We start from the raw sequence: 72,089 nt of genomic DNA, 5'->3' as shown, positions 1-72,089 counted from the left end.
TGGTTTTGACACAGGATCACAAAACATCTCCACACAGCTCTCCTCCTCAACAATTTTGTGAAATCACTTATTTGAAGTGATAGATGCTATAAGCACTTTTTTTTAATGCTCCCAAAAATGGGGCTTACTCTTTTTGGTCAACCACGTCATGAGCTTTAACAGTATCGCATTGAATTCCTTGCTCAGTTGTCATCAGAGGAGTTCGATCAGTCATAACTGCAGCCTCTATTACCCACATGTTTAAACAGGCTAATAATTCTGTCAGTTTACTACTAAGATCCGCAATTTTCTTAATGCAATACTGCTCGTTCTAGATTAACCCATTCTACTAGGTCATGAATATCTTTCCAGGCCTTCAATTCAGGCACATCTTGCTGAATGGACATGAATTCGTCCTTGGTCACCATGATTTTTTTCTTTTTTACTTTTCTTTTCTGTTCCTTTTTTTTTTATGTCTTTATGAAAATTGAGTTGGATCAAATAGCATTAAAGCTGGGTCAGTGCAGCTTTGGGTGCATCCATGCAGGTTGAGTAAGGCTAGTCAACAATTTGGGATTTGATGTAGGTGGATTGGATTATAATGAAAGCTGGTTGGGCTTATGTGGTTACATGCTTGGCTTTGTTGTTCTTGCAATAAGTGAATAGGGTTTAAAGAAGAGAAGATAAAATATGGGGCCATAGCAAACACAGATGGAAGATGGCACAGGCACTAATCTGCAATGGAGATGCACAGCAGGCAGCTTGCAGTGCTACATCTATTGCTGGTGAATCTTCGAAGATACTGTTACTCTAGTCGTGGCCCATGATTGAAGGGAAAGGAGATTCTAGCAGGATGATTTGGGATTCAGGATGTAAGATCTGCCGGTTGGACTTCTCAATTGAGGACAAAGACAGTGGTGACGCAGTAGTAGCAGTTTTTAATTTTATTTTTTATGCTGTACCGTCTCTGCTCAGTTTTGGCAGTGGCCAATAGTGACAATGATTTTTTTCTTTTAAAAAACTGCTTCTTGGCTTCTTTTGTCATTGCCTGCTATACTGCAAATCAAATGGGTTCCTTGTATGTGCTAGGTTCTTTGGTGATTAGTCGTTTAGCATAATTGCTTGAGGAAGAGGAATCAGGGTTTGGATGTGTTAATTGCTTAAGCTTGGGAGTCATCTAGGGTTTTGGAAGACATTGATTTATGAATTATGGATGGGAAGGGTATCATGTTGCGTATGCTGGGACAGTGACCATATGAGAAGATATGCATCAATGGTTGAGAATGATGGTAGCCGGGCTGGGATGCAGGAAAGTAGAGGGTGGCTGGTGACTTTGAATAGTGGCTGTGGTGAAGCTGTGATGGGGGATTGGGATAAGGCCCTAACACCAAATTGATGCAGGATTGGCACAAGAAAAGGATGCAGGAAATTAAAAGAGAAGAATTGGAATTGAAAGAGTTAAAAATGAAGACAGGACTCAATTAGGGCTGAATGCTCAATATTCCAATCTGCCTTTCATTGTTACACATAAGACTTTATACAAGCTTTCCCTAATACTAAATAAGAAAAAATAGTTTGGAATAATTAGAGATCCTAAATATGGAAACACAATATAAGAAATAATAGCAAATTCCTAATAAATGAAACATAATTGAGAATACCTAAATGCTGAAAATTACATAATTAAATCCTGTTATCCTAAATTATGCCTATAAATATGGTAAACGCAAAGATCTCCAAATGCCTTAATCTTGCTCATACATGAGTTATTGACTTTCCCATCACTACGGAATGGGATGCCATAGACATCACAATCCTGGGGATGTTGAAAGATGTCATGAAGGTGTGAATGAAACAGCCTCTTAATCCATTGAATAAATTATGGCTAGAACAATTAAATTTTCTGTGTATGTGTTCAAATTTCTTCTTCTATCAAAAAGTTTAGCAAATGTGGTTTGCTTATTTAACCTGGCAACCTGGAAGTTGAACCATAGTTACCTGTCAGTTGTGCTACGGGTATGGAGAAAGCATACCCACTTAGCTTGGTGTGTGGTGTGTTGGGGTAAGGCCTTTTAAGGCTTAGTTTATTTGTTATTTCAGATTGTGAAAGTGGCATGGGGAGAGATTGCATTAAATAAGTATAATCAAATTTCTTTCTTTATATTCTTTAATTTGTAATTCTTTCATTTATAACTATTGTGCGATTCACTTTTCTTTGGGCCTGTTTGGCTAAGGTTTCAAATACAATTTTCTGCATCCGAAAACAAAAGGACACAAAGAATATGCAAAGTTAGTGTTTGTTTTAGTGTTTTCTAGGAACCGTTTTTGGAAAAAATAAGCAAAAAACACCCATGAAAATACAAGTTTTAGGAAACAAATTTAAGGGTCTGTTTGGTATCATTTTGTTTTCTGTTTTTTTGTTCTTGTTTTAGTACAGTGGAAAAATAGATTATGAAAGCACGTTTTTTACGTTGCCAATTTTCTGTTTCTATTGTCAGTTTTCAATTGTTTTCAGTTTTCTGAATTAAACTAATCATTTTATACATAATTTTTTAATTAAAACTAAAACTAAATGACTATATGATTTTTAAATATAATTAAAAAAATATATCCATAAATTTCCCAAAAAAAAAAACATTTTAAACTAATAAGAGACATTTAAAAAATATTTTTACTATTTTTTTAGTTGCATGTACAATAAGATTACTCTTATAAAGTGAATTTTGCAATATAAAAAAATTAATTAAAGTAATTATTATAGTTTAGAGCAAAAGATACTGACCACCCCCGAGTTTTCAAAAATTCCAAGGACGTCCCTTAAGGTTTCAAGAATTCCAAGGACCTTTCTTGAGGTTTGCTAAAAATACACAAGTATTAAATTTTTGAAATTATTGTATCAAGGACAAAAATAAGCATTTGTTCGATCAAGTTTTTAATTTATTTCATTTTTTACAAATATTAACCAAATAAGTTGCCGGTTCTCAACTTTTAGTTTTTTACGTTTTTAGTTTTCATTTTCATAATCTTTTGCAATGAGACTAAGCAGTCCCTAAGGTGTTCCCTGTGTTTTCAGACACATTTTTCCGATTACAATGAAAAAAGCACTAGTTCTGGGATATAACCCATGTTTTAATAATAGTAATTACAATAATAATAATACTATTAATTATTATTTGTATTATTTTTTTAACAAATTGTCACTTGTATCAACTTTAACCAAGTGTAGTTTCTCTGTTTTCGTTTCCAGAACAATTTTGAAAACTGTTAATCAAACATTTTTTGAGAATAAAAGTACACAATACAACAATTCCTTGTGTTCATTTTCAAAAATAACAATACAAAACTCATTTTTTAATCCTTAAGCAAACAGGCCCTTAGCATCTTATATTATTTCTCCCATTGCTACATTTTTTGATGAATACATTCAAGAGGTTGGACTACTTTTGGCAATTCAGGTTGCACACAACTGTGTTTTGAGATGCAAAAAATGCCAATAATAGGAAGCATGACCCTAGGTAGAAGTTCCAAGGTGCGCATAGTGATTCAGAACTATGGGTTAAACCTAGTGATCCAGAGACTTTCTGCACATGGGAAGTTGGTGCCAAGCCCATTTTATATCTATAGTGAAATTTTTCATATTGGTTGAGGTTGACCAATATACACTTTTAACTTTGACCCTGCTTTTAAATCCCGCTTGAATCTGCATTGTCTTCTTGTAATTTTTAATTAATTAGTGTAGAATGGCTTGAAAGTTTAAACTACTGACCTGGCCACCAGGACTTTGAGTAAATCTTCACATTGATGAATTTGGTTATTTTCAAAACCGAATTTACTTAGCTTTATCCTAAGTTCTATATCTTTTATGTTTGTTTTTAAAGCCACCGATGTGGTTGATTTTTTACATTCACCACAGCCAATAAACAGACTGCTGCAATTATTAATGGTAAGTCAATTGCTGAGGAAATTAGGTCAGGAATCGCTAGTGAAGTATGCAGGATGAAAGAGTCCATTGGAAAAGTTCCTGGCTTAGCTGTAATTTTGGTGGGTCAAAGAAGAGACTCTGAAACTTATGTCCGCAACAAAGTAATAGCATGTGAAGAAGTTGGAATTAAGTCTCTGATGACCAAACTACCTGACAACTGTACAGAAGATGAAGTTCTAAATGCTGTTTCGAGTTTAAATGATAATCCATCTGTTCATGGCATTCTTGTGCAGCTTCCTTTACCACAAGTAATTCCTGAAACTGTGCTATATGTTTTTGAAATTTTACTGTTTCTGATGTGAATTAAAGAATATGAATATCTTGAACCCAGGGAAATTACAGTGGAAGGATTATTGAGTCCAAGTATCTTGATTTCTGTGATCTGTAGATACAGACCTAAAGTTGAACACCCTAAAGTTTGTCTTTTTAAATACTTCGGCCGCCTAATTGTGTGAAATTATTTCACAAACCAGCCCATAACAAATTTGAATCTTGTGGGCAGCTAGCATTAGAGACATCAAATGGTTGTAAGTTGTAATTCAAATGGTCTCCTATGCCTTATGGAAATGTGATAAATGGCATGGTGATTCAGTCTTCCTGGACTGGCTAAAATTTTCTAGTAAATGAATAGTCATATAAATAGGACTTGCACGTTTTAACTGTCTCAAGAAAAATAAAGGAATGAAGAAAGGACATGTGGGATGGCTTGATGAATTAATTCTTTTAGGGAAGAAGTATTGTGGTGGGTTGTGATCTCTTTTGTTTCCTTCTATTGTTGTGGGTTAGTTGTGGTTTTATCACTGGATAATCTTGAAATTTGTTGTTACCTGGACGGCATAAAATTTTTGCTACAGCATTTGGATGAAGGAAAGATTTTGAGTGTGCTGAGCCTAGAAAAAGATGTGGATGGCTTCCATCCACTCAATATGGGGAATCTGGCTAGGATGGGGAGGGAGCCATTATTCACCCCCTGCACTCCAAAGGGTTGCATTGAATTACTACTTAGGTCAGGAGTCAAAATCATGGGGAAGAAAGCTGTAGTGATTGGAAGAAGCAACATTGCTGGATTGCCAGCATCCTTGCTATTGCAGGTAACTGTGTGTTATCAGTACTCTCTTTTACCAATTGCTTGGTTTTATAGATTTAAATGGGAACAATTTTGCTCAAACCATTGGGCAGAGGCACCATGCAACGGTCAGTGTTGTGCACGCACTTACTGAGAACCCAGAACAGATCACCCGTGAAGCTGACATCGTGGTCACAGCTGTGGGAGTGCCCAATCTAGTCCGAGGCAATTGGCTGAAGCCTGGTTCAGTTGTTATTGATGTGGGGACGTCTCCTGTTGAGGTATGGCAGTTTTTCTTTTCTTTTGGGTATTTTTGAGGTCTTCCAACTGTCCCTAATAGATTAGCATCTGCTCAGAGGGAAATTTTCAAGACAAGCACCATGCCACAGCAAATTTGCTGATAATATCCATTAAACTCGAGTGATAGTCAAGGAATATATGTATAGAAAATGCTCTAGCACCACAGTATAATAGCTGGGCTTGTAGTCCTGGATGCCTACTTTTAGACCTTTTTCTTTTTCTAGTGCATTGAGTAGGTTGATTGTTATATATGCTCGTGTCCTTGGATGTAAAATTGAAATGAGCTTTGTCGATGATGCAGGATCCTAGGTCTGAGCACGGATACCGCCTGATGGGAGACGTTTGCTTTGAAGAGGCAGTGAGGGTGGTGTCAGCCATTACTCCTGTGCCTGGAGGTGTTGGACCCATGACAATTGCAATGCTCCTCTCCAACACCCTGGACTCTGCAAAGTGGGCTTACCGTTTTACCTGATCTCCCTCTGTACAGTATGTGGCTTCAATCACACGTTCTTGCCCCTTCCACTGATGAAATTTTTTACTCTCTTAATTTAAAAATTGTCCATTTCTGTGGCAGTCATATGGTGTACATTTAACTTTCAATGTGACGATGCAACCTTTGAATGACAACACTGGGGCATATGCAACAAAAATGAAGGCTCCTTTTGGCTTCGACAATATGATTTCTAAGCACCAAAGCATGAAGACGCAAGATCAAATGCCAATTTACTACAGAGGAATGCTCGTGAACAAAAAGTATCTGCCAGTTTTTGGATTCAGAGACTTAGATTTGAAGTTTGGATTTTAAAATTTCTAGGGGAAATCCATTAACTTTCTTCACTTTTTAAAATACGATAGTTTTTTAAAGTTATCAAAATATCCTTGAGATTTGATTTTAATGACAAAATGAGCTTTCTATTAATTGATCATCAGTCAAATTGATTGGTGAAAGATATAAATTTTATCTTTAATAAAATGATAATTTTACTCTTTTACTCAATTTTGACAAGATAAAGTTAAGAAAGGACATTAATTTAAAAATTAAGTTGGAAAAATTAGTTAGTTAATTATAATATGTTTTGAAAATTAAACTTATAAGTGAATTAAATACCTAATGACTAAGTTGGATTAATAATTTAGTTGATATAAGAATCACAACATAATTAAATTATTATTTAAAAAGTTAAAAAAAAAACATAAATAAATAAATAAATAATACTAATAATTTAGGAAATACTTAAATAATTATATTGTTGTGAAATATTTGCTATATATATATATTTATGAAAATTAAATGACTAAATATATTTTTGACAAATAAGATATAGTTTAAAAAATCGGCTTGGATGGAACGGTTGGTCGAATTGTGGCTTGCTTTTTGAGCCTAATTGAATATTATATTTTATAACACAAAGGCTAATAAAATTATAATAATTTAGTGAATTGTCTTGAGCAATAGTCAACCAATTAATATAAATTTGAATTTTTTTATTTATTTAACATTCATATTTTACATACAAAAGAACTATCATCCAATTTTATAATTTTAATTTGTAAAGAATGAGTTTTATATTTTAGTTTATCTCTTTTTAACACTGTGCTTGATAAGTTACTCCAATTCAAAAATATTTATGATGTGTTTCGTCATTAATTTTAATGCAAATTACATCTAACAAACATTTTGTAGCATTATAATTACTAGGAATTTTCTATGATTTATTAGTAGTTTTATTTTTATATATATTTTATTTTATTTTTTGTTATACAGTTGTCAATTAGTTGATCAAAAGTGATTGCATAATATAGATCAATTAATTTAACAATCAATTAATTCTTTGATTCACTTACTTTTCAAGATATTATGACCAATTTTCAATTTAATTTATTGAATTATATTGTTTTTAAATATCATTTTATTATGTGATACACCAAAAATTGATAGGAATGCTCATAGGGTTAGAGAGTTATAAGACCAACATTTGATGTCTCACGTAACCGCCCTTAAGTTACCTATAACCCCTTAAGCATAATGACACACTCATTAATAACCGGATCAATGAAGGGTCAACCTCTACCGCTATAAAAAGGGGCTTTGAGAATAAGTAAGACATCTCACTAATATTCACTCTTTCTACTATTGCAACCTAGAGCCTCTCAGAGTTCCTAACTTAGGCATCGAAGTGATCACCTAGGGTATACTTTGGGTCTTCCAAGTCATTCTTATTTGTTTCTTTTCAAGTGGTCGTGATCAATGATCGATTCGTGAAGGTCGTTCGATTTTCAGGAAACAACAATTGCTGCCATCTATGAGAATTCTTTTGAGAGGTTTTTCCGATCCTTGATCATGACTACGTCACACAATTTGAAGTCAAAATCAAAAATAGGTGACTAATCACCCCCAATCCATACATTCTGCACAAGGTGATAATTCCAGCATGACGAGATGTGAATTCCTTGCATTTTAGAAAAGGATGGAAGACATGTTCCCTATAATCCTGCAGCAAAAAAGAGATCATAAGGAACCTGTTTCTCATCCTAACAGAGTAGAACCCTAGTAAAATGGGAAAGTTATAGTTCCACTAGGAGTCAATGATATGGCTTTTGATCTAGCAAAGAAGTTGGAGGATGTGAATAGCGTGGACATTTATGAACAACGATCACACGAATTAGAAGAAAAATTCAAAAAAAAATGATTAGTTGAAAAAAAATGATAAAAGAAGCTCGCAGTAGCCCTTCCACCGGGTAGTCCTCAGTCAAATTCTCATATCCACTTTTCACTAAAGAGGTAATAAATGTTTCCCTACCTAACAAGTTTAAAATGCCAAATATAGAAGGGTACAATGACTTGTCTAATCCTATTGATCACTTGGACACCTTTAGAGTGCTAATGCAATTGTAAGGCGCACCAGATGCAATCATGTGCCGAGCATTTGCAGTCTCTCTAAAAGGGAATGTTGATTTAGGTGTAATCCCAAGGGGGGGGAGTGAATTGGGTATTTTAAAAATTCTTTGACCTTATTTACCACTTACTCCCTATTTGTATATTTAACAAATCAATGGTAGGGATTTATGACTTAATTAAAGTTATTTTATCAATGAGTTCCGTTTACCCAATTAATTGTGTGTAAAGTAATTCAACATTCACATGCAATGCAATTAATATAATGTAGTGCGGAAAATAAAGAGTTAAGGGAAGAGAGAATGCAACCACGATCTTACGAGGTTCAGCCAACCCAACCTACGTCCTCGCCTTGAGCAACCCATTCAAGGATTTCACTAAAATCCCTACTCCTTAAATTGAGACGAAACTTCCGTTACAATCCGCTGCTTACAAGAGGTACAACTCCCTCCTAATCCGCTGCTTACAAGAGGTACAACTTCCTCCTCACACCCGCTGCTTACAAGGGGTACAACTCTCTCCTCAAACCTCGATTCACACACCGAACCGTGGATATAATAGAATCTGAAAAACAACACTCAAAAATGCTTCTAACAAAAACTTGTGAGTACAAATCAAATTGCTAATACATTAACAGATGATATAACTTGAAGCTCAGAATGTATGAAAATGATACAATCGTTTTATGTATGATATGCTTCAACACACAAAACCTTTTTTATCAAAAACTCCTAAGTAAAGAAATATTTAAAATTCTTTGGAGTGTATTAGGGTTCTAGTTCACTTTGTAAAGATGCACAAATATATCTAATGTGAACTTGTTAAAAGCTTTATCTTGAATGTTTTATCAATTTATATCAAAAAACTTTCTGTGAAATATTTAATCACAATCCGATCTTTGTAATATGCAAATATATACGATATGTAATTCAAAGATTAAAATATTGAGTATAAGGTTTTTCAAACAAAATATCCCTCAATAAAATAAATATTTATGAATACCAAGGATATATATTCAAGTGTTTTAATATATCTAAAATATGAATCTTTTAACTTAATACACACTTGAATCAAACCATTCAATCAATAACAAAACCTTAATCAAGTAGTTAGATTATCCAAATAATCTATGTGAAAATCTACTCACTTTCAATCACCCGGCTTATTTCAACAATAGATTTGGAATGAGAAGTTCTTTGAAAAATAGATATACTTTTGAATAAAACACTATTCAATCAATAGCTAAAAAGTTTCTCAAGTAATGATCTTGTCAAAAAAATATTTATATGTATATGTACTTTCAAAATCAATTTCGCTAATGACATTCAATAACAAGTAATGAGATGCGAAATTCTTGAAAATAATAACTTGAATAATCAAACCTCAACACTAGAATGAAAAACAAGATGAGTAAACGAGTTCCCTTCAAGATTCTGAGTTGATTTGCCCAAGCTTGATGAGTAGAAGTTGAAGTGTAGGCAATCGTATAGTAATAAGAGCAAGTTTCTTAATATTCTTTCAATAAGATGTGTTCTTCTCTTCTTGTGTGTCTTAGCTATGTTCTAGGATTTAGATATTTAGTATTTATAGTGTCTTACCCTTAGGATTGATCTCAATCGTTGGATCAAAGAAAAAGCTCGCGAGTTCTACTAATAAAAATCTGATTTTTAAACTTTCCTGCGACTTCAGGGTACCAAAGTTGAAGTCCAGGCTCCTAAAGTGACTTCAGGCGACTGAAGTTCCAGTTCAGGCAACTAAAGTACCTCGGCCAGATTCTGTTTTTCCCATTAATTTTTCAGGCTACCGAAAAAATTCTTTAGGCAACTGAAGTTGAGTTTAGGCTACCGAAGTGCCCTTTTTCTCAATTTTTCTTCTCTAATTTAAAATTTTGCTTTGCTCTCTTTCTTGGGTTTTTTATAAAACAAATTTTTCATGATTTTAAAAGTATTTCTAAGTCCATGAAAGTCCCCTAATGATATACATGAAATGCATGAATCCTAAAGTCATTCTAAGTTATGTTGAGCCTCAAATTAAATCATATAAAAATGTAAGTACATGAGTTCTAAATACCCATTCCCAAGATGTTCTTGAACTTTACCGCTTGCATCTTGATTCTTATACTCTTTTATTTTCATGGAGCTTGCCAAAATGTGTCAGATTTACTTTATGGCTTCCATGACTCGTTATCTTTCCGTGCATGCTTAATATAGGTCCTGTTCACAAACTCAATGCATAGATCAAATACCAAGTGATTTGTCATTATCAAAATAGGATTGGACTCATAGAGTCAACAGAGAATGTCAAGGTCAAACCTAGAAGCCTGGTTCCATTGAATCTTTTTCTGAAATGGAGTAGCAGTTCGCTAGACACTTCATCAGCAATAGGAAGATAGAAAAAACTTCAGCTCATCAGATGAGCCTTGTTCAAAGAGAAAGGGAAATGTTAAAAAAATTCATGCATCGTTTCGTCAACGCAACCTTGAAGATTTGAATCTTAGATCACGGAGTGACAGTAGCAGCCCTAACAATGGCTCTCTAGCCAGGGGATTTCTTAATTCACTAGGAAAGAAGCCCCTAGTCAATATGGGAGAGTTGATGGCACGTGTGCAGAAATACATCAACCTAGAAAAGGTGATGAACACAAGAAGGAGCTGAACCGACTTGAAAAGGAAGGGCTTAATTGATGAGCATAGTTCATGAGGCCTGAAGAATCGGTCCAACTGATAAACATAACTTATGAGGCCCGAAGAACTGGACCAACTAATGAGCACAGCTCATGAGGCCCGAAGAACTAGCCCAACTGATGAGCATAACTCATGAGACCCGAAAATCAACCCAAATTGATGAGCACAACTCATTAGGCAACAAAGGAGTGAGCACAACTCACCCATAATGGTCCATCTGATGAGCACAACTCACACCCAAAATGGCCCATCTAATGAGCACAGCTCATGAGACACAAAGGAGTTGACATGACTCACCCATAATGGTCCATATGATGAGCACATCTCATATGGCCCTCAAAACTTGCCCACTTGATGAGCATGGCTTATAAGGCATAGAAGAGTGAGCACGGATCACCCGTAATGGCACATTTGATGAATACAACTTCATGAGGCCTCGAAGACCTGCCCACTTGATGAACATAGCTCATAGGGCACAAAGGAGTGAGCACAGCTCACCTGTAATGCCCTATCTAATGAGCGCCGCTTGAATAAGACTAGACTGGTCATAAAACGCTTTTAAGAGCATACTTTCCGGCTTGGATTGAGTCGGGTAATGTAGAAGTCGACTTGAAGTGAGCCCGAAAGTAAGCGCATTGACTCGGATCAAGTTAGTTGAGCTAAATCACTCGAGGTCCGATTCAAATTATAACTCTCAAATAAAAGAAATTTATTTCAAATATTCGAGAGTGTTGGTGGGGCAACTAACACACCCAAAATTGATAGTTCTCATAGGGTTGGATAGTTATAAAGCCAACATTTGATGTCTCACGTAACCGCCCTTAAGTTACCTATAACCCCCCTAAGCTTAATGGTACAATTACAAGAGAGCTACTATTGATTTCTTGCATAACCTCCCTTAAGTTACCTATAACCTTCCTAAGCTTTAATGGTACGATTACAAGATAGCTACTATTGATGTCTGCCATAACCTCCCTTAAGTTACCAATAACCCCCTAAGCATAATGGCACACTCATTAATAACTGGATCAATGAAGGGTCAACCTTCGCCGCTATAAAAAGGGACTTGGGGAGGAGATAAGACATCTAACTCATACTCACTCTTTCTACTGTTGTAACCTAGAGTCTCCCACAATTCCTAACTTAGGCATCAGAGTGATCCCCCAAGGTATAACCCTAGGGTCCTTCAAGCCTTTCTTATATGTTTCTTTTCCAGTGGTCGTGATCAAGGAACGATTCGTGAAGGTCGTTTGATTTTGAGTCAACAACATTATGAATAAATTATTTTTATTTTTACATATACTTAACGGTTGACTAATGGTCAACTAATGAAAATTCATCTTGCAAATAAAACAAAATTTTAGGGTTTTCTTTTATAGTTTTTAAAAGCATAAGGGACAGAATCTCATTTTCAGAAAAGTCAGGAATGTTGTTGGATTTTACCTAATTTTCAATTCTAAATTCTGAATTTCATAAAACCTATGTGAAAATATTCATTTGAAATGCGCACCAAATATGACCAGTAATTTGAAAATCCTTTTCTGCTCTCTGCTTAGGTGTAAGAAATTATTGAAAAGGAAAAATGGGGCCAAAATTGAATTATATTCCCTTTTTATTTCATTTTTCAGACACAATGTTCATTTTTAGCTTGTGTGAAAAAAATAATTTAGTTTTGATTGGGTTTTAGACGAAAACCAAACTTTCCCCCAAAAAAGAAAATCCAATATATAATTTTCTTATAAAAAGTTCATTTATTTTGATTAAATTTATTCCAACTTATACTTCCTAATTTATTTATTCAGTTTTAGGGAGAAAAGAAGATTAAAAAAATAGTGATGACAAGTTAGAATATGTCAATTTAAATAAAATTCAGTATCAATTTCATTATTATTTTTTAAACTTACATAAATTGAAACCCTTATTGTCTTGGCATCTTGGGTTCAGGGTCCTTCTAGTGAACTGCTGTAAGCCTGTAACTGCCCATCCCTGGCTTGAATTTCTAGTTCAAATTATTGTCATTGTGTTTAGATGCCCAAAAAAAAAAAAAGCCTCCGAATTTCAATCTGCATTGATGGTGAATGTCAACTTAATCTTTCCCTGCAATTATTTATACATATATACAAATCTAAATCTGAATTTCGTAAAGCACCCAATCACAAGGTTAGGCTTCAAAAAATCAAACCAATACAATTCATAGGTTAACCTTCTCTAATCTGTTTTCACTTCAACGTAGGGGTGTTCATTGGTTGGGTTTGGTGAATAGACTTATAATTTCAACTGATCAGATCTAATTGGCTTGGTAAAAATTCAATTCTGAATCAAATCATTGCGAATGCAATTGATTCGATTCGAGTCAACTTGAATATCTAGCAAAAAGATAATAACCTCCACGGAGGTTTTAAAATTTTCAAATACCTTCCTTGAGATTTCAAGAATTTCAGGAACCTGATGTAGTAACCCAATCAATAAATAAATAAAAATAAAAATAAAAAATAAAATAAATAAATAACGAGATATTTTGGAGGAGATATTTTGAGATATTTATATATAAATATCTTGAAGGAAATATTTACTTTGATTCCTTAAAGGCTAAGTTAGGTTTTTCTTTATAAACCCTCTCTCTCTCTCTCTCTCTCTCTCTCTCTCTCTCTCTCTCTCTCTCTCTCTCTCTCTCTCTCTCTCTCTCGGATTTCCGGGCCGTGTGTTTCTGGAATCGACAATCCAACGTCGCTACGTGGATTAAGGAAGGAATCTCTACAGGTTTTACGAATTAGAATTTCATTTCGGAGATTTCTGAGTTTTTCTCGAAAATTGAGGTAAGGGTCCGTTTTTGCTTTTGGTCCGGTAGGTCTGTAGTATACGAGATTATACTGAAGTGTTGTTCTTCGAGTATTAAGTTTCGGGGTTTTCGTGCTGTTGTTTTGAACTGTTTAGGTTTGGGGTTCGAAAAACTAGGGCTTGAGTTTCTGGTTGTTTCGGACTTCGATTCACACGCAAGTAAGGGGGTTGTGTTAATTCAGTGATTTATACAATATGAATCGATTGAAATGTTGAAATAACTTTTAGATATCGAATTACGACGGTTTTAGGGTTTCCAGGCTTCGGTTTGGTAAACCGGCTTTATTTTCAAAACCAACCGATCAAATTCAAATGTTATATTTTTAGAATATTGTATTTGTCATTCTGGACCTTTTCACCTGTTGGAAATGTTGTTTTTGTTGTTTAAAATCCGTACTGTGATTGTTTATATTTACTTTCGGGTTGTTTTTGAATGTGGAAAACTATGTGAAAGGTATTGATGTTGTGAAATACTGGAACTGTTGTGAAAATGCAGGAAGTTTATTTGATGGCTACGGGCCGGATTTCACGTAAAGATGTGTTTTATGAAATGTTTTCAAAAGAGTATTTAAATTACTTAAATTGCACGATATGTTTTAGGAACCCTGGGGACTGATAGTGTAGGAATGGATTTGTTTCTAGTGAGGGCACCATACTTTTGATCTATATGAACCCAAACTGTATTGAGACAGTAAGGGCGGTCAACCCCGATTATGAGGATTTATATATGGTATAGAGTTTGAGGTCGTGTCCTATCCTGCATATCTGTACATTTATGTAATTGTTGTTATATAGTATGGGGCTATTCATATAATGAATATGGGTTACGTATTTTACCACGGAAACGATGATTATATACATTTATGTTTTTGTTAAACACTTAAAGCATGCTGGTCACACACTGTTATTAGCTTAATCATCCCTTACTAAGAGGTGTCTCACCCTATCATACAAACTGTCTTTTCAGGTCCTTATCGAGGTTGAGATTAGCAAGGACTGGGGCAGGGTAGCGATCTGTTTTTGAGTGAGCGTCTCCACGAGCTCGATTTTGTAGGTTATGTTATAGGCTTTTAGAACTTATAAAATGTTGTAAGACTCGAGGATGCGTCGAGTATCATACAGTATTGTATATGGATGTTGGAATAGTTGTATGTATCTATCAGGTAGTTAGAACTATGGTAATAGTTTGATGGATGTTTATGTTTTCCGCTGCGTATATATCTGTTGAGAAATATATCAGGTACACAGACGTCACTACAGTAACACCTGGGCCGTAAGTTGGGACCGAGGCGTTACAGGTGGTATCAGGCCCTAGGTTTGCTAGGTTTTATAGACTTTGATGGTCAGTGAGTAAATTACCAGAGTATTGGCTATAATGAGATAGAGTTAGAGAGTTAGTCGGGTTTTAGTCTGGAGGCTCGGAGGCGAGATTTCCTTTGACGATCTTCTGTGCTTTTCTAAGAATGACGATATCTGGAAAACCATGGTAAATCCATCGATGGTTTTGTTTCTAGGTTGAGAGACTTGACTCGGATGTCGAGATGAGAGGTTAGACAGTCTAGTGTGTATGGGTTGTCGGTGTCTCGAATACATGTTTAATCTTTTTATTCCATATTTGCATTTATTATGTTAAATGTGGAATGATTAAGTTGGCTTTTACCTATGTACAGGATGGAACCCAGAGGGAAGGGGATTATGGCAGGAGGCAATAATCACCTGGATGCCTCTAGTGAGGATGAGACTGAGGCTCGTGTGTTCCTATGCGATATAGCGAGGCAGGCCAGGAAGGAATCCAAGAGGGGTTCCAGGGAGCAAGAATTTCTATTTGTTGGGTCGTGTGTGCGTTCTACACCACGGATCCTCTCGGCGATGCAGGCGAGACAGCTGCTTCTAGAGGGTTGTCAAGGATACTTGGCGAGTGTGAAAGAGTCACCTAAGGAGGGATTGAAGTTGGAGGATATCCCAGTGATAAAGGAGTTCTCCGATGTCTTTCCTGAAGACTTGCCAAGATTGCCTCCAGACAGGGAAGTGCAGTTTGTATTGAGTTAGCACCGAGGACGGCACCAATCTCCAAGGCGCCTTACAAGATGGCTCCAGCTGAGTTGAAAGAGGTAAAGGAGCAGTTGCAAGAACTTTTGGACAAGGGGTTCATCAGGTTGAGCGTGTCACCCTGGGGTGCGCCCGTGTTGTTTGTGAAAAAGAAGGACGGGTCGATGAGGATGTGCATCGATTATCAAGAGATCAATAAGGTGACAGTGAAGAACAGATATCTGTTGCCTCGGATTGACGACTTGTTTGACCAGTTGCAGGGCACTCAGGTCTTTTCGAATATCGATCTGTAGTCCGGGTATCACTGGCTGAAGGTGAAGCAGAGGATGTATTGAAGACTGCTTTCCGAACCCAGTATGGCAATTACGAGTTTTTGGTTATGCCGATTGGTTTGACGAATGCACCTGCAGCATTCATGGACTTGATAAACAGGGTGTTCCACGAGTGCATGGATAAATTCGTGGTGCTGTTCATCGACGACATCTTGGTGTATTCGAAGAGTCCAACAAAGCATGATGCTTATCTTAGAGTAGTCATTCAGGAACTTAGAGAGAAGGAACTATTCGCTAAATTCAAGAAATGCGAATTCTAGCTTGAGCAGGTTGCATTTCTAGGGCACGTGGTGTCCAAGGAGGGGATTTCAGTTGACCTAGGTAAAGTTGAGGAGGTAGTTGACTGGGTGAGACCAAGGAATGCGCAAGAGGTTTGTAGTTTCTTGGGTCTGGCTGAGTATTATCGTTGGTTCGTCGAGGGCTTTTCTAAGCTGTCGGGCCCTTTGACGCAGCTTACTAGGAAAGGTAGCAGGTTTGCGTGGACTAGAGACTGCGAGCAGAGTTCCAAGAGTTGAAGAGGCGCTTGGCCACGGCTCCAATGTTGACTATTCTATCAGGAGATGGTGGCTTCGTGATCTACAGTGACGCATCCTTGAAGGGACTAGGTTGTGTTTTGATGCAACAGGGTAAAGTGGTTGCCTACGCTTCTCGTCAGCTCAAGGAGTACGAGAAGAATTACCCTACGCATGATTTGGAGTTGGCAGCAGTTGTGTTTGCTCTAAAGATCTAGTAGCACTATCTGTATAGTGAGAAATGCGAGATTTTTACTGATCATAAGAGTCTTAAATACTTCCTCACCCAAAAGGAGTTGAATATGAGGTAGCGCAAGTGGCTCGAATTGATCAAAGACTACGACTGTACCATTAGCTATCACCCTAGAAAAACTAATGTGGTAGCTGATGCGCTGAGTCGAAAGTCAGTGGAGGCGTCGGTTTCAACAGTTATGGGGTAACATCAGATCAGGATGGATCTAGAGAGATTGAGGGTAGAGCTAGTGGATGAGGATCCCTAGGCCCTCATTGCTGAGTTGGTGGCTCAGCCGACCTTACGAGAATGAATCAAAGTTGCTCAGTTGAACGACGTGGAGTTTGTAAAGATTGTGGAGAAACTACAGAGTGAACCACATTCAGACTTTACTGTCTCTACGGATGGAGTTCTCAGATTCCACACCAAACTGTGTGTACCAGAAGACACAAAGATAAAGAGGATGATTCTGAAGGAGGCTCATCGTTCTCTCTATATTGTTCATCTAGGAAGCACGAAAATGTATGGAGATCTGCGAGAATCGTTCTGGTGGAGTAATATGAAGAGGGAAGTGGCCGAGTTTGTTGGGCAATGTCGGACATGTCAGCAGGTGAAGGCTGAGCATCAAAGACCAGCAGGACCACTACAGCCGTTTGACATTCCCAAGTGGAAGTGGGAACACATCTCGATAGATTTTATTACGAGGTTAACTTCAGCGGTGCACGAACAAAATGCTATTTGGGTGGTGGTGGATCGGCTAACTAAGACGACACACTTCATTCCAATCAGAGTCAGCTATTCTATGAATATGCTAGTAGAGTTGTACATACAGGAGGTAGTACGACTCCATGGCGTCCCGGTGTCTATCGTTTCAAATCGAGACCCACATTTCACATCTCGGTTCTAGAAGGGGTTACAGGATGCCTTGGGGTCACAGCTCACGTTCAGCACGACATTTCACCCGCAGAAGGATGGACAGTTAGAAAGGACGATTCAGATTTTGGAGGATATGCTGCGAGCATGCGTGTTGGATTTCGGTAACAGTTGGATTCGGTATCTACTGCTCATAGAATTTGCTTATAACAACAGCTACTAGGCTAGTATTGAGATGGCACCATATGAGGCCTTGTATGGTCGTCAGTGCCGATCTCCATTGTACTAGGGTGAGGTAGGTAAGCAGCAGATTTTGGGACCGGTGTTGGTTCAGCAGAGCTCTGCGAAGGTCAAGCGTATCAGAGAAAGGATTAGATCAGCTGAGAGTCAGTAGAAGAGTTATGCCGATACTCGCCGACAGGAACTAAAATTTGATATCAGAGATATGGTATTTTTTAGGGTTGCTCCTATGAAAGGAGTGACGAGGTTCGGGAGGAATGGCAAGTTGAGTCCTGGGTACACTGGGCCGTTCGAGATCTTAGAGAGGATAGGTCCATTTTCTTATCGGGTAGCCATACCCCCGACCTTATCTAGGGTGCATGATGTGTTTCACGTGTCGGTGCTGAGGAAGTACGTGCCAGATCCATTGCACGTGATCAGTTATGAGTCCTTAGAGATCAGTGAAGCACTAGCTTATGGTGAGGTACTAGTTCAGATTTTGGATCAGAAGGTACGGAGGCTGCGTACCAAGGAGATACCATTGGTAAAGGTGCTATGGCGTAACCACGTGGTTGAGGAGACTTCTTGGGAATTAGAGGCCGGGATACGTCAGAAGTATCCTCAACTATTTAGAGATGTTCAAAGTTAGACAAGTAATGTAGATATGTAAGTGTATTCCTTTTTGCTTATGGTAAGGGTATGTGGATTGTCTCTGGGAGAGTTTGTATATGTAATGTGAGCTTCCAAGACTATTGTATGTAACCACGATATTCCTCCGCTATAAATGAGAGTAGGTAATAAATTTAAGACGAGGCTGTTATGTGGTTGGCTGTCAGCTCTTCCTAGAGACAGAGCAGTTAGAGTTCAGACGATGTGATAGGAATAGTTAGCAAATTTGGAGGACGAAAGTTTATAAAAAGGAGAGATTGTAGTAACCCGATCAAATAAATAAATAATAAATAAATAAATAAAGAGATATTTTGGAGGAGATATTTTAGAAAAGATGTTTTGAGATATTTATACATAAATATCTTGGAGGAGATATTTATTTTGATTACTTAAATGCTAAGTTAGGTTTTTCTTAATAATCTCTCTCTCTCTCTCTCTCTCTCTCTCTCTCTCTCTCTCTCTCTCTCTCTCTCTCTCTCTAAGATTTTCAGGTCGTGTGTTGCCAAAATCGACGATCCGACGTCGCTACGTGGGTCAGGAAGGAATCTCTACAGGTTCTACGGATCAGAATTTCATTTTGGAGATTTTCGAGTTTTTCTAGAAAATCGAGGTAAGGGTCAATTTTTGCTTTTGGTCTAGTAGATCTGTAGTATATGAAATTATACTTAAGTGTTGTTCTTCGAGTATTAGGTTTCAGGGTTTTCGTGTTATTGTTTTAAGCCGTTTAGGTTCGGAATTCGGAAAGTTAGGGCTTGAGTTCCGAGTCGTTTCAGACTCCGATTCACACGCAAGTAAAGGGGTTATGTTAAAACAGTGATTTATACAATATGAATTGATTGAATTTTGAAATAACTTTTAAATATCGAATTACGACGGTTTTAGGGTTTCCAAGCCTTGATTTGGTAAACCAGCTTTATTTTCAAAACCAACCGGTCAAATTCAAATGTTATATTTTTAGAATATTATACTTGTCACTATGGACCTTTTCACCGATTGGAAATGCAATTTTTGTTATTTTAAACCCAACTATGATATTAATTGTTTATATTTACTTTCGGGTTGTTTTCGAATGTGGAAAACTGTGTGGTAGGTATTGATGTCGTGAAATACTGGAATTGTTGTGAAAATGCAAAAAATTTATTTGACGGCTACGGGCTGGATTTCACGTAATGATGTGTTTTGTGAAATGATTTCAAAAGAGTGTTTAAATTGCTTAAATTGCACGATATGCTTTAAGAATCCTGGAGACTGATAGTGTAGGCATGGATCCATTGCCAATGAGGGTACCATACTTTTGATCTATACTAACCCAAGCAGTATTGAGACAGTAGGGGCGGTCTTAGTGTGAGTTTGCCTCTTGATCGTGTACCCAAACTGTATTGAGACAGTAGGGGTGGTTGTGGGGATTCATACATGATATAGAGTTTGAGGGCGTGTCATATCCTATATATCTGTACATTTATGTAATCATTGTTATATACTATGAGACTGTTCATATGATGAAAATGGGCTGCGTATTTTATAATTACGAAAAAGATGATTATATATGTCTATGTTTTTGTTAAACACTAAGCATGTTTACCACACACTATTATTAGCTTAATCGTCCCTTACTAAAAGGTGTCTCACCTTATCATACAAACTATCTTTTTAGGTCCTTATTGAGGTTGAGATTAGCAAGGACTAAGGCAGGGTAGTGATCTATTTTTGAGTGTCTCCACGAGCTCGATTTTGTAGGTTATGTTATAGGTTTACAGAACTTGTAAAATGTTGTAAGTCTCGAGAATGCGTAGAGTATCATACAATATTGTATATGAATGTAATAATTGTATGTATCCATTAGGCAGTTAAAACTCTAGTGGATGTTTATGTTTTCCGCTGCGTATATATATGTTGAGAAGTATATCAGGTACACAGACGTCACTACAGTAACACCTGGGCCGTAAGTTGAGACCGGGGCATATCATTGTGATAATCTTACTTATGGGTAGGTTCAATTTGAGTTTATCTAGTTAGGCGTGTTGTTGAACAACCCTACTTCAGTGTTCAATTTTGCCCAAAACCAAAAAGTACCAAACCGATTACAACTATCACCCTGTTAAAGAAGCATGATAGTAACAAATTCTACGATTCAAATGCATACCATAACAAAAACAACTTGTTTTCTTTGGTCTTCTATAAAAAAATAACAATAACCATAAGATCCAGTGTACAGTGAACTCATTGGCAGCAATGTGAAACGTGATTAGTTCCACCATGACTATACTAATCTCCAAATACATGGCTAGAAATCATATTAAGATGATGATAATTATTGGCTGATGTTTTGGAGTACTTCAAAATCTCCCGAACCTCAGCCCCCAAGATGGGGAAAAGAGATTATCATAGGCACATAATAACAGGTGCACTTTGCTTGGAAATTCTTTGTAACCTTTGGTTGCAATGATCAAACTAAAATTCATTCTACAAAGCTCCAATTAATATACAAATTTGAGTACAAGTTTAAATATTCTACATCCATAAGTCGTGGCACATCAGAATAAAGGAAATCCAATTGAAATAATCAACTGCAGGGGACAAGATAAAGATTATGAACAAATAAAAAAAGTACAGATGGATATGACAGAAATTAGGAGGAAGCACGAACTGGGGCTAAACTGCAACAGCCATATTCTGGACAGGTTCCTCTCATCCTTCTGCTTCGGATGCAGACTGCACTGGTCCTACTACTGGAGGAATACAGTCCACCTTGTACCGCAGCACCTAGTCCACAAAAAATAAATAAACAAAACTAGCAATATAAACGAAGCTCGGGAAATAATAATATTAATCACCCAGTTACAATTGTAGAAGGGGAGGTTAGGTGCAACGGTAAGGTTGTCACCGTGTGACCTGGAGGTCACAGGTTCAAGGCATGGAAACAGCCTCTTGCAAAAATGCAAGGTAAGGCTGCATACTATAGGCATATTGTGGTCCGCCCCTTCCCCGGACCCCGCATACAAGGGAGCTTTGTGCACCAAGCTGCCTTTATTTTTTTTTTTAAGGCAGTTACAATTATGCTTTGTTGTTGACAGATGATTGATTGCTAGTGTCTTAAAATGACCCAAAAAGAAAAGAGCCAGATGAATACCTACTCTCAAATAAATTCAAAGACCAGATTGTCAATTCCTAGGCAACTAACAAGCTACAAACCTATCTATTGAAAAGAGTTTCTTTCCCTTGCTTTCCCTCGCTTCCCTCGTCTTTATGGCATCATTGTTCTTCATAATGCTCCTGTTTTTTTCCTTTTTTGTGGACTGGTGACAAATATGGCCAGATATATCTTTGTTTTTTTTTTTTAAGAGTTACCTCCTACTTAAGGCATTACTTTAGCCTAAAATCAATGATCTCATTCAGATGTACTTAACGGTGATCCTTCCTCCTGTTCATCACAGCAGCCAACTATATCCAGCCATATTTGTCACCAGTCTCAAATGAATAGCAGGTGTATGACATAATGTGTTTATGTTTATGTTCAATATGCAACATATTAAAGCCCTAATGGGTTATCATCATTTTCAAGTTCATTAGTTGATAAGGTAAATTTTATTTTGTACCATTTATATGATAATATTGGTGCCTTTGGCAGAATTCTCAAACAATGAACTGCTGGAAAGGAAATGTCCTCAGTGGAAACCAATGGGGTCCTGCCCGAAACCTAAATTTCAGATAAATTTTGTTCAGGTTTATATCCAACTTGGTGACTGCTTTGCCGTCAGAACTGGAGTTCAGCCTACTCTCCAGGGTTCATGAATAGTATTCCATATCACTAATTTTACTAGGGTTTCAGTATCCAACACTAACCCAATCCATCTGTCAAACTTTACCAAGAGACATCCAAGTATGCCTTCATTTCCTATCAATTCTCATACTAATTAGTTCACAGGTTTTGGGAAAACTATCAATATTAGTGGACCACTAAATCAGAAATACAAGTCCTTGAACTTCGAAATTGGAGATTGTATAACATCCACAACATGAGCATCAGGCACATTATACATTCTAGAACTCCTTAATAAAAGATAATCCAAGTACCTACAGTTTCCTATCAAAAGAAACACTGAAAATCAGGATCATCAAATCAATAATATTTTTTTCCATGCTAACATGCTTCTAGATTTCTAATAGTGCACTAGTCTCACATTAGATGGTCGACTCATAAAATCGAGTAATTTTAGTAGCCACAATGACAAAACAGGGCCTATCTCATGATAAGTCAGGACGACAAAACAGTATTTCTAGCATCCTGCCCCTTTTTTATTAATAGATCATGCATGTTCTGCTATAATGCCTTGGCTCTTGTATCCTAGGCTTGCATTTCACATGAAAAAACCTCCTTTTTTTTTTCTTTCCTAACATAGTGCCTCATCCAATCATAGAGATCAACAGCAAAAACTCTCACTCATCCACCAGTGGCCAGCCTATCAAATCAAAATCTGTGCACCATATTTATTGTTTTTGTTACTACTAGTACTATAGTCATTGTTGTCAACATTATTATTAAGGGAGACAATTGAAGCTTTTAAAAACTAACAAATGCCTTCAAATGCATCTGCCTACCTTTTTGAAAAATGTTGAATACGAATTGTCCCAAATAAGTTTGTAGTTCCCAGCCATGCATGTGCAAAAGTTACCCTGCAAGGAAATTCATTAAAAAAAATTAAGATCATTATTCCAAGAGAGATGGTAAAACAATCATCAACAACAAAAGCATCAACTCACTTGGTTAGATTCGTGACGTCGGTAAGGTAGGATCAGCTGTGGAATTACAACCCATGCCCCGTGAGGAACAGTAAAAGTAAAAAATAAAAAGGAAAAAAAAAATTTTTTTTGGGGGGGTGAGGGGGGTGGGGTGGAAGCAAACAATCAAAAAAATTCAGAGATATAGCTGGAATGTAAGTGTAAAAGGACTGCAACATAAGAGCATTACCTCAAAAACATTAAAAATAAAATCGTGATGCAACTTACTGTTTTTTCACCTGAAGGATTTGCATGCTCCACGCTAAATCCAATATCCTGTTTAGCAACAATGTATTAATTCAGAGATAAAAGAAGATGATCTCTTTGTTTTGCCCTTTTATTAGAAAATAATTTATTAAATACTCATAATATGAACCAAAGAACTAAAAATATGTTCCCATTTGATATTCAGGTGCGTCCCACATTAATAGTTTGTAACGAAATGTGACAAAAGCAGAGGCATCCGACTGACAAAATCCAAGGAAAAGAAGGCACAAGAGTTTTCTTTTTTATTAAAAAAAAAAAAGACACCAAAGGCAAAAAGGAAGTGTTGAATAATTGGGTAAAATGGTAGAGCTAACCTCAATTATAGGTCTCTCCCTCTATTTACTATATATGTCAAGTACAATATCAATGACCATAATACCCTTACTAACTCACACTTACTAACATAACTCTAACACATAATAATATTGCTAAATGACTAAATAACCATTAACACTCTCCCTCAAGCTGGAGTATATATATCATATGCTCCTAGCTTATTACAAATGAATTTCACACAAGCACCTCCTAAGGCTAGTGAACAAATCAGCAAGCTTAACTTAGACTTCACATGAGCGGTTGTAATGAGCTTCTATACAGATTTCTCCCAAATAAAATGGCAATCAACTTCAATATGCTTTGTCCATTCATAGAAGACTAGGCTAGAGGCAATATGAATAGCAACTTGATTATCACACATCAACTCCATAGGCTGAGAATGTGGAAATCCTAGTTCTTTCAACATTTTGTTCAACCAAATAAGTTCACAAGTAATGTGTGTCATAGCCCTATACTCTGACTCAAAACTTGACCTTGACCTAGCCACCACAATTTGTTTCTTACTTTTCCAAGACACCAAATTACCACCAACAAAGATATAGTAACTGGTTTTGGGTCTTCGGTTGTAGGGTGACCCAGCCCAATCTGCATCTACATAATCCTCGAATGTGACCCCCATCCTAATAAAAGAGACCAACCACAATTTGTTTCTTACTTTTCCAAGACACCAAATTACCACCAACAAAGATATAGTATCTGGTTGTGGGTATTCAGTCGGAGGGGTGACCCAGCCCAATCTGCATCTACATAATCCCCGAATGTGACCCCCATCCTGATATTAGAGACCTCTCCCTAGTGCACCTTTAAGATATCTCAAAATGCAAATTATTGCATCTCAGTGACCTGCTCTCAAGGAATCGAGAAACTAACTCACAACACTTGTTGTGAAGGATATATCTAGTCAACTGACAGTCAGATAATTCAACTTTTCAACAATTCTCAAGGCACAGTCTTGGGTTAGGCAACAAATCACCCATATCTAACACTAACTTACTATTGGGATCCATGGTTGTATCAACATGTTTGGATCCCAATAGTCCCATCTCATCTAAAAGATCAAGAACATACTTCCTCTATGACAAAACAATTCCCATACGAGATCTCAATACTTCTATGCCCAAGAAATACTTCAATGGTCCCAAGTCCTTGGTCTGAAACTTACTCTGTAGGAAAACCTTTAGGTCCTGGATGCCTCCATCATCACCAATGCCCACAATGTCATCCACATACACAATAAGAAAAATCCTTCCAGATGGAGTATGATGATAAACTATATAGTGATCTATTGCACACCATTGGAGGCTAGACTCAAGTACTACAACACTAAACCGGCCAAACCATGGTCTAGGAGATTGTTTTAATCCATATAATGATTTCTTAAGCCGAGACATTGAGTCTGACTCTCCCTGAGCAACAAACCCAGGTGGTTGCTCCATATATACCTCCTCATGAAGATCACCATGTAGGACAACATTCTTCACTTCTAACTGATTTAGAGGCAAATAACAAGTAGTGGCTAAAGATATGAACAAACATATTGAGGCAAGTTTAGCGACCGGAGAGAATGTGTTTGAACCAAACTATGCACCTAAGCAAGGTCATAAATTTTGATTTTGACTCAAATTTCGAAACTCCAAAAGTACGGAAATTTTGACGAAAATTTCGATTTCAATGTCAATTTCAATTTCAATTTGAAAAAATAATTGAAATCAGTAATAAAGCATGGAATTCTTTGCAAAACTTTAGAAATGGTTCAAAGACATAATAATGTAAGTTTTAGGACTATTATATTACAAGTTGAATACATCTACGTTGTGTATAAGGTGGAAAGGTTGTAATACTGTATGTATATCAAAAGTATTTATAAGATAATGTGCCCTCAACATATTTAGTTAATACAACTGAAATTCCTAAATCATTTAAATATTATTTATAATACAAATAACGATAATATAGACATGAATGTTTAAATAAAATGTTGTTATAAGTTTATCTTTTCATATAATTCCAAAAGCACTTGTAATAATCTTTTGATTCGAAAAAAATAAATAAAATAAATTAAGACGAATTTCACTTCACTCCTAAATCTCTCATATGAATTTCGAGGAAATTTGATTGCATAGTTAATATTTCGATAAGTTTCGCTAAAACTTCTAGATTTCAATAAATTTCAGATGATTCGTTGAGATTTCGATATGGAAATTATGCAAGATGGAAATCGATTGCCATTTTGATTTCGAGGATGACAAAAACCAAAAATTTCGACAATTTCGTGGAAATTTAAGACCATGCACCCGAGTATATCCCTTAGCAACAAGGCGGGCCTTCAAATGATCTACAAAACCACTAGGATTAACTTTCACATTTTAAACCCAATGACAAACAACCACAAACTTATCAGGAAGAAGAGATACCAAATCCCAAGTATCATTATCATGTAGCACACACATCTCTTCAACCATTGTAGCCCTCCACCCAAAATGGGATAGGGCTTTAGAAATAGATTTTGGAAGAGCAATAGAAAACAAAGTACTAACGAAATAGTAATATGAGGGTGACAAGAAATCATAACAAACAAAATGAAAGATAAGATGCTGGGTACAAATGAATCTACCTTTCCAACCAACTCATGGGAAATAAGATCATCTAACGAGGGAACTAGAGGCGCCATAGTAGAAGCTAGAGAAGGCTCTCCTCCCTTGAGTCGCCATGCATATACATCTAAATCGGGATGATCCAAGCGACAAGTAGGACTCAAATTGGATGAAGATGTAGGAGCATTGGGCACATATAATAGGTTGAGATCTAGAGACAAGGCATAGGAAGGGACTCATCAAGGTCATAAGAACTCAAGGAATCAAAGTAGTACAGTGTAAATTCAAAAAAGCGACATCAGCAAAGGCAAAGAATCAATGTAGAGTAGGACTATAACATCGACATCCCTTTTAAGTATAGGAATAGCCCAGAAAAATCCATTTGATAGCACAAGGATCCAACTTATCTGTTCCTGGAGTTAACTGATGGACAAAGGACACACAACCGAATATACAAGGAGGAAGGGAGACCAAAGGAGCCTTACGAAAGATAACTAAAATGGGGTTTTAACACCAAGGATAGAAGATGACATTTTATTGATGAGGGAGCAAGCTATGAGCAAAACATCACTCAAAGAAAAACTTTGGGAACATTTATTTGATATAATAGCAAACGAGTGACTTCAAGAATATTCTATTTTTCCACCCTGCAGCCGGTTTTGTTGTGGAGGGTGAGCACAAGAGAACTGATGGACCATACCAAAATTAGTCATATAGGTAGTGAATTGGATACTGAAATACTCCTTAACATTGCCATTACGAAGTATCCTAACTGGCATATCAAATTGAGTCTTTATTTGAGAACAAAAGGCACAAAAGATATTAAAAAACTCAAAATGATCTTTCATTAAATTTAACCAAGTCATCTTAGAGTAGTTATCAACAAATGTTGACCTTATGGGTCATACCCTGTTTTGATTATGACAAATACTCCGGTATTTAATGTCTATCAAGTGTGTATGCAGGTTCATGTTAGCTTTGATCATTTGATGGCACGTGAAAACTTGAAAACTGAAGACCCAGAAGATTTATTTTATATTGTAATTCATGATATATTTTGGGTCTGTAATAATTTCATTTTTTAGGGTCTGTAATAGTAACTAGAGATATGGTCTGTAATAATCTCTGCATGTCATGCATGTAGGATTTGTAAGCTCAAAATGACCGTAGAATGACCATAGGGATTCAATGACCTTAGGGCACGGTCGACTGACGCCAGATGGAATATCTCAAAACGACCTCAGTAAGACCATAGTATGACTTTAGGTCCCAACATTCACACATATCATATAATATATAGGAGTGTTAAATCTGTGCTAAAATTGAACATTATTAAGTAAATTGAGAGAGCTCGGGTGACCGAACCCTTGGAATTCAAAACTCCTCGGGCGTCCGAACTGTTGAAAAGTCAACAATTGATTTGGGCTCTCGAGCGACCGAACCGCACAAGTACTGTCCACGGGCGTCCGAACCCTTTGAAAGGGACATTCCACCAACTCAGGCGACCAAACTATTTAGTTCAAATTGAGCCCCGGGCGACCGAACACACGAGTTCGGGCGACCGAACCTATGACCGAGCACCCAAAGTTACGAACAAATGCTACTGACTTTGATTCGGGCCACCGAACTTCAACACGGGCAACCGAACTTATTTTAAAACCTTTTATTCCTGTGTCTATTCAGGCAACCGAACCACGGTTCAGCTACCTGAACCTCGGCAGGTTAAAAATTATTTAACTACGGTAAAATTGAGTTAATTTGAGTTAAATGTGCTTAAGCATTTTTGAACTTTTCTAATAATACCCAATAGGTCCCAAACAGTTATATTTTTTACCTTGTCTATAAATATGGGTTCATTAGTGAGAATTAGTGTGAGATTAGCCAAATTTTGAAGTGGATGATCCTCATCAGTACTAATTTTGAAATGTCAAAAGTTCACAAATTAAAGGACATTTCCCTTCATCTTAATAGACTTCCTATCACCATATATTCTTTTCTAGATGCGTGATTAAATTTAATATTGAAGATTATTCCCTTTCAACCTAAGATTCTTGAAATGTTGACGCCATAGACAAACTATAAGTAGGAACATACAAATGTTCAAGTGAAGGGAGACTTCGCCTTTGATTGTTTGGACAAGAAGCTCCTCAAGGCACTTTGAAAATGCTCATCTCATGTGAGAGCCCTTGATTTTTCAACTAGGGTAGACTAAGACGGCCTTAAATTCTATCATAAGAAATTGAACAACAAAAATAACTTTGAGAAAGCATACTACATCTTATTGAGAAGGGCATAAATACCCTTTGCCCTCAAAAGATATGGCATGTTGCTAAATGGAAAAAATATGTTTACAGCATTGCCGGTCTATAACTCTTCACCTTGCTTGGTGTACCTCAAGATGCACTGCACCAAAAGCACCAAGTGCACCAGACTCGTACCATCAAATTTTGGGACCAACATCCAATGGCATGTATGAGCCAAATCTTTTTCCGGTAATGACCACCAGTAATCAGGAAATAATAGGAAAAATTAAGATATTAGCTAGGAAACTTAATATTTACAACCAATAAAGAAGTGTTTCAATAGGAAATATTTGTAAATTTTTAAATAGCCCATGACACTTTAGAAAAAGATATATAAATCAATAAACGCCTCAATAAAGGTTTCAAAAAAATACCATGTTCATTTTGCCTTGTGTCACGGAGAAATCCCAAGCAATATATGAGTTTATTGATTCCACCGTTAATAAAACCTAAGAAATCATAATTTAAAGATATCAGAAATCAGAAAATCAACAATCATCATCCATATCTAGAACTTTAAAATAAATAGAAGGAAACAAAACTGCAAGCCAATCATTTACTCAAACAGGGATTATGAGTATTGTTTAAATTTCCCAAAAGTTCCTGTCGAACCATCCAAAGCGTATTTTTGTTTTCATACTGACTGAAACATATCTAGAGAAAGAGGATAAAGCTTAACTTTTCCATCAAATAGTTCAGTTGAAACAAGTTTTTTAACCCAAAAAATAAATAAATAAAAAACTACAAACAAAATTAATGGACTTAGTTTATGTTAAAATAATGTTATTTCAACAATAACATAAGTTAAACTAACATCATCCAAGATATTTTTGCAACCTAAATATTGCACATTTTTCACATGCTTTTTTTTTTTTTTAAAAGTTATGTCACTATCACTCTCAATATTTCTTTTAGATAAGACAAAGAAACAAAAGAGAAAATGGACTCTTTCTTTACGAAGAGAGAGAAGGGAAAAAAAAATGTGAAAATGGCCCTTCAATCTCTTCGCACATTATTCAAAGAGATGTCCCCAAGAACACCTTCAGCTAAAGCAAAAGGGGCAAGGAAAACAATCCTATAAATATTAGATGCACTGGCATGAAATAATGATTAAAAACCCTCATTAATTTCCTTCCACGTCACCCAAAGAATAGAAACCAAGCACATTGCAAAAATATCTTCCCCTGCATATCCTTACCACAACCTGAAAACTCGTCATAATAAATCCCCAAAAGCAGCTAGACAAACCGAAATCTCACCCAAAAATGGGAAACAAATCTATTCCAAATACGCCTTGCTATCTAACAAGATTGCGAGCCTTCGCCCAGTAAGAAATGTGTTAAATATAAACTTGAAAGGCACAAATTCAGGTCAGGGAAACAGCTTCTCCGAATTTGGAGGTAAGGTTGCATAGATCAGGCCCTCTCCAGGCCCTAGGCCTCAATACAGCTTGGGAGCCTTGTGCACTAGGCGTGTGTTAAATATAAACTTGAAAGGCACAAATTCAGGTCAGGGAAACAGCTTCTCCGAATTTGGAGGTAAGGTTGCATAGATCAGGCCCTCCCCAGGCCCTAGTCCTCAATACAGCTTGGGAGCCTTGTGCACTAGGTATTGCATTTTTGCCTATATCTAACAGTTGAAGAAGATGGATGTCCATTCATGACAGGGCAAAATATGGATCACAAATACATCTGGGCCAAGTGCCTTGCGAGGCCCCTTCCCTTCAACAAGTTACTATTATTAATTTAGTTAAGAACCACAAAAAATGCATAACATTAGAAGGAAATTTTACCTATAAAACACCTTTGTCCAAAGGATAAAATAAAAACATTTAAAAAAAAAAAAAAAAATCGACAGATGAAATAAAAGCTTTACAAGAAAAGCCCCACAAACTATACCCAGCCCAAATTCTAATATCACATGAAGAGGAAAAGATTCAAGAACTACTAAACGAATAAGTTCCCTTGTTTCAGTCTCACTAAGCTTCTTAATAAAATGGAAATACCATGAGATATAACCTCCATTCATAGGAAAATGAAGAAATTAATAGTCTAAAGACAAGAAATTTTTAAAAGCCAAGAGAAAGATGTAGAAAGAAAAGCCCCACCTTAATGTGTTCACTGAAAAAGATTTTTTTTGGATAAATAAGAAAAAGGTATATTATAATTTATAGGGCTGTGAGGGGGAGTCACTCAAGTACAGGAAGTATCCACAGAAGAAAAGAACAGAAGCAGGACTGTTGCTGAATACAGATGAAACTGTTAGACAAGAAAAACAGAGCAGAAAGCCACTTCCCTCCAAGGTTTTCCAGAGAACTTTCCACTCCTTCAGAGGCTCTCCCTCTAGATTTATGAACCTAAACCTTTCCAAAACAATTGAGAATTGTATACTAAAACATGGACACAATTTGAATTTGTAATGTTATGATTATCTTAGCAAGGTTTACTTGAATGAATTTAAGTTTGTATGCTTAGAATGATCATCAAGTAAGTCCACAAATCATACTTTTAACTTTTTTCAAATTTTATTTGTAATTTTTCCCAATTTTTTCCTTTTTCCTTTTGAACATGCAAGTTATTTTGCTTATATACTTTTAGATATAAAATATATGTATATATTTATAAACAGCTTAGACCTTAACACCTAACGCTGATGCCTTGCCTCATTACGGTTAACATGCCTCACATTATGCCTTCACCTCTTAGAAATATTGGCTTAAACTAAAACCACCAGCACCTTAGCCATTTATAGGACATCAACAGATTATTTACATTTTCGCCTTGTTCCTTAAAGAACATCACCTATTAGCTGTAGACGCCTCTTTTCATCCGGTTATCTAAGGTTAGGATCCTTACCCAAGTAGCAGCCCAAGAAAGGGCTACCAAGTGGTATCTTAGTTTTCCAAAAGCTCTCCACGAAAAGTTGGTAACCCTACTCATGGTCTTAAATTTCCACAAAATTGTCGAAATTTCCAATTTCCGTCACCCTCGAAATCGAAATGGCAGTTGATTTTTGTCTTGCATAATTTCTGTCAAAATCTCAACGAATCATCCGAAATTTATCGTAATCTCGAAATTTTAGCGAAACTTGTCGAAATTTTAACTATACAATGAAATTTCATCGGAATTCAAATGAGAGATTTAGGAGTGAAGTGAAATTTCTCTTTTGATTTATTTTATTTATTCTATCAAAACAAAAGATTATTACAAGTGCTTTTGAAATTATTTGAAAAAATAAACTTACAGTAACATTTTATTTAATCATTCATGTCTAAATTATCATTATTTGTATAATAAATAATATTTAAATGATTTATGAATTTCATTTGTATTAGCTGAATATGTTTAATGTACATTATCTTACAAATATGTTTGATACACATACTATTTTACAACTTTTCCACCTCATACAAAACATAGATGTATTTAATTTGTAATATATTAGTCCTAAAACTTATATTATTATGTTTGTTAACCATTTCTAAAGTTTCACAAAGAATTTCATGCTTCACTACTAATTTCCGTCATTTTTTCAAATTGAAATTGATATCAAAATCGAAATTTTTGTCGAAATTTCCGTACTTTTGGAGTTACAAAATTTGAATCGAAATTGAAATGTAAGATCTTGACCCTACTCCCCTTCTTCTATCCAAGAATGGTAGCTTCCACCATGAAGAGTCCATTCTTGAAGTAAAACTGAATTATTCATCCTCTCCTGTCCCTTTCACTCTGCCCCATAAAAAGCATTCCACATATTTAAACATGACCTTACCAAGTCCCTCTCCTACATGAAACAACAGCCAACAGATGCATTCTTGTTTCATTCAATCCTAAAAACTCTTTGTGATTACCTTTTTAGAGGAGTTGGTCATGTCAAACATAATGCCAAAAAACATAAGCAGACCATCTACGATTTCAAAAGAAATGCCAGCAAAAAAGTTCTCCCGCATTTGATAATATGCTTCCAACATCTCACCCCACGAGGGTCCTTCTCCCTACTGCCACTCATCAATTCTCACCAGCAAAAAAGTTCTCCCTACTGCCAGCAAATAACCATTCTCACCAGCTGATCCTAGTGACCTCCAATGCCATTTTTAAGGACAGCCTTGATCATCAATTATATATGTAATACTCCCAGCCCACCCTTTCAATAAGGAAAGGAAACAACAGTCCACCTAACCAAATGGTACTTGAAATTCTCCTCCACACTGACCCACAGGGCTCCTCTGAAATCTAGCAAACCTTCCAGCCGCATAATTAGGCATAGGAAAGATCAAAGTGAAGTATATTGGTAAGTTACTTTTAATAAGTCTGCCTTTTGGAAGCAAATGACCTTTCCATCGATCGAATATGTTACTAGGAAAATTCTCTATTACAGAATCCCAAATTCTTCTATCCTTGAATCTGATTCCAAGCGGCGGGTCAAAATTATTCAATGAAAGTATCTAACCAATACTATAATATCAACCAAAAACTAATCATTTTGGAGATGAGAATAGTAATTTGAAACACCTACTAATAAGAACCTAACAGAAGATCCATCCAGATCTACTGGATATACTTCCCAATCAACTGTTATTGGTGCTTATAGCCTCGTATATGGATCTGGTTCACAATTTCAATATGGAAGGTACGCTACTGGTAGCGCCCCTGCCTGTGCTTCAGGTGGATCAACTTTATTTGCCACCTTATCTGGTGGTTATCCAGAGTGAACACTGTAACTTAGTAATCTATATCCCTTTTTTTAATCCTTAAAACTTCTTCCTCTGCCACTAATGCAGGTGGATCTGCAAGATCAATGGCCAGCTACTGGTTTTGTATGTTAAGCAAAGCTGCTGCTGGATCAACGCTAAGGGATGCTGGCACTACTGGCCATAGGAATTTTTTTATGTATAGCAAAAGAAATTTCACTAAAAGGGAATGAATTTACTAGCGAAAATAAGACATCTCCCAAAAAAATCTGGTTCAAACCAGGAAAAAACTAAAACAATAAAAATCAAGCCAACCAGTTCCTCGAATCCCTATTTAAATCATGAAAAACTAGCATCCCTAAAAACTCCAAACACAATACACCATAAAGAAGTCAAAGACTGACACCAAAACGAATTCAACTTCTTCGAAGAAAAAATCTGCATGTTACAATGCAACCATAAACCCCATAAAACTGCATACTTGCTACACTTCCACAGGACTGCCCTATCCTTCTTTCTTCCAGAGCCAACAAAAGAGATGACTAACAACTCTTCCACTGTTAGTGGGAAACCCAACTCTCTTCCATAATACCAAATAATTTATTCCAAATCCTCCATGCAAATTCATAATGCAAAAAGAGATGGGAGGCTGTTTCAGAATTCCTATAACAGAGCAGGGAAACATCTGGAGACTGGAGCGAGAGCCTTCAAAGGTCTCCTAATCTGCAGCAAGTTATCAGGATTAATTTTGTTAAGCACAACAAACATCTTTATTTTTGGGGAACTTTAACCTTCCAAATAACAAGATAAAGAGAAAAGGGAGATTTTTTTAATAGGTCCAAGATCCAAAGAATGATTTACAAGAAAACACCCTTGAATAATCCGGATACCAAGAATGAACATCCCTTCCCAAAGATAAGTTGCAATTGTTCAATACGGACAACAAGGAAGACAACTCCACCATCTCCCTATCATTTAGAGATCTCTTGAATTGAAGATTCCATGGGATTAGAAAGCTACTCGCATTGTCCACACATACACGCAAAAAAGGCTAGTGTAAAATAGTACAATCAGCTAAGGGAGCAAAACCCATTACTCACCCCTTCTCATGTTAATGCTTGGGACACCACTTTTAGACATGTTGATCTTCAATCTTGAAATTTTTTTGAAAATTTTAAGGTTAAAACCTTTTGAAATTTATCAATACTATCCTCGAGAAAAAGAAGGCTATTATCATCAAACTAAAGATGGGATACTACAACCATCTGTTAGCCAACCTTAAGAGTGCGAATCACATCAAGGTCTTGAGCATGGCTAAGCATTTTGCTCAACACATCAACTGTGAAAGTAAAAAAAAAAAATTGGGAGAGAGGTTCCCTTTATTTTAACCCTCAACTCCCTCGGATAACCGATCACTATGACAAACATGGTGGATAAGCACCCTTTAATCTAACTTCTCCAAACCCTTTCGAACTCCTCCTTAGCCATCACTTGGTCGAGAAAACCTCAACTCACCATATCATAAGCTTTTTCAAATTCCAATTTGAGTAAAGCACCCTCCCTCCATTCTCACATCTATTTGGCACAAGGTTAAGCATGGGCTAGGCAGTGTGTGGGATGTCAGAGAAGCCATCTATTGTACACATGCTAGTCTATAGAAGCTCATCTCCAAAGTTCTGTTCTTTTCTGTTCACTTATTCTTTGTGATATTGGGGATGGCTCTTTTCACTTCATTTATTCCTCTGGACATTAGTAATAAGTGAGGGGGAGACAAATAGTAGATGCTATTATGGTGGTAAATGAGGTGGCAGAGGACATTTGTAGAAATAAGAAGAGGGGGCTTGTTTTCAAAGTAGATGTTGAGAAAGCTAATGATAGAGTGAGCTCGAGTTTCCTAGATAAGGTCTTTGTGAAAAAGGGTTTTAGGGAGCCTTAGTGCAGGTGGATTAGTGGCTGTTTGTCTAATGCGTGGTTCTAGTTAGTGCTAATGGTGAACCTCAATCTTGATTTATTGCTTCTAGAGACATTAGACAAGGAGACCCATAATCTCCCTTTCTGTTCATCCTTGCAGTTGATGTTTTTAGTAGGATAGTGGATAGGCCAGTTGAAAGAGGGTCGATTAAAGGGTTAGGTGTGAGGAATGAGCGGGAGGTGGTTTCTCATCTTCAATTTTCTGATGACACCATTTTCTTCCTTGAGGATCATAACCTTTCATTTAGAAAAATTTTGGTTGTTCAAGTTTTTGAGAGGATTTTTGGGCTTAAAATTAATATGGGGGAAAAGTGGTTTAGCAGCCTTAAATGTATGCATGGAGAGAACTAGTGATTGGGCTGTAGATGTGGGGTGTGGTTTATTGGATTGGTCCCTAACTTATTTAGGGGTCCTGCAGGGAGGGAATCCTAAAAGAGCGGATTTTTGGAATCTAGCAGTGGAAAGGGTAATGGATTAGATTGTTGGAAGGGTGCCCTTTTTTCTCTTAGAATTACCCATACCCAGGCTTGTCTTTCTAGTATTATGCTTTATACTTTATCTGTTTTAAAATTCTAGTGAATATTGCTAGTAAGAATGAGAGAATCATGAGAGATTTTTTGTGGTTTGGTGTGGGGAGTCGTAGGGACCATATAGTGAGTTGGGCGGAGGTTTGTAGGTCTAATAAGGAGGGGGGTTGGGTCTTGGTAACTTTGTGCCTAGAAGCACCACTATTTTAGCTAAATGGTTGTGGTGCTTCCCCTGAGAAGATAATTCTCTATGGTATAGAGCTATATGTAGTAAGTTTTGGTTGGATGGGAAATAGTGCGATACCAATGCATGTTTGAGATGTTCTTTGGGGAATCTGTCGAGGTCTATTTCCCTGATTTACTCAATTTTCACCCTTCACACTAAATTTTGAAGTGAGGAGGGGTTCCTAGATTTGTTTTTGGAAAGACCTATGGCTCAGGAATTTTTATTTCCCACTTCTTTTCCTCATCTTTTTAGACAGCGCACTGAGCCAAACAAAGTTTTTTGGGACACGATTAGAAGAAATATTCTCTAAAAATATTTCTCAATTTGGAAAATGATTATGGAGGTTCCCCCTAGAGGTTGATTCCTTATGGCACACGGTTTTTTTACTTTTTCTTTTTTTCTTTTTTTGACAATATAAGAAGATATATTAAGAAAGAGGTTGTACAATCAAAGCAAGGATGCTAAATCTTCAAAAATAAAAAGAAAAACAACAGCAAAGAACACAAGAAAAAATAAAAATAAAAAAAATAAACAAAAATAATAATAAGCTGAACTTATCCAATAAAGCCCCTCTTTAATCCCTTCCCATCATAGTTCACCAAACACTTCAATTCGCTAATTCCCTCTAACCCTTCTTCACTTTACCACCATCAAGCCTAACTTCATTACCTCCACAATCAGACAAGATGAGGCCCAAGCCCAATCTATCCAACAAATTCTGAGTTTGAATGTTTCTCACAGCAGATTCTTGAACTGCATTGGGTAGAATTCCATCTTTTACCTTCCGCATCTTTAGCAGCATCGTCCTCAAAAATATTAATTCCATTAAACCTTGTAGAGGAGGAGGCGGCACATATGGTAACTAAATCCCCAAGACAATCATAATCATAAGAAGAGTCAGAAAAAAATCCTTGCTGCTCCCAAATTTAATCCAAAAGTAAACTCTCGTCATTTCAAATTCACTACTTCCTACACTATCATCCTCTAAAGCATCCCCTGTCTCTTACTATCCTTGTATTAATCCTCTCAACAATTGGCTCCTCCAAAATACTTAAAACACCTTTAGAATCTCTCTTAAGAATTTTTCTTGTTTTGTCACCAGATGAATACCAATTATCTTCAAAATACTTCCACTTTTCAAAACCCGATTGCACTTCCTTACGGCGAGCGTAAAACTTTCAACTCTTTTGATGACCTGAATTGACTCCCTTATCATCTAAATTCCCTTCCAAACCAACAACAAAGTCTTGTTTTTCAACTCCACAAAAATTAAAATTCTTCGAAGAGGATCCCACAAACTCAATCTTGGAACCAGCCTACTATCATTCTTGTTAGAAGACGATCGAAGTGTTGAACCACACGGGTCTTTCTTCTATTTTGAGAAGAGATTTCCCACAGCCTCACAAGTTTTCATAGGAAGGCCCTTTTTTTTTATCGAAAACCTGACAAACCATTTGGGGCTGCCCCTTTCGATTGGCCCAACTGTGTTTCACTCTGCTGAATGTCCTCCTTTCTAAACTGGACCAATATAGAATCAAAATTCTTCTTTTGAGCCTCCTTAACCAACAGGCCCATTAGAAATTTTAGAAGCCTTTTATTGCTCTCAAACAGCCAACCCATATCTAAATTAACCATCGAAGACCCAGGCACAGCCCACCCAACCCTCATCATCCCACCGTTCATGCAAAACACCCTAGCTGCCTCTTGTGTAACCTGGTGTAACCTCCTCTGCCTGAACCTTCTCCCTTAGCAATGTTGATTGTTCATGCAAAGCTGACAGCAGGGTCTCCTCTTGCATCTTCCCCCTACACCAAACACACACCATCTCTGGCACATCCTTAGGGATTGACCGAACTCCATCCTTAAGAATCAAGTGAACTCATCATTTGGAATCGAGCCAGCACCAACCTTAGGAATTGAACAAACTCCATCAGCATCAGTTTTTCCTCATACTATTTGAGTCCAGGATCAATTCTCATAACTCTTTTTACTATCATCTCCATCAATGCCTGACAAACATGAGCTCACTAAAACATCAAACTCTTTCCCAACCAAAACCACTCATCGTCTTTGGATCCTTCAGGGACAAAGATAGAATATCTTTTGCCTCTCCATCCGCGCCCTAATTCCAAGAATTTCCCTGCCCTCATCACATGAATCACCACCCAATTATCAACAAAATCCACCCAAGAACTACGAATTGCTTAAACTTCCAACAGGAGATGAGAACCCCTGTAATAACCATTTTTGCTGCAGCTGAAGAAAATTGAACCCACCAATTGTACTAAAGATTACTTCTCAAGAACGAACAAAGCTCGAACCTTCCCTACTCTATCCAATCTCAGATCGAAGGAATTCCCTTTGATCCGGACCGAATAAATCCCCATCATCAATAACTAACAGCATCTCGATCAAGAAAGTGAGTGAAAGTCCTTCTCAAGAGAGAGAGAGAACCATCACAAGTCCTTAATTTATACTCTCCTATAGTTGCGACTAGGAAGCATGAAGAGCCTTCAAGAGTTCCTCCTATCCCGTCATTGTGGCCTTTGAGAGAAGAGATCTCGACAGCAGCCAAGCTCAAAGTTGAATGAAGGATGGGAAGCAGCGAGCCTTCGTAAGACAGTGAGGGAGCTAGGGCTACGAGCCTTCGAGATGGCATATGGTAATTAAAATCAACTACAGTTTGCATCATAATGGTTCGGATACAAAAGGTAAACAAAAAAATCTTACTCAATTTCGGGAGGAGAATCGTGTGGATGAGGTTTCCTTGAAATCTTTGGTTGCTCGTCATTTCAAACTGTCTTCCATCCATAATGCCTTGTGTTAGAAGAGAATACGTTATTTTAATAATTAGGTTGTGTTAATTGAGGTATTTTGTCCTTAAGATTTTATAATTATTAATAATATATAAGAGGGCAGACCTGGAGCTGTACATAGACTCCAGGAAAATTGCCATGCAGCTTTTTTCCTCTCTTTTTCTCTTCTTCTCCCCTTCTCTTCTCTCCTTCTTTTCTTCTCTCCTCCATTTCTAACTTTACAACATGGTATCAGAGCCACAATTGCTAGGAGGTCTTGGGCTCTAGTCTTGTTGCCCACATTTACAGTTCGTTGTGAAAAATTATCTTATACCCTGTAATGGGTGTTGTTTATTGTGTGTTTATCTCTCCACATGCAATTGGGCTGCAAGTGCGGGGGAGTGTTAAGGCTTGATAGATATTGTTGGCCCACACCTAATAGCTTAAGTTTTAGGTAAAGTGATAATCTAACATGGTTTCAAAGCCTTAACACCTTGGTTTATGCTTTTTATAATTTATTCTTTGGAGGGGGGCTCTCTCTGGATTTTCATTTTTCCATAAATCTCAATGAGAGAGTTTGATGATATGGCCATTTCATTGAGAATGCTGGACACTTCTGTTCCTCAAATGGGGGTGATTCAAGGACTTGGATGGGGAATTCTATTTGTTCTTTATCAACAAAATCTTTCCTTTCTTGGGTATTGAAAACCCCAAACCCTTCCTATTTTCCCTTGAGCAACTTTATTAGGAGAGCTAAGGTACCTTTCCAGATCAAGGCTTTCATATGAACTTTGGCTCTTAATAAGCTTACCACTCAAGTGAGGCGGTTTTATAAAGATATCAATCTAGATATTTTGTGTTGTGTTTTGAGATGAGTGAAACTGTTGACCACTTGTTTCTCCATTTTCAGTGGCTAAGAAGCTTTGGGCCTATTAGTTGTTCTCAGTTTTTGATTAGGGATTGGTGCGGCCACAGATGCTTTATTAACAGGTGGTATAGAGGCTTTGGGAGAAGTAAAAGGATATATGTTGTTTTTCCCCTTTTTCAAACTTCATGGATTGAAAGGAATGCCAGGATTTTTAATGGCAAAACAAATCCCTTGCATCCATTATGGGAAAGATTATTTTCTTAACTTCCTTTTGGGCTCATTCTTTGGGTTTTTCCCAGGGAGTTTTGCTATAATATCCTTCAAAGAGATTGGAGGGGGGGCTTTAATATAACTGTTTTGTTTGTTTTTAGGAGGATACCTTACCCTCCTCTATTCACGATTTCCTCTCTTTTTTTCTTTTTCTTTTTTTGTAAATTAAGTCCCTTTTCTATAAAAAAATAAAAAATAAAAACAAAGAAGATAAAGAAGAAGAAGAAGAAAACAAAGAAGAAGAAGAAGAAGAGAGATATCAGGGGTAGCAATAGTATGGAAAGAAAAATGGGAAGCTGTGAATCGGATAACAATAGTGATGATATTGGCGAGCTTGCACATGATGGTAGTTTGCTTTTGAATGAGATTACAATGTGGCTATGTTTTTTAATCATCACATTTACATAGAGATAGATCATACGTGCCACCATATCTGATCAAAGGTCTAGAGGGTATTTCAATATTTGAGGAGGATGGAATGGGTCAATAGCAGCAATGCAAGGATGGTCTTTCGCCCACTCCTGTAAAATAGGTTAATGGGAAGGATTAGAAGCACAACAATTTTTGGATGAGTTGAGTTTGTGGTTATCCATTCCTGGAAGTAAGAAGATCATTTGGATGGGCACAAAAGGGAAGTCAAAGAACTGGGTCAGCACATATTAGCGAACTTGAAGTAGCCCATGAAAAGAGGGATTTCTTAGTCAATTTCTTAGTGAGGTTTTTGTTTGTTTTTGTTTTCTTTTTACTCGAGAATTACTTGTCCTCTTTTAGGTTGTAATCTCCTTTTCCCTCTTAATATATATTCTTTTGTTATAAAAAAAAAATACGTATTATTTCCTTAGAAATGTGAAGAGAGTGAAGTTGCCAAGTTATATCCAATTGCAAAATTTAAATACATGAATCATCATCTTCATGTGTGAAGAAATAATTTTTTTCTTAAAAAGCAAGAAAACAAACCTCGTAAGTTTTCCCAGCTGAAACAGTTATCTCTTTATAATCATCATTTTTCCTGTGGAAATAGAAACGGGGGGAGGAGGGGGAGCTAAAGAACTAGAAACTGAAAATAGGGTGCTGAAAAAACACACTAAAAAATTCAGGAAATTCACCTTGTTTCGGTTGCAGCATCATGCTCTGCCAGAATAAAGAAAGGGGAATTTGCAAAGACCTCGCTGCAGTAAAAAAGAACAGAAAAGAAAACAAAAGAAAGAAAATGTCTCATCAATATATTAACAACTATGTACTAAAAGTGCAAACATGTGAAGAACAGAAAAGAAAACAAAAGAAAGAAAAAGACTTATCAAATACATTAACAACTATCTACCGAAAGTGCAACCATGTGTTTGCACATAGATAATATTACTTAATTTCTCCCTAGACTTGCAAAAATCATTTGATATCAGAAATTAAAAGTAGGCAAGTTACCATGAATAATACAGATCCTTCTAAATTCATAGGAATTATGTGTGTGCGTGTGTTTTTACATATTCCTTTGAATCTTTGATAGCATTGAATAAGAAACTAACCTTCTGATGTGTAATAACTATATTGATGTTTCATGCAGTTCCAAACAAATCATCATCCTTCGAGGCTGTAACGACCATAGTTATTAGAATCTTACAAATTCATGATTTGATTCATATGATTCGTATCAATTCCATACCAAATCGATTTGAATCTTACTAGAAAATCTAAAAACAATTCAATAGTTGCTGAATCTATCCTTCACCTTTTCAATCTATCAAATCGATCTGAATCTGTTGATTCACACAATTCTGGACCTATCATGTCCTGGACCTATCAGATCCGATAGTTTAAAAGGTTAACATAAAATAGAACTTTAGATCTTATATTGTCTTCCCTATGCCATGCCATTCTTCATTCTAGGTGTATAGCATTCTGCCATTGAGAAAAGGGGTGGAACACTTACTGGCTAATGTGGTACTCCTGTTTCGTTGTGTTTCTTTTTAATCCCAAGAAAGAATACGCATGAAATATTAATCTTTTAATTTTTTATCAACATCAAAAGTTAATTTTTTTATTACTTTTCCTTGATTCCTTCCCTTAAACAACACAAAGTTTATTATTTTATTAATATTTCCTAACTCAGGCTCTTACTTTTCATTTGTTTAGGGAAAGCATACACATAAAATATGGTTTTTTTATTGTTAAAATTTATGTGTATTTAATTATTTTTCTTGTTGTTTGTATACCAATATATGCATGCCATTTAGAATTGATTTTAAATTTTTTTACCAAATCTTACGATTCGATTCTCAATTCCCAAAATTGGAATTTCAATTCACGATTCGAGTCTTGATTTGACAACTATGCTAATGACAACGTCATTTGTGGGCCAGCATTGGTGTAAATATTGTTGGATAGCTTGACACAGTGTTGGCTCACCACTTAAAAGTTTATGCTTTAAGATGAAGTGGTGACTCAGCATGGTATTAGAACTAGGGTCCTGGCAGGTCCAGGGTTCAAGTCTTACTGTTTGTGTTTTCTCCCATTATGCCCATTATAGTGCAATTTGCTGTATTTGTCTTCACGTGCTTGTTCAAGGCTTCAAGCTTTATTTTTTTTACCTCTTCATGTGTGAGACAAGGTCACATGTAAAAGAGAGCATTGGATTGCTAGAATACACTCTTGAACCATCACCTAAAAGCTTAATCTTTTAGCAAATGTCAATGACACATACTCCATGCACACAGCCAATGTCATGCCAGTAACAAGTAATTTGCATAATGATTAATGAAGAGGAAAATACAAAGGAAAAAGAGTGATTCCCCTGAAAGAAGAATAAAGCATTAAAAGCATCACTGCAAAGAAAAAAGAAAAGAAACGAAGTGCAGCATAGGCACATGCATTATCAACTCATCAAGCATGTTAAAGAAAAAGAAGAGAAGAAAAGAGAAGTTTTTAAAGTGGAGATGTAGAATAGTAAGGTATCCTCTTTCATTTATAATATATTGCATATACATCAACAAACGATAATAACCTTACTAACACATGATAATCTGTAGCACTTCCCCTCAAGCTGGAGCATATATATCATATGCTCCTACCTTGTTATAAATGACTTTAACCCAGCTCAGTAAGAGCTCGTTTGGGCTTGTTCATTATGAATGATGTTCCCAAAGCCCAGTTTTCAAACTCATTTAATAAACAAGCCGAGCTTGAGCAAACACGAGCTCTGCTCATGAGCAGCTTGGTTAGGCTCGATAATAAGCTCGGATTAGGCTTGTTCATGGGCTCATTTAATAGGTTTAAATATGCTTAAGGGTGATGGGCTTATTTAGATTAGTTATTAATTTATTTAAAGCTTCAAGTAAACCAAGCTTGAGTAATTGATTCAGGTGGGGAGGGAAGCTTTTTATAAACATGGATGAGGGCTTCCTTTCTTCCCAAACACTGGGACATGAGAGAAGACCTGGAATCTTTTATAAATGTGGATGAGGGCTATTCCCTTCTTCCCAAACAATGTGGGACAAGGGAAAAGACGTGGAATCTAGTTTCCTCACAAGGCAGGCACTCCCCTCTGTGGCTCTATTTGTCCTGAATTGGCTACATCAAAAAAATTGAGAGTCCACTACTCCTTATAAAATGTCACCTTGCACCACTGAACATTCACATTCATGGGCAGCAGGCTTGGGTTTCCCTACTCTAGGAGAACAGGCCTGCTCTTGGAGTCCATTTTGTACTATAATCCGTGGCCCAAGCCCAATTATATTTTAATAATTAAAGATTAAAATTTCCTGTAATCAGTTAAAAACTGACCGAACCGGAAAACTAAGCTTGTGGGAAGATGAAAAGAGTTGAGCCCGCTGTGTGGCTCTAGTTGTAGCACTCTTGCTTAACTGGTCAGTTGAAAGTATATCATGGTTTCACCACAACCAAATTCACAATCATCAGATGTAGAGTAAGAAGAAGCAATAAACATTCACAAAAGCAAATGAAAGTAGCGGTGAACTATAAGCTACACATTCACTATTAACACCTCTGTAGGCAACACATGTTTAGTGAGGGAGGCAAGTAGGCTAAACACGTTTACAAATGCTAAAGAGTTTTACAATGACTGATGAACACTAACACTCCCTAAGAGCTTTATACACTATTCTATCTTTGTCACTAGGAAACACAAAACTGTCCAAGTAGTCATACTTTCACTTTACACGAAGGCATAATCACACTCAATGAATAAAACATATACTACTATTTACACAATGGTTACCTATCTAATGTACACAAGACAAGTGGTCACAGGCAAGCATAGTACCCTGAACAAGCTCAGCTTGTGACACCAAGCTTGTAGTTTTATTTCCAAGCCGAGCTCAAGCCCATATTTTTTAACCCACTCTCATTTGAGCCTGAGCCCAAGCCTAAGCCAGAATTTTGGCCTCGCTCCTCCAAGCCCAAGCCAAAGGCAAGCCTTTAGTCTACTGAGCCAACCCGGAAAACGTTAAAGCTCAGCTCAGCTGGTTTGCAGCCCTACCTCAGCACCCTCCAAGGACTTAGTCAAAAATATCAGCCAAATGATATTCAGACTTATGTGTAGTCATAATGAGCTTTTGCACAAGCTTTCCCCAAATAAAATGACAACAAACTCCAATGTGTTAGAATCCAGATTCGAAGCAATATGGATAGCAGCTTGACTATTATATGTCAACTCCATAGGCAGCAAACGCTGAAATCCAAGATCTTCTGACAAATTCTTTAACCAAATTAATTCATTAGTATGGGTCATCACATTATACTCTGACTCTACACTTGACCATGCAACCAGAGTTTGCCCAGAACATCAAAATGCCACGAACAAACACACAATATTCATTTGTGGATCTTCTGTCAAAATGTGATCCAACCTAATATCGTTGAACACGAGTATGACCTTGATCAATAGACTTATCTAGTTGCACCTACGAGATATCACAAGATACAAATAACAAAGTCTGATAAGTTGGCCATGTGGAACACTAAACTTGAGATTGAGAGGGCCGAGAGTAGAGCCGAGACCCAAGAGCTTGAAAGTGTAGAAGCATAGCAGTTGGCCATGTGGAACCAGCAGCACCAAAGTGGACCAAGTGGCCACAAGATTGAAAACCCTAGAAGACATTCAAGGGCTTGAGGCAAGGAGGATGAGAAGTTAGAGGAGAGATTTAGATGAATAGGAGCCGAGCAAAATAAGAAATGAGTAAGAAGAGAGATTTCTGGAGTCCCACTAGGGAAATCACTGAACGGCTCAATTGGTTTTTAGATTTGCAAAAAAAAATTCTTAAACCAAACTGAACCGTTTCAGATATGTAACAGAATCATGTGGACCGAAATGGTTTGGCACTTCAATTCAATCAGTTATATCAATTTGAACCAATTTATGCACAGCCTTCCCACCCCACAATCACCTTTTTATTTCTTCCATGCCAGAGCCTTATCCTATCATTCCCTCTTGACAGAGCACCATCTCAACAAAAGCTAAGTGGCATCATGAATTGGTACGTGCCATCCTCTCTCAACGAAAGCAATGTGGCATCTACTCTTTGGACCAAGTGCAACAATCCCCCCCCCCCCCCCCAAAAAAAATTTTCTAGTTTCACTCTCTCTCCTTATATTTGTTAGAGGATATGATAATTATATGATTATATCCTAATTCCTAACAAATAAACTCTTAGCTTTGGCCTCCCTTCCAATAATCTATAATTACTCATCCAAAAACAAGTTGCTACAAAGAGATGTGAGTTAACACCGAACATCAAGCTAGAATCTGACTCTTTTACCATTTCCCACCAATAAACTCAGAAAACTTCCCCTTGCCCTCTATAATACCTTTAGGAAGAGGAGATCTCATTAATAAACCAGCACCCCCCAACCATCCATTTTGTCAGCATCCCCTTAACCTCCATGATGCCTTTAGGAGGAAGAGAAGACCTCATTAGTGAACCAGCCCCGTCAACCAGGCATATTTGTCAGCACTCTCCCCTTGCCATCCAAGATACCTTCACGAAGACAACACCTTACTAGTGAACCAGCACCCTCAACTAGCCACATTTGTCAGCACTAACTCTTTTGCACAGACCCTCATAATCCACAGTGAATCTTCACAACCACTTGCAAAGGAGGGCCCAGTTGAAGATTCCAAGCGCCTGAAGTCCAGCCCTCCTAACTGAATGAGAAAGCAATCTTTGTTTCATTTCACAAGATGAAATTTTCAACCTTAATAATTGCTTCCCCAAAGAAAATCTCTCCGATGTTTCTCCAACCTCTTTTGCTGCTTTACTGAGGGCGGCACAGCTGCTTTCTTTAGTTATAATCTCTCTCTTATTAAAAACAAAAAAAAAAAAAAAGAATATGTCCTAACCAGTTAAGATAGGCTATTTGAAAGAAAACAAGCTTAAGACAGAAAGAATGACTGGACAACACATACGCACATTAGTATGTGAATTTGTGTTTTGTGAGTGTGTGTGTGTGTGTGTGAAAGAGAGAGAGAGAGAGAGAGAGAGAGAGAGAGAGAGAGAGAGAGAGAGAGAGAGAGAGAGAGCAGGTTAACGAGTGCCATATGGTTAAAGGTTTTCCAGAAGCCTCTACTAAAATGATAGATCACTGGTATTAAATTGCTGCTTCACCTATATATATTGAACCATTCTTCCCAATTTCACATTGACAAATACCATGTGGCGACAAAACAGGAGGGCGGATCATAATACAATTCAGACAGCTTCAGCCAAAACAAAAGAAAAAGCAAAAAGAGTAAAGTCAATCAGTGAACAAAATCAAAACAATGTGATCAAAACAGTAAACATAAATAATACCAAAATAATTATATAAATGGAAAAAGTAAAAATTGAAGATAATGAGTAATGACGACCATAAAGTGCTAGCAAAAGAGACAACATTGACACCACCAGTAATAATATAAAACAAAAGTAAAATTCAACCTGTTAAAAAATAAAAAATAAAAAAAGGAACAGAGCTATACCCTATAAATTTGATGAACCTCTCAAACTCAGCAGTGTAAACGTCAACTGCTTGCTCCAAAACCGTAACTTGATGCCTTGTTCTACTCAACAGAAAAATAGCAAAAAAATGTCAAGCTGGAAAAAGAAAAGCAAACAAAAAGGAAAGTGTAACTGCGCTGGGTAAGATTTTTAATGGCTCTTGTTGAAAAAGAGAAACAAATAGTACACACAAATCAAGATATCTCACAATTTCCTAGCCTCAAAACGCCCCCATGATAGAAAAAGAAACAGCCTAATGGAAAGCACCATTGATGTAAGGCTGTATAACGGTGGTCCATAACGTTGCCGTTGCTCTTCCATGGGCCTATTAAATAAAATAATTTTCAGTTTAGGATTGCAATAGTCTACACACTTGCAGAACAAGTGCTCAGTTGTCATTTTAATCTCCTACTGTAGGCAAGAGGTGAGATAGAATCAATATGGACAAACAATAAATACTCATTGCTAGAAAAGAATGAATGTACCCATGATCATCATTTATTTGCCGAATGAAATCTAGTAAAACCTGCATCAGATAAAAGGGTGAGAAGATACACCTGCAGCTGTTGATGCTTCCACATGGCAAATAAACCAAGTGTAACCAAAATGAACCAAAACTGTGCAACTCCCCCAATTACCGATGACTCTAACTTCTAAAAAAATTAAATTAAAAAATAGAAAAAGAAAAAAACAAAAAAAAAACAATAAAAAAAAGAAAAACAAACACAAGCACACACATGTTAACAAACCTAAACGAAAATAGAAGAACTAGAAGTGCATGCACATTTCTTTTCATGCCTGTCCAAAACAATGCACACACAAGCTTCCAAAGAGAGAGAGAGAGAGAGAGAGAGACAAAGTGTAACAAAGACCTCCAAGAGAAGCTCTATATAAAATAACCCTCAACTAAGAATATTAATAACAGAAAGTAAGAGAGATCGAATTGAAAGCTAAAGGGTAAATCAGTTTTCTAAGTGGAAGGAGTGTACTATAAATAAATTAAGGTAAGTAGATTAGAAGTGGAAGATTAAAGGGGAATCAATACCCTGGCCTTGAGGCATAAGCACAAGCACATATATGAACTATTAGGTTCAGTAAAAGGCTTCGACTGCTTCGCCCTCAATTATTTTACAGAGTAAAGTGTTTATTAAATGTTGAACAGTTTACTAAGGAAATCAGGCTTTCCCACAACTTTTTAGTGTTTTTGATTGAAATGTTGAAGAGTATATTTGTGATTATTGGAATAATGAATCCTGATGTTTAGCCGTTTAGGATTATAAAATAAAAAATTAGGCAGAAAAGATATTATTCCTAGCCGCCAATGGATTACAAGGTTACTGGAAGGACATAGCCACAACCAAATTTTATATATACTCAACGCCGAGACGGTGGAATGGCAAGGGACTGATAGGGTTCGAGGACCAAAATGCTATTCACAATCACACATGCATGCATGCATGCATGCACAGTCAGTACACTTGATAAAGAAGTTTGAGGAATGATAGGCTGGGTCTGCAAACCAGTGCCACGTGTGCACACGCGAACACGCACACACTCCGTGTTGTGCGTTTTGCTTCAAGCAACCGAGCAGACTTTGGATCTATAGATGGCTGGAGACTGGAGAGATTGTGAATGGCAATGTCAATTTACAGAAGAATTGATATCCTTGTCTCTGTATCAGGCAAATAATTTTCTTTTATGATGAATAATAACAAAATAATTATCAATGAAATTTAATGTGGATCAGTAAAACTAGAAATAGATTCGTGCATTGCAAGTAACAGAATCAGAATCATAGTCAGATAGTTTTCAAAAGCAAAGATGAGCATATGCACAATAACCTTCAAATGAAAGTTTAGAGAGAGAGAGAGAGAGAGAGAGATTTTACTCATATAATATAATAGATGCCAGATACTATTAAAAGCCGACGAGGAGGTGAAGGATACAACAACAAACAACAACAACAACAACAACAAGCCACAAGTCCCACTGGGTGAATGATGAGAACGCATACAAAGGCAGGATAACTACAGTGTACTGAGTTCTCAAATTGCTTAAAAAATTAATCTCAAACAAAGGAGAGGAATCCAAATAAAACAATGATGACAAATTGACAATGACCATGACATTGTCAGTATCATAATGTCATATGATAAAACAGAAGGATGTCTGATCTCATGTATACAAAGTTCTAATGTCAAAGATGTGACTTAGATCATAGACAAAAGACTAGCTGGGTATGTCAATAGCCTGATAACTTTCCACAAAAAAAAAAAGGCTTAAAAGGGCTTAAAAAGTACAAGTCCTTTTCCACCAAAAGCAGGTATGATATGTAAAATGATTCAATTGTCCCCATGCTACAAGACACTAAACAAGCAGAAAACAACATTTAACACCACATTTTTAAGCATTCTACAAGAAGATAAACAGAGCCTAAACTGAAAAAGAACATACCTGTGGCACTCCTACCAAGTATTTAACAAGGGTTTTGTAGACTCCTGTTGCAGAACCAAGCTGGGCTAACTGCGCCCTCCTAACAATGGAACTTGTATTTAGCAACAAATTTACAAACTTATTCAAAGGCTGTACACAACCCACAAACTGAAATCAAGAAACCTCACCTTTCCATTTGTTGTTTCCACAGCAAAGCATAACGATCACGGATACTTCCACCAGAATCAACCAAAGCATCAATCTCGACTTGCTTATTTCTCTCTGAGCGCTCCCTTTGTTGTCTGATTAGTGTTCCTCGAAAATCTTGGGGCATGTAGGTCATAACTGCAATTACATTCACAAATACTTTCTCAGTTTTTTGAGAAATTTTCCTAACAGTAGCCTGAGCCACTCTTCTGATATGTGCATGTAGCAGAGTATTGCAGCCCAGAATCTTCAAGTCATTCCTTCGTATTAATAATTTGAATTGTATTTGAAGTTTGATTTGGGCTTACAATTTTTATATAGAACTATAATTTTAAGAAAATTAAATTTAAATATGAAATGCTAAGTTTGAGCTTTGAAGTAAAATAGCTACACTGACTGATTTATCAAGGATCATAACAGCTTGAAATTGGCAGCATGGCAGGCACTAAAACAACAGCTCTCCATAACATACCAGGGCGATGTCAAGAATATGTTCAACACCAAAGCATAACATTGGAGGAAATTTCTGATACTGTTCTTTCCACTTCGGCACTTCCACATTAAGAATGGGACCTGAGCTACTCCACTATCTTTCTTTTCATTTTAAACACCAAAGCAGGACAAGGCAACCCATCAAAACAACTAAAGATACCCAAACTAGTAATATTAAAATCCTTTCCACAACAGCAGTACGCTCACCTATACTCCCAAAAAAATCCCACGACAATTTTTGGTTGATAACTCCAAACAGAACTGGGGATTGCTATCAATAAAACCAATGAGTATGAGCAACTTAAAATTAAATATGTGGCTACAAGAGTTTATGCATGTGTTTTACGGAAAGTATAACAAAGTGTCCAGTGGAGAACAAGATGCACAATCACCCATAACAATCCCCCAAGACAAGATGAAAAAAAATTAAAACTCAAAAAAGCCAACCAAGTAAAAATTATAGGTCAGTGTCTCTTACCCATACATTAACTATCTTTCCACAGAACAGTTTGCCATGAAGCAAAGTCAACACTATAAAAAAATGAAAGGTGCATATGTAAACATTAACCTGTGTTGAATATATTTTCAGAATTTTTGGATTGGAAAGACTCCAATATCTTCAATGTGTTTTGAAATTTAACTTTAAGCTGCTCAATAATAGAAGCTAATTCAGCATCTTCAGCTGTGGACTGCTGTTGAAGCTGCACTCACAAAATAAATGCAGAATATAAAAAGGTGCAGCAACAATAATCTCAAAGTGGTTCTCAAGCTGAGAGTGAGTGTAAAATGATTTAAATCATTGGAAAAATATAATTTGGAAGAGCACCTCAAGAACATTTAAATTTTTAATCTAAAAAGTTAAAAATAGGTAATAAAATATTGTTTTCATGAGAAAACACAAAGCATCTGTCTTACCAATGGTGGCCAATGTGATCTTTCAAGTAAAAAAAGAATTTCCTCGATATGTTCTCGATTCTTCCACATGTTCTCATCAATTTTGTGGGAGCAGTCTGCTTCATTTACCAATAAACTTTCACCTAAATACCAATGGTTTTCATTATAGTTTTCCAAGTACAATCTATATGAGGTAGTTAATAAAAGCTAAGTAAATAATTGCCATTATTTTAGTTCAGTTAGTGGTAGTGAATATTGTGGTTATCAAACTACATAAATGATGCCCACATCACACAATCACGTTACCCAAAAAAAACAAAAAAAGAATTGCTATATATTGTGATGCTTTCCCCAAGATATTTTTACATTAAACTTGCATTAAGATAATGCATGAGTGTCTGCATCTGTGCATGTGTGTGACTTCAAACAATAAACTACCCCAAGTATTTCAACCAGCCAATTTTTTTTCCAAACACATGTTTATTCAAATAAATACATATACAAACTACTAAGGCACATGCAATTGGGCCAATCATTAAGCTCGAAGTACACACTGTACTTCAGCCACTAAAAAGACTAACTGCCTGCCAATATCCTTGAAATATATAATCTTGCTAACAGCATTTTCCATAAAGTAGAAAAAAGGAAACAAGTTCACCAAAAATTTAATACATCACTCCCTGAAGCTCACTCAAGTTCATCGGTAGACTTTCCAAAGTAACATCCCACCAACATCAATCAGATTCTCAGTGTGAGCGCACGCTTGCATGTGCATTTTGGATAAATAAAAGCCAGTATAATCACAACTCGACAACAGGACTAAATCACTTTCAAATGCATGATGACACTTGGGAACCATGACACTAGGTTCATCTTGCAAAAGAAGGTGCTGAGATGAAAGAACACAAGATTATTAAAAGAGAGAGAAGTGGACGAGGGAGGGAGAAAGAGAGAGGGATTTGGGAGGATCAAATGAGAGGGTTCTCTAGTGTTTCCATCTTCATTTCAAGGGCTTTGATATTAGTGTATTGCTAATGAGAGGATGGTTCTTGGGAAATGTGCTACCTTTGTTGGTGTATTTGGTTGGAGCCTAATGCAGAATCTTTAAGGATATAGCGAATTAGAGACTCCATTTGGACTTTTATGGTACATCATCAGAGAAGTAAGCTTTATAAGTTTTATTTGGTTATACTTGTATTTGTTTCTTTGCTTTTGCTTTCCTAAGGTGGATCATGATTTTGAAAACCAGACTGGACTAGCCAATCCAACTCAGTTCAACTGAAACTGATGGTAAGGTTTTTAAACCATAAGTAAAGCAAACCGGGGTCAATCTAGCAGAACCAAGTGTCCAAGTCTAATCATTTGGTGAGCCAATTGGGTTGACCTGGCCCTCCTATTTAAAAATAAATAAATAAACAATACTACAATTGAGCACATGATGGGGATCAACATGCACCTTGAGTATCTTTCGTGGACATTGTGACACGTGGACGACCACCCAAAGTCCACCATTGATGTGAACTTTACTTGCAGCAATTGAAGCTTCTCTTAGAAGCTAGCTTGGAAAGAGGATGACAGCTTGCAAGTCAAAGAGTCTTGGTTTTTCAAGAAGCATGACAACTTGCAAGTCAAAGAGTCTTGGGTTTTTAAGAAGCATTTATTTCATTTTAAGTTCCTATACTCCACTCTCATAATTATTCTAGTTCCTAGGCACCTATTTCTTATGACAAACTATTTCCTAGGAACCTCATTACCTATGTTTTAAATGTTTTATTTTACTTTTCTATTTTCTTTAATCTTCTAAGAAGCCATGTGCAAGTCATGTGCATGTAAGGCTATAACTTGTGAATCTTGTTCCGCTCCTTGTGAGTGAGTAGTGTGAGGCTACGTTCCGTCTCCCCGGAGATTGGGCGGTGAGAGACCGCGACAACATCAACGTCATCATCAACACTACACACCCACACCTCTTTCATAGCTCACAGCCACAACCACCTCAAGCTTCATTCTCGTCTCAAGATTCCTAAGGATCAACAAGCTTGTTCGTGGTGCGATTGAGTACTCATGTGTCATGGTGTTTGACATTCCGAATTTTTTGGTAATCTCGTTTCAATTCCTTGTTTGTGACCATCTAACACAGCCCCTAAAAGTACCTTGTCAGCTTTGAAACTCTGCCCGAAGCCTTGATTGAAAAACCTTGTTCACTCTCTTTGAATCTTCCTAGATTTTGAACATGAACATGCTTGCTAGTACCATGCTTAGGAATATTTGATTTATACGCTAGGACTTGTGATCTAAGACTTCTAATATAACATCTTTTAAAGGAAACTTGATTACTTGAATGAAATGATCAACTAAGGACTCTTAACCAAATCATATATATTTTCAAGATCTCAACAACTTGTGATCATTTGAATATGTTTGTGATGTTCATGCTTGGTTAATTCAATTAGTCTCATAGATTGTGATATTGTGTGTGTGCTACAAAGAGGGTCAACTGTAGGACTAGGGCTACTTAGAACCGTCCTACATCAGCACAACTTGGGCAGGAGCAGAATTGTGTACCCACAGCCTCTTCCATCAAACTAATTCAAGCACCTTACCACCATGACCATGGAGAATATGATAATAAATTGAACACAGTATATAAATTAATATATATATATATATATATATACACATATACACACACACACACTAGTCAATGTGTCAAGTGCGTTGCACGTGATTGCACGGGAATATTACATAAAATATTTTTATAATTCTTAATAAAATTTAAATAAATTTTAGAACAAAAAAATGGCATCCTTGGGCCACAAGGGTCACCGCTTCGTGAGGGTAGAGGAAGGGTCGTCACAGTGTACGCAGCCTTACCCCTGCTTTTATGCAAAGAAGTTGTTTCCTTGGACTCAATCCATGACCGACTGGTCAACCTTACCATTGATCCAATGTCCACAAATTAAAAATATATTATCATAATTTAATTTACAAATATAGAAGTATGAATATTCAGTGTAATTTATAGAAATTTATATTTGTTTAAAAACTATAAAATACAAACATAGATATAAGATACAATTATGATACCATGTAGATATATGAACAATGTAAATTTTAAAAAATATAGGATACGATATGACAGGAATGCTCTAATTAACATTATGCAGAACATTAAATTTTAATATTTATATATCATTAAAATATACATATAAATTTATATTTTGTAAAAAAAATTAATATATGACTTCTTTTACCTTAAAGGCCTTGTTTGGAATGTGGAAAACATTACGGAAAGAAAAGGAAAATATAAAGGAATCTATAATTTCATGTTTGGTTATAAAGGAAAGTGTGAAGAAAAAATAGATACACACATACAATATTGATGAACAAAAATTTTATTTTACTTGACATAAACTTTTGATTTCTTAATTTCTAATCATATTAGAACAATTTCATTTTTAATAATATTTTATATAGAGAGAAAGTATAATGAAAATGGATTTCCTTCTTATTTTCTTTTCCTTTTCTTAAACAAAATCCTTGACTGAATAAAGTTTAAATAATTAAATAAAATTGTTTCCCACTATTATTTAATACATCAACTAATTGAACTATTTTACCCTTTTTAAATATATTTGTATTGAATCAAATCCTCCACTTATATTCAATATTTGTTTAACTTTTAATGATAACAATCATCAACATTAGAAACATCATCATTAGACCATCTTCATAATATACACACATATGCATATACATACATATATAATATTACCATTCTGACCTCCAATTCGACTTACTAGTAAACCATTTTAAAACCATGAGGTTGACTCTTTATCCTCCTCTCCTGTAATCTTTCTTCTTCTCAGCCTAGTAAATTCTTTGTTTATACAAAAACAAAATGGAAATGAGAGAGAGAGAGAGAGAGAGTGATTGTGAGGGAGAGCTTTAAAGAAACAAACTTGACCTCCAATGAAAATTCCATCCTTCTATCCAAGCTGCAAACTACTTTTAGTGATATAAGGATTTATATAATACTTATTAGTTAGGTAGATAATGATACAACGTTCCACAATATTTAAGGCACACATGTAAAAAACATACACATTTTACACTACCAAAATAAAACATATCAAGAGTGCATTTGGATGGGGAGAAGTAGAAAGAAGAGAAAAAAGCTAATAGGAGAGAAGGGAAGATACATTAGTTTCTCTCCTAAATGTTTCATGTGAGAGAAACCCAAAGAAATCTATTTTCTTTCCTATATGGTTCAACTAATGGGAGAGAAGGAAAAAAAAAAATGTATATTGTGATTTTTTAATGTTACACTTGTAAGAAAAGTGCAGGATGCTAAGGCAATTACAACATATAAAATAAAGTTCTTTTCTGTTTTTTACATTAGAAGAAAGATTTACAAATTTTCTTAGATTAATCCCATTGCACAAGACTACATTAAATGTGGAATAAACCAACATGCACATTGAACTCCATGATCACAATAATTTAATTGGCCATATGAAAAATAACATACATAAGATTTGTGATTTTAGAAATGATTTGTGATTTTAGAAATTTTTAATTTTGTTAAGGGCATAATTGTCTTTTTGCAACATTGAGTTGGCTTCACTTCTTTTCTCTCCAAATCTCTCCGATTTGGGAAGGAAAAATGGACTTGAACCGTCTAGAGACCCTCTGAACCATATCCTGTTCTCAAGATAAGCACTCTCCCTCTCCTATTCAACTTCAATAACAAGCCACAAACTATCAATCTTTAATGTGCTAGAAATTCATACAATCTATTAAAAATAATGAGGCTGGTACTTCCTACTCTCATTCATTAATTGCAAGCTACCCACTAAATTAATTTGCACCATGGAAGAGAATTGAAGACCCTCCTTACATCAAAAATTATTAAATTCTGCAAGCATAAAAACAATAATACTTGTTAAATTCTTCCATTTTTTTCTATTTTTAACTTGTGCGTAGCTACTACATATACTCTTTTTTTTTAGCAATGCTAAGATCTTGTGCAAGAACCATAAAATTTCTTCAAAATCTCATTACATCATTGATTTGAAAGAAAAAAAAAATCTAAAACAAGCAGTAAAAAAATAATGCTTCTATTCTTATGTGATCTTACATTCCATAGGGGCTTTGCAACCACTTGGTTTTTGAAAGTTGTAATTAACTTGTGCATTATAAGAATGGGTCCATATAATATCAAAAATAACAAAGCCTTAAAGTCCAACTAGGTCATCTATTGCCACTCTGCATGATTTAGAGTAATACCCACTAGAAGTTGGAATGATGTTAAAATCACTTCTTACTACCTCAATCCAAGTTATTCTAGCAGCACCCAGCACCTTTTGTAGCCTCTTATGTCAATCAAATCACTCACTCTTGTTCGAGCATTAACTAGTATGCATTGCAATGCCCAAAGAGCTGCCAAGAACACCATATCCACCTTCCTCTAGCTTCCACAAATTACTATCATACTATGAATGCGATCCTTATTTTTCTTTTAAAGTCATGTTGTCCTTCCATCTTAACATTATCATTGAAGTTATAAACTTTATTTTGATATGTTGATGTTTTGATTCATAATCACAGGTCGTCTCATAAGAATCTTATTAAATGTCCTCTAAATTTTAGAGCCATTTTACAAACACATAGCACATACACTTCTCCATTTTAGCTTTGCTTTAGCTTGGTTCTTTGTTTTCGAAGAAAAAAGAGAAGAATTTACTATGAGTGACTGATAAGGGATCCTCCTAAAGAAATAATTACTTAAAAAAATTACAATAATGCTCCACTACAGTTCCTCCGAAGATCTGACAAAAGTAAAGTCTGAAAAAGGCAAAAAGAATGAGCCCAAAAAGATGCAAGGAAACCACTCTATCCCAAAAGAAGCAACGTGGATTTGATTTGCCACTAAAATCCTTGCATTCTTTCCTGTCCAAAGAGTACCAAGGAGCGCAAAGATAGCACATCCAAAGTACCCTCCCTTCCTTACTTCCCCCAAAGCCTCTGTAACACACTTTTAAGATAGCATCAACTGTCCTTAGGAAAACCACAAACTCACCAAAGATTAAAAAGAACATAAACCAAAGCCACTTAGCCATCCTGCAATGTACAAAAAATGGTTGATAGTTTCATTCATGGCACATAACACATATATCTAGACTTATAGCTTTGTGAGGCCTCCTTTTATGCAACAAATTATTGGTATTGAGCTGCTAAAGTACCAACATCCACATGAAAGCTTTAGTTTTGAAGGGAACCTTGCCTTCCAAATAAAATTATTCGAAGGGAAAGTACAGGTACTCAAGGATTTCGTAAGTGGAGAGAAGAAAAAAAAAAGATATAGTGGAAACAAAACCAGAGGATCCCCTACCCAAATCCTTGAGTCATCTTTCACCATGGGAGGAAAAAAATTCCAACACTCAATAAAATAGTTAAATTATCAACCTCTCTCTCATTGAGATTCCTAAAAAACTGAAAAAACCAAGAGAGGGACCCCCTCTTTCCAAATTGTAGAAATCAATAATCAGAGAGTTGTGTAACCTAGATAACATAAAAAGAGGGGGACTAAAGACTCCAACGAAACCTCACTTTCCCAAATATCTTCCCCTAAACAAAAGTTATTTCCATTACCAACCTAGAAACAAGTAAGAGGGAAGAATAAACGGGCTATCTGAGAAATGAATTTCCAAGGACTTGCATGAGAAGCACGGCCACTTCCCCTAATATCCCACCCATTCCGATGCAGACCATATTTACTTCTAATTACCATGTGCCAACGAGAGTCAACCTCCAAGGGAAACCTCCAAAGCCATTTTCCAACTAGAGAAATGTTTTTAGACCCCACATTCCCGAGTTCCAACCCTTCAAACTTAGGTATTCTAATCCTACATAGCTAACTAGATGATCTCTCTTACCCTCCCCAATCCTGACAATAAAAAAATCCCTCATAATTGAGAAAATAAAATATATAGTTATATTAGAAAGCAGCATTTGTAAGGATAATGCAACATCCTAATAATAAGTAAGCCATACTCCAGACCATCCCCCCTCCCCCCAAAATCTATTCCCCACACTCTCCACTGCTGGGTCCCAGAACAAAATTTAGCCAGGATTAGAAGACCCAAATAAGTAAGAGGCCACTCCAAAAAGGTGCAACCTGCTAGGTCAGCCAACCATCTAACTCTGTCAAACCTATGTTGATACCCACTACCCCACTCTTAGACATGTTATCTTTAGACCCAGAATATTCTAAAAGATTTTCAATAAGGTAAGAGTCTTGTGAAAATTCAGACAACACCATCCTCAAGAAAAATGAGGGTGTATCCGAAAATTTGAGACAGGAGTCAGGACACTACGATCTCCTCCACCTACCTTGACGCCCCAAATGACATTGAGACATTGGGCATGATTGATCATCCTACTCAGCACATCCACAACTAAGATAAAGATAAATGGGGAAAGATGATCCCCTTGCCTCAAGCCCCAAGAAGCCTGACACCATTCCCTTGGCTAACCATTTACTATAGCTGATAGAGTCACTGTAAACAGGCTCTCTTTTATCAATTTCATCCAAACCCCACCAAAACCCTTCAAGACCAACACATTATCAAAGAAACTCCAACTAACCATATCTTAGGCTTTTTCAAAGTCTAATTTGAGTAAAACACCTCACCCTCCCCTTTTCCTCACATCCTTCACCACGTCATTTACCATAAGTACAGCATCTAGACTCTGTCCATCCTCAATAAAGATGGACCGTTCTAGTGGAACTTGGTGTATTACGTCATCTTTAAATTCTCCTTTTGCTTGCATAATTTATCTAATGTAACAAAATCTACTACTCTTGCACGGATAGCACAAAAATAACAGGTGTATCAAAAAGCAAGGGCAGTGGATGCATAGCTAATGGCCATGAATTTTTTTTAGGCATGGGCAACCTTATCTATGTAGGTATTTTAAGCCCATAATTTTTATATAAGAAATTTCCATTCATAAGAGAAAAACAAAAAGACAAGCCGTGGATAATAAAACATCCTCCAAACAATTACAAAAGTGTTGCTCACCAATCCCTTTGGAGGTGAGACCCCCAAAAATTATCCAAGGAATGGGCCCCAATAGAAGTGAGAAAAATAACTCTATCCTATAACAAGTATAAAAAAGTAGTTTTGAAATTGAAAATCCCCACATTTCTCTCGGTCCACAAAGTCAAAAGAATAGCAAGCACTGTACAAATACATAAGGCCATCCCTTTTTCACTCTTTCCAAAACCACATCAGCAAGAATTCATCTACTTTTTGCACAAGAGTGCACAACTATCCATGTGTCCCTAAAAATAGAGACAATGATATAGCAAAGCTTCTCACCACCCGAAAATGTAAAAACAAATGCATAGTCCCACTAGATTCTAAGCACACCTGGCAATATCAAGGCTGATAGCCTTATACGTTCTTGTTACATTAACAAGTCATCTATGTTAATCCTATCAAGAGTCAAAGTCCAAATGAAAGCCTTGATCTTAAAAGGAACCTTAGGGTTCCAAATGACCTTATTCAAATGAAAAGAACACGAATTGAAGGTCTCAATAAATGAAGGAAGAACGACTTAGAAGAAAAAGAGCCCAATGAATCCCCCAACCGAACCCTTGAGTCACTCCTCGAAGGAACAAAAGAATCCAAAACATTCAGCAAAGTAATAGGCTCATTGACCTGTCTTTCATCAAGACTCCTAAAGAAGTGGAAATCTCAAGAAGGAGAGCCCCCTCTGAGCAATAAAAAGAAAATATTGGAGCATTATGAATGGATGGCCATCTAAAAATATGAGGCACTCCCACCCAAAGATCCTCCAAAAACCAAATCATATTGCCATCGCCTGCTATGAAGGATGTATTTTGGACCTTTGAGTTCAACTTACAAATAGTAAGGATAGTAAATAACATTGTTATAAGATGCAATTGATAGAGAGTAAAAAATAATTCTTTTTTCTTACTGGTACATGTGATAAATAAATTAATGAAACAAAATACATCAGCTTGTAATATGATATACTCAATTGATCTATTAGGCACACAAAACATACAATAAATTTTAAAAACAAAACAAAAAAACTAGTAAATTTAGAACAAAAAATTATATTTTGTAACCAAAGCTTTAAAACTACTTTAGGATTAGGCACCATATGAGCAAGAACCTTCACCAAGACATGAATTATGCCCTCACTCTTGTTTACACAATGTATTTTTTGATGTTTTTTTTCATTTTGATTTTCAGTTAGGTATGGAGGACAATAGCCACAAATCTCTGCAAATTGAAAGAAAAATATTTTATTTGTGCTGGGAAAAAGTTGGGAAGGGGGTTTCATACATCTGAGGAGAAATATTGGAATTAGAACCAGTTAAATTAGGCTTACAGTGCCGGATACAAGATGGGCGTGTGAGTGTTTCTCATTGGTATCCTTGTCATTGGAGCTCATATCCCATGGTGGTTGGCAATGAAATAAAATTGTAAGAATAAGTTTTTGAAGTTGGGAACGCAATTGAATGGTAAGATTTTCTCCATTTTCATCCCTAGCAGTTTGAACTTTGGATTGAGAGAGTTGGTGAAGGTATGTAGAACTGTTGCGGTCGGTGGTGAGAAAAAGAGTAGATCTCAAGAAAAGCTCTACAATAATTCATCAGGGAGACGGGCAATGTGACAACCATGTTCAAACCTAGTACGTGGTGGAGTAGCAGCGGCTGGAGGTTCAAAAGTTTACAATGCAACTAGAGCCATAGTTTTCAACCTTGGACAAGTCAATTCAAGCAGGTCAGACCAAACAAGTCACTTTACCAGTCCAGGCTACATCTCTAACTCAGTTTTTTTAGTGAAACAGGACCAACTAGCAGACTTGGCCAGACGCAGTAAACCAAATGGATCAACATCAACCCGACGCCATACACAAAAAAAATTTAGTAATGCAGCTAATGAGATTTGAAGCCCCAACCTCAACCAAAATAATGAAGGGACTTACCACCAAGATAAATGTGATTAATTGTTTACATACTGAAATACACAATATATACACATAAGTATTATTTACACACACATACAAACACCCTAAGTACATTTCAGGTAAAACAAACCTTATCTTCTTACTTTTCAATATTGGAGATATCGAATCTCAGACAGTGGGGGTATTGAAGGGGAGAATCTGTCTATAAACAGAGTCGGAATGAGTAGTTTCACCCATGGTCTTAAATTTCCACGAAATTGTCGAAATTTCCAATTTCCGTCACCCTCGAAATCGAAATGGCAATCAATTTCCGTATTGCATAATTTCCGTCGAAATCTCAACGAATCATCCGAAATTTATCGAAATCTCAAAATTTTAGCGAAACTTGTCGAAATTTTAACTATACGCTGAATTTTCGTCAAAATTCAAATGAGAAATTTAGGAGTGAATTGAAATTTCTATCTTAATTTATTTTATCAAAACAAAAGATTATTACAAGTTCTTTTGAAATTATATGAAAAAATAAACTTACGGTAACATTTTATTTAACTATTCATGTCTAAATTATCATTATTTGTATAATAAATAATATTAAAATGATTTATGAATTTCATTTGTATTAACTGAATATGTTTAATGTATATTATCTTACAAATATGTTTAATGCACATACTATTTTACAACTTTTCCACCTCATACAAAACATATATGTATTTAATTTGTAATATATTAGTCCTAAAACTTATATTATTATGTTTGTTAACCATTTCTAAAGTTTCACAAAGAATTCCATGCTTCACTACTAATTTCCGTTATTTTTTCAAATTGAAATTGACATTGAAATCGAAATTTTCGTCGAAATTTCCGTACTTTTGGAGCTTCGAAATTTGAGTCGAAATCAAAATTTAACACCTTGGTTTCACCCATACAGCGAATTATCTGAATTATTAGTTAGGGAGGATCCTTGTCGCAATGTTGAGCAGCCACAAAGCATTCGCTGGCAAGTAGTGATCTTGAGTGTTCAAAAATCCAAGATTGCTAGGTTCAAATCAGCCAGTGTGAAAGCTGTTCAAGGGATTTAGGCTAATGAGGTTGTAGTTAATAAGGTATACTCTCATCAAATGGCAATGTAGGTAGGAGTTGAAATGAGAAAAATATTTGAAGGGAAGCAAAATAGTTCTAATGTGATAGCATCCAAATCTTTGAGAATGAGTTTGGACAGGCATTTGTGTATTGTGGAAAATATGGTTGCTCAGCAAATTGAGTCATGAGAGGATTGTGATGGATAGGGGTGGCAAAATGGGTCATGACTTATCGAGTCACCAGGACCCGCCCGTTTTAAATGGGTTCGAGTTTAGGGAAGTCAACCTGTTTAATAAACGGGCGGGTCATGGTTGACCCGTTTATAAACAGGTCAATCCGGGTTCGGGCCGGGCCACCCATTGGGTGACCCATTTATTTACCTCTATATATATACACATTTAACCAAAGGTCTAAAACCCTAATTTTCTTACTCACATGGACGCGGAAACGGCCACACCCACTGCCCTCTGCTGCTCTGCACACTGCACCACACCCACTGCCTACACGCAACACGCCCCCTACACCCCTAGGCCAAGATTTCATCTTCAATCTCTAATTCTCCTCAATTCCTCTTCTGGCAGTAGAGCACCAGCACGCCGTCGCCGCAATACGCAAAACCTCTCGACCCTCGGGTCTCGCTGGTCGTCGCTGCTCTCCTCTCGCCTCTCGCGTCGCCGGTCCCCCTCCCTCTCACTCAGTCACTCTCAGTCTCCCTCACCCTCAGTCCCTCTCACGATCTCACATCCTCAGTTTCCCTCTCACCAGCCCCCCCCCTCCCTCTCAAGTCTCGACTTCACTCTCATTTGCTGACTTGCATTTGTTTTTATTTGTTTTTTTTTTTTTTTGCATTTTACAGTTTTTTTTAAGATTAACAAATAAAATAAGAGTACTTTTCTTTAAAAGATAAATTTAAAAAATTAAAATATATAATTATTTTTTAAACAGGCAAACTATGACCCGCCCGTTTAATAAACAGGGTTAGGGTTTATATATTTGCAACCCATTTAACATTGACCCGTTTAGGACCTGGCCTGTTGGCAACCCGCCCTGCCCACCCATTTTGCCACCCCTAGTGAAGGAGATCAACTTAAGGAAAAAATGAATTGGGGTGATGAATCTGAAAATGAGAATGATGTTGATAATGAGTTTATTAGTGATGGAAAAATGTTTTTGGATGAGGTCCAGGAGCAATATGTGCACGTTTCAAACTCCTCCAATTTAGTTGGTGAGATTTCTCATAAGCAAGCAACTCCGCTCAATAATGCGGCAAGGCACTCCTATTTTATGGATGATGGTATGAGTAAAGAGGAAGTTCTTGACCACAGGTCCACAACAAAGATGGTATTTAATCTACCCCTGCGTTGCCTGCAGTGGAGATCAATGGCAAGGATACTGAGGTTCAAAAATGGTGGACCAGAGGAGGTTGTAGTGGCCTAATCCTACAAGTCAAGTTGTTCAGTTAGATAGCGGTAAAGCAAGGTAAATAAAGTTCAGTAGAAGCTAGAATATTTGTAGTTTTCAATTAGTTATGATGGAAAAGGCCTAAATAGGGGCTGTCGATTTTAGTGCTAGGTTTCCTTTGTTGTGCTACTTTTTTTTTTCTCTCTTTTTTTTATTTTTGTGGTTTTTCACTTTCTTCATCTTTTCTTGTGGGGATTTGTGGTTCAAAATTTTTAAAATTTTCCTTGTTCTCAATATATTTCTTTAGTCATCAAAAAAATGCAATCTATAAAGCTCAATGCACAAGGCTCCCACTCCATCGGGAGTCCACAAAGGGCAGCATGTCCCTTGGAGTGACGGTTTTTTTAGTGATTTGACCATTAAGCCAAGGCTCACCCTCAAAACACATTATTGGGGGGTCTAAGAAAGGCATAATATATGCAACCTTATCTCCACAATTGAAAAGGTTATTTCCATGACTTGATACAAGACCTTCTTGTTTGAGTCGAGGCTCAACCCTCAGCCCTCAAAATGTGACAGCCAATGCACAAGGCTCCCACACCATCAAGGCCCAAGGGTCTAGGAAGGGCTTGATGTTTGCAACCTTAGCTACATATTTGAAGAGACACTTCCGTGAATTGAACCTTCAAGTTTGGATGTTTACCTTAATAAGGAAATGGTTATGGAGGTTTCCCTTAGAATTTGATTCCCTATGGCTCAAGGTAATAAAGAGTAAAGACGGAATAGAAAAGTATAGTTGGCATTCCAAAGGGAGTGGTAATGCCACTCATGTAAGTCCTTGGAAGTTTGTTTCCCCAGTTGCTAGTCTTTTCTTTCCTCTCAATCATTTTAAAGCAGGTAATGGGGATGATTGAAACCTGGATCTATTTAAATTTGCAGCTCAAGATGGAACCCTAGCTCTTGCGACCCATCCTCCCAGCATCCAATTCCTGAACGTCTCATCCTTTAACTTCTCTCCCAGCCTCGATTCATCAGACAGCTTAGCCTTCCTAGGGGTGTAAGTGAGAAAAGCTTACTCGCGACCTACTCGGGCTTGACTCATCCCCTAACTCAACTCAACTTGATTCTATTCAAGTTCGAATCGAGTTTGAGCTACTCGAGTATTTTAATAAGTCAAGTTAGAGCTCAATAATAGTGCTCAAGTTGAGTTTCGAGACTAATCGGACTTTTTAATTTTATTATTTTTTCATTATATATATTAGATATGTATTTAATATTAATTTATAATCGAGTTGAGCTTAATCGAGTCAAGCTCAAGTTTTATGAACTTATAGTCGAGTCGAGTTTGAGTTTAACAATTATGAAATCGATCGAGTTCGAATCGAATTTCCAGCTCAACATTTTTTAGTCGATTCGAGTCTATGTATTTTACTGTGACGACTCAGCTCAATTCGAATACACCCCTAAGCCTTCCACCTCCATCCCAGCTTCCAGTTGCCGACTCGCTGGAAATCACAGCAACAATCTTGGCTTCAAAAATCTCTGCCTCACGCAAGAGCTTCATCGGAGCCCTAGCGAGACTTGCAACCCTCTTCTCTACTGAAGGCTTGCAGTCTCTTCTCTCCCAAACGTTTGTAGCCCTAGCTCCCTCGCTCTCTCTCTCTCTCTTAGGCTTGCTACTTCCCATACTTTGTTCATCTTCAAGCTTGGATGCTGTTGAAATCTCTTCTCCCGAAGGCCAATAACAACGGGAAAAGAGAAACTCTCCAAGGCTCTTTACGTTTCCTAGCCACAACTTTAGCAGTGTTTAATATGAGGACACGCGATGGTTCTCTCTCTCTCTCTCTTGAAGGAACTTGAATCACTCTCACGCTCTTGATTGAGATGTTGTTAGTCATTGATGATGGGGATTTGTTCAGTCCAGATTGAGGGAAAATCCTTCGATCTGAGATTGGATAAAGTGGGGAAGGTTGGAGCTTTGTTCATTCTTAAGAAGAATCAGCCACGTAAATGGTGGGTTTGATTTTCTTCATCTGCAGCAAAATGGTTCTCACAGGGATTCTTATCTCTTGCTTGAAATTTAAGCAAGGGTGTTTGTAGAACTCAAGCGGGTTTTGTTGATTATTGGAAGGTGATTCATGAGACGAGGACAGGGAAATTCCTAGAATTAGGGCACGGATAGAGAGGCAAAAGATATTCTATCTTCTTTCCTACTAAAGGATTCAAAAGCAATGGGTGGTTTTGGTTTGGAAAATGCCAGGAATTGATGGAATTAATAGTGAAAGGAGGAATTGGGAATCAATCCTGGAGTCAAATAGTATCAGGAAAATATGATGCTGATGGAGTTCCTTTGATTCCTACAATTGGTGCTTGCTCGATTCCTAATGATGGAGTTCGCTCAATCCCTAAGGATGTCGGAGGTGGTGAGTGCTCGATATGGGGAAAAGATGCAAGAGAAGACCTTACAGACAGCTCTACACAATCAATCGACATCGTTAAAGGAGAAGGTTCCGGCAGAGGAGGTTAGTCTTGAGGTGGCTAGGGTAATCTGCATAGACCATAGAATGATGAAGGTCATGTGGGCTGGGCCTGGGTCTTTGACAATTAATTTAGACATGGGCCAGTTCTTTAAAAGCAATAATGGGCTTTTAAAATTTCTGATGGGCCTGTAGGTCAAGGAGGCTCAAGAAAAAAATTTTGATTCTATATTAGGCCAAATTAAAGTGGAGAAATTTCAGTAAGGTAAATCTCAATTGGGCCAATCGGAAGGGCAAGCCCAAATGCTTAGTCAGGTTTCCAGTCAAAAAGAAGATCTTCTAATGAAAACTTGCGAAGCTATGAGAATTAATCTCTCCTCATAACAGAAGGAAGACATGCGCAATTCATCCCTTAAATCATCTTCTAACAAGATCTATGGTAGTTAAGAGGAGAGAAGCAGTTGCTCTGACAACAAAAAAGAAAAGGAGGCAAAATCAGGTAGGTGGCCTGCTAAACAGTCTACTAATAATTTAGAGAGTGGTGCATCTCCTATTCTGGAGAAGAATGATAGTAGGGAGGGTTCCAAGATTGAGTTTGGGGGATCTTCTTCAAAGAATTTTAATTCTTGTAGAGTTCAAAATCAAGATTTTATTGTTGGTTCGGGAGGATTCAAATGATAAGGGAGTTAATTCAAATAATCTAAGGATTCGAAAGGTTTACGCTGTCCGTAAGGAAGTGCAGTTGGGTTTTGAGGGGAAGACATATTTTGAAGATAATTGGGATTCATCTGGAGACAAAACAAAAAATAAATAAATACTAAAAATTTTCTTAAGAGAGATTCTAAAGGTGTTTTAAGTATAGTGGAGGAACCAATTGTTGAGGGGATTAATACAAGGATCGTAAGAGATGAGAGGATGTTTCAGAGGGTGATAGTGTAGGTAGTAGTGAATTTGAATGTGACAAGGGTTTACTTTTGGATTCAATTTAGGAGCAGCAAGGAATTTTTTTTCGACTCTTCTAATGATTGTCTCAGGGATTTTATCTTATATGCCCACCTCCTCCTCTAGAAGGTTTAGATGGAATTAATATTTTTTGAGGATGATGCTTCTAAAGAGGGGCTGAAGGTGAGAGTTCACCCTTTTATTGGGTTTGATAGATGCTTTCGTGCAAAATTCAAGGGTGGATACAAGGCTTTGGATTGGGGACGCTTCAGGGTCTTTCTCTTCAAAGTCTTTCTTTTCCAATCTCATAAAATCCACAAATCCTAGCCCTTTCCTCTTACATAAGGCTGTTTGGAAAGCAAAGAGTCCTCTTAAAATCCGGGCATTATTTGGACCTTAATTCTTAGCAAGATCAACACAAATTTTATGCTACAAAAAAGGAGGCCTTACAAAGCCCTTAGTCCAGATATTTGCATGTTGTGCAATGAGTCTAATGAGACTATTAGTCATTTGTTCATTTATTGTAACATAGCAAGATGCATGAGGGGCAGTTTGTTTTCATACCCAAATATGTATTGGGTGGCTCTAGCTACAATTCAATATTTTTTGGAAGTGAAGTTTTGGGGTTTCTCGGAAGAAGGAGAGTGAAAGAATATTTTGGGACTGCGTTGTTTTTACAATCTTGTGGTCGCTTTGGCTGGAAAGGAATGCTATGGTTTTTAAAGATCAAAAGACTTCAACAAGATTGCTTAGAGAGAAAGTAATTTTTCTTGCTTCTTTTTGGCTCATTCTTTTGGGGTTTTGGGGGGATATTTCACTGTCTGACATTCAAAGGGATGGGAAAGCAGCTTTGATGTAATTTGTCAGTTTTTTCCTCTTTTTTCTTTTGATCTCTTTATTGGAGGATTTCTTATCCTCATTTCACTGTAATTATGGTTTATTTTTAATTGATTTTTTTTATTATCTACAAAAGTTTAAATTTTTACCATTGAGTCAAGGCTTAGCCTCTTAGTTATCAAGAAATAATATAAATCAAAATATATATATATATATATATATTAAAAAAAAGCATCTCCAGGCCACAAGGCTCCCTACTTGGTGGGGCTAGGGAGAGGGTCATCACAATGTACACAACCTTACCCCTGCTTTTATGTAGAGAGGTTGTTTCCTTGGACTCAAACCCGTGACCTACTGGTCACAAAGGAGCAACCTTACCGTTGATCCAAGGCTTGCCCTCAAACGGTACTATATATCATAAAATTTATCACTAAAAAGTTTATTGCTTAGAACAAAATAAAAACGAGAAAATAAATATCAAGTCATCCCCATTATAGTCTTCTTCCCCTCTCTTATTCATATAGCTAATGAGGATTGATTTACAAAAGAAAATTTTGAGAGAATATGAGAAGAGAAAGTACCCAAAGAAATAAATTTTTGCCATGATAGGCCTGTAGTGGATGTAGCAATCCCATAACGACCATAGGAGCCACTATGACAGTGATTTTTATTCCCACGACTTTAATGGTGCGTAAGAGTATCAAGACCCCAAAAATTCATCATGGTACACGACAATCATGGTTACTATTCATGGCTATTATTCAAAACCATTCACCTAGGGATAGGAATGTTGTGCCACTAAGTTTAAACATCAATGACAACCAAGCCTGAGTCCCCACTAGGTGGGGTCAACTACAAGAATCCTATTCTACCATTCTATAATCTAGGGGGTTGTGTTTCAGAAGTTGGAGTGTTGTCAAAACCTTGCCATCCAAATCGTACTTATTCTAGGTCCACTCGTGCTCCTCTTGTTGCCACTAATATAAACTAGCTCGCTCTCTCATGCATTGTTTGGCCTATGTTGCATTGTTGCTACACAAACATCATAACCACCCTTCCTTGCTTGTCTTCTGCAGGAGTTACACCTTACTTACCACAAATGTGTTTTCTTTTGCAGTTTATCTTATAGACTTGTACCAATCCTCCACCTAAAAATTCTCATCTCAACAACTTCTAATGTGTTGCTTCATAGTTGCCCAACATTCTAAACCATAAAACATGACTAGTCTTATAGTCATCTAATAGAAATTTTCGATTTAATTTTAAGGGTATTCCACGATCACACGCGCCCAAATTACTTCTCCAATTCACAACCTTCTTAACATTATGTATTACATCTTCTTCATTTTCTCCTTCAGCTTGCATACTAGATGCAAGATATCAAAATCTTTAATTTCTTCTAAAATGACTAAAAGTTCATTTCATGTATTCTATCATGCTTTACTTATCTAAAAAACTTTAGACTCTAAAGTTTCTCTCCATAATTTCAAATTAGATTAGATTCTAATCCACATCTAGTTTTACAACAATATCGTATGCAAACAACATACAACATGGTTGTCCCAAGGTCTAAGTTCAACAACACACAACTTGACACCATGATGGCACCAAGTGACACACTTGTTTAATCCAATGATACTCGCACACAAATTCATTAGTTAAGTCCTGCATGTGTACAACAATGAAACAACATTCACAAGGCAACAGTGTTTACGAGAGCAACACCTCCTAACCTTTTCTCTTATTCAAAGAAGAGGATGCACACTCTAACAGTGCATGAACACCATGCATGAATTCCCTCTAGTGTCCCATGCCACCCAATGTCAAATTAATACATAGTTGACACCACCAATTGCCTTGAGCCTATAGTTGACAACCTCAACTGTCTAAGTTGTGTTGGACACAGCCAGCATTTTCCAACAAGGCTAAACAAGTTACGCTTACAATTATGTCGCTTAGAACATGCCCAGATGTCAACCCACAAATTTACCATTCACCCAAGCCTATAAATCAACCTTACAAGGAAAAACTGTCAAGTCACTGCCCTGCTTAGTCAACATGTCAACACTACATCATTAGACATTAACATTGCATACTACCCACAAGTCAACACTTTGTGTCAAGCATGGTTTCCCCTTAACCATGACTTGTTCCATGTCCTAGCAACACCATATGTTAATGAGACACTTTACACAACCAAGTTAACCATCTAACCATGTCAACAGAAACCAGCCACCGTAAGCAACCTTGTAAGGGACCATGGCCCCAACCATGTCCATCTCTGACCATGTTGAGAAGGCAACTTAAAATCTAGGTGCTCCTTCTTTAGCAACATGGACTATCCAACCATCAAATGTCAAGACAAACCATGACAGGCCATGATAGGCTATTGCCTTGGCAAATGAGTTGCCCAAACCATGTGCCTTGACAAAGTCAAGCTAATCAATGGTCTTACATATGACCACTGAACATCTTCTCAATTGCTCCTCTTCGAATTTACAAAAATTTCATTTTGTGCTGGGTGTCCTACTTCTACTTATCTTAAAGCCTCTAGTATCTAAGAATGTCCACCACCATTTTCACTTACATTGTTCTCCATCTAATTGCATCTATGAAGACAATGTCATATTAAACACAGCATCAAATAACCAATCAGAACTCAAAATTAGATTCAAAGAAGTAGCTACTGCTTTCACCATAGATTATAATACAAGGATCACACAATTTCACAAGAAAACACTGGTTCCAAAAGTTAGGTAGTTTACCATACTCCGCTGCTTCTACTAAGGCACTGCACCCTTGAAGGCCTTAAAAATTAAACACTTGAGTAAAAAGTGTGAACACTAGAGCGCCCCAACTACATTGACCCTAACGATCCAAACCCCTAGTCCCAAAAAATTTCTTCTCGCTCTGAGAGCGAAACACAAAAGAAAATTGATAGGGCCGTACCATGCTAGTTCATACATCCAAAAATTGGAGGCAAGGAACTTTGAGTTGAGACCTTTGCTCAAACAACAAAATGACACCAAAATGCAACTTGAAAAAATTATAACGCACTGATGCGCACGAAGCATATTGAGAATGATGAAAAGGAGAGAACTGTATTTGCACAGGTTTGCACACAAAATTAAGGAATGGGGCAGGAAGTTCACCTTCAGAAAGCGAAGAATCCTTCAGCAAATCGCCGGCCAAAGAACGAATCTGGGTTGTGAGGCGAGAGACATCGTCGGACAAAGGGGGAAATGGGTACTTGTCGTAGTAGGAAGCCAGAAAACTCTTGGTTATCGGCACCAGACCCTCCGTAGAAGCCATTGACGAGCAAGAAGCATCTACCGCCGCATGCTCGATCGAACATGTGTCTTCACTTCCGTGAAATTGCCGGGATTAAAAACTGCTTCATATTTGTTTTATTCACCGTACACGTTTCAACGACGGCTTTAAAGTTCTCGTTTAAGAAACTCAAATTACCATTCTTGTGGTCGTTGTGATGCACATGGCAGTAGTAATTTTCAAAAGTTATGAAAAAAGAAAATGAGAGATCAATTCAAATTTGTAATCATTATTTGATTTTTATGTTAATAATTCTTAATGAGTTGAAAACTTAATTGCACGCATGTTTTTAAAACAAAAAAAAAAATGACTAATTGAGCTTTTCAACATTAAATATATATATTTATAATTGAAATATTAAATATAAATTTAAAAACTAAAATGATTTAAATTCAAATTAACAGGGACCCATGGGATATCATTTAATTTTAATATAAAATAATTTTATTTGAAAACTATTGATACTAATTTTAAAGCAATAATGTATTTTTATTTAAATAAAAATATATTTTTTTATTATTAAATTGCTATATTTGGATAAATGCATTGATTGAATAGTTGACTTTTGATTATTTTGTTATTTAAGTCAAGCAATAAAAGTAGTTTAATTTTTTCTTAATTTATAAAAGTCAAACCTTAAACTAAGAAAATGATATGGCAAATGTTTGACTCAAAAACCAAGGAATTAGATTTCATTATTTTTAAACTACCACCAGTTATGTTTTTAATTTCCTATTATA

The 72,089-nt window shown here is 36.7% G+C and overlaps 3 protein-coding genes across 6 annotated transcripts in view; 2 read left to right on the top strand and 1 right to left on the bottom strand.

The window, feature by feature from the left end:
* Nucleotides 1-6,246, top strand: part of LOC131160399 (bifunctional protein FolD 1, mitochondrial) — a 24,069-nt gene extending 17,823 nt beyond the window's left edge. For both annotated transcript variants that reach the window (XM_058116055.1, XM_058116056.1), the window contains exons 3-7: nucleotides 3,893-4,209; nucleotides 4,816-5,052; nucleotides 5,141-5,308; nucleotides 5,629-5,813; nucleotides 5,902-6,246. In XM_058116055.1, coding sequence (XP_057972038.1) covers nucleotides 3,893-4,209; nucleotides 4,816-5,052; nucleotides 5,141-5,308; nucleotides 5,629-5,799 — 893 coding nt within the window. In that variant the 3' untranslated portion in view covers nucleotides 5,800-5,813; nucleotides 5,902-6,246. The remainder of the gene's footprint in view (nucleotides 1-3,892; nucleotides 4,210-4,815; nucleotides 5,053-5,140; nucleotides 5,309-5,628; nucleotides 5,814-5,901) is intronic.
* A 9,585-nt stretch (nucleotides 6,247-15,831) lies between these two features.
* LOC131160942 (uncharacterized) lies at nucleotides 15,832-18,610 on the top strand. Its single transcript, XM_058116813.1, has 5 exons — nucleotides 15,832-15,919; nucleotides 16,054-16,169; nucleotides 16,395-16,597; nucleotides 17,287-17,574; nucleotides 18,202-18,610. Exons 1-5 carry the CDS (start codon nucleotides 15,832-15,834, stop codon nucleotides 18,608-18,610), a joined length of 1,104 nt encoding a protein of 367 aa, XP_057972796.1.
* Nucleotides 18,611-21,038: 2,428 nt separating this feature from the next.
* On the bottom strand, nucleotides 21,039-71,562 carry LOC131159652 (uncharacterized). Of its 3 annotated transcripts, XM_058114708.1 has the most exons (15): nucleotides 71,172-71,562; nucleotides 51,293-51,414; nucleotides 50,946-51,078; nucleotides 49,867-50,023; nucleotides 49,700-49,778; nucleotides 47,731-47,771; nucleotides 47,454-47,570; nucleotides 47,227-47,307; nucleotides 41,363-41,425; nucleotides 41,214-41,265; nucleotides 29,284-29,358; nucleotides 23,638-23,685; nucleotides 23,392-23,427; nucleotides 23,230-23,304; nucleotides 21,039-21,393 (listed from the first exon to the last, which is right to left on the bottom strand). In XM_058114708.1, exons 1-15 carry the CDS (start codon nucleotides 71,329-71,331, stop codon nucleotides 21,319-21,321), a joined length of 1,314 nt encoding a protein of 437 aa, XP_057970691.1. In that variant the 5' UTR covers nucleotides 71,332-71,562; the 3' UTR covers nucleotides 21,039-21,318. The 3 variants fall into 3 exon arrangements, with proteins under 3 accessions (XP_057970691.1, XP_057970692.1, XP_057970693.1); XM_058114709.1 differs by lacking the exon at nucleotides 29,284-29,358 and having other exon boundaries at nucleotides 71,172-71,462; XM_058114710.1 differs by lacking the exons at nucleotides 50,946-51,078; nucleotides 51,293-51,414 and having other exon boundaries at nucleotides 71,172-71,436.
* Between the last annotated feature and the right edge of the window lie 527 nt (nucleotides 71,563-72,089).

This window comes from Malania oleifera, chromosome 7 (assembly GCF_029873635.1).
Source record: "Malania oleifera isolate guangnan ecotype guangnan chromosome 7, ASM2987363v1, whole genome shotgun sequence".
NCBI classification, from domain to species: Eukaryota; Viridiplantae; Streptophyta; class Magnoliopsida; order Santalales; family Ximeniaceae; genus Malania; species Malania oleifera.
This window is presented reverse-complemented; position numbering and strand designations above follow the sequence as displayed.

What these genes read in the sequence shown, in the direction of transcription:
- LOC131160942 (XM_058116813.1), top strand. Translation starts at nt 15,832, where the DNA reads ATGGCTCCAGCTGAGTTGAAAGAGGTAAAGGAGCAGTTGCAAGAACTT. An exon ending in GTTGAGCGTGTCACCCTGGG is followed by an intron (nt 15,920 to 16,053) that starts GTGCGCCCGTGT and finishes GACCAGTTGCAG; the next exon opens with GGCACTCAGGTCTTTTCGAA. An exon ending in TCGATAGATTTTATTACGAG is followed by an intron (nt 17,575 to 18,201) that starts GTTAACTTCAGC and finishes GGTATTTTTTAG; the next exon opens with GGTTGCTCCTATGAAAGGAG.
- LOC131159652 (XM_058114708.1), bottom strand. Translation starts at nt 71,331, where the DNA reads ATGGCTTCTACGGAGGGTCTGGTGCCGATAACCAAGAGTTTTCTGGCT. An exon ending in ATCCTTCAGGTGAAAAAACA is followed by an intron (nt 23,428 to 23,637) that starts GTAAGTTGCATC and finishes GTAATTCCACAG; the next exon opens with CTGATCCTACCTTACCGACG. An exon ending in GACGTCACGAATCTAACCAA is followed by an intron (nt 23,305 to 23,391) that starts GTGAGTTGATGC and finishes ATTTCCTTGCAG; the next exon opens with GGTAACTTTTGCACATGCAT.